We start from the raw sequence: 70570 nt of genomic DNA on the forward strand, positions 1-70570 counted from the left end.
TAAATTTTTTAGAGTTTTCTTTTGGAATGCAATTGAATGCCAAGGTAAATCCCTTAATTTCTCCTCTCAATCCTAATCAGGGCTTGTACATGCCGCTCAAGCCAAGCGATTTAGAAGTTCAGATCAGAATAGAGATGAAGAAACAAACAACTTAACCTAATTCATTCAAAATGCATAAAAGTTCAAATACAATCAAGGAAAAAAAGTACCAGATAACTTGATCCAAGCTAGAGCTCCTCCCTGTCTTGCAGCTGTGATAGAGCACCATCCAGAATGAGCTCCCTCTCTCGAAATTCAGCTTTTATACTTAGGTTATAGGGTAAAAATCACCATTTTACCCCCGTTTAGTACTTAATATTTATCTATCAATGTAGGCTAGATCTGAATGATCTAACCGTACAGATAGAAAGAGGGGATCAAGACGAACAAATCCATAAAAAAATCATCTCAATCGGACTTCAGGATCAAAAGTTATTAATAAATCAATTTTAAACCAATTTAATCCATTGGATTTAAAATTGATTTATTTATTAGTTTCGTTTTTAAACACGCAATGACGTGTCGCTCTCTCATTGGCTGGCGCATTTTGAATCCTCCTTTGTGCAGAAAAGTCCTTAAAAATCCTGGAATTGCTTTTGGACGCCGCCCGAAAGTAATTGCGTATATGCCCCTAGCGCACTCTCTCTCCTCCGATTTCTCCTAAAACATTAAAAATATATATTAAAAATTGCAATAAAACCCTGAATGATTTTAAATAGGATCTTTACGCCTGCCGTGGCGACCGAGAGCTGTTTTCAGGGTCTTTTGCAACAACGTGCAAAAGGCCCGAAAAGTCTAGAAATTGCATAAATACATTTTTTTCTCTTATAAATATGCCCTTTTTTCATAGAATAAATGCATTTCTTCTTGAAATAAATCCCAGAAAATTCCTAAAAATTCGTAAAAAATTCTAGAAAATTCTAGAAAATTCCCTGATTAATTCCCATGTTGATAAATGTCAAAATAAACTTTTTAATGTGCCATTTTCATCCAAAAATAATTATTTCGAGCTTCAATAAATCCTTAAAAATTCATATAATTAACAGAAAATTAGGGAAAAATCAGAAATTACTTGGAAGCATTATTTTTGTGTAAATTTATGATAACAACCCAAATTTAAGCCTTTTAAATGCATAAATCATGCTAATAACATGAAATAAAGATCAAAATTAGGGTGTTATCAATGATCGTTAACAAAAGTGAGGCGATTGTTATCGTTCGTCGGACGACAATCCTAGACAGTATGATGATTGCTTACGCCATCAGGATGACCACTACCTTGACGATCACTGCATGAACGATCCCTACCGCTTGCATGATGATTACTATTGATATCTAGAAGATAATCCCCGGCCACAAGATGACTACTGCCAATAGCAGGACATACATCAAACAGAAGGACCACCCTACAACCACCATGGCCTACATCGTAAGTCGAATCCTGTCTAGTACCCAGCTTCGGGTGGACCATACCAACCACCGGTATCTTATGTTGCCCAGACTCACATCGGCAAGGATACCCCCATGTGCCGCCAATGTCTTACACTCCGCAGGCACCTCCTGCAGTGCACACCTATTGGCCCCCACTCGCTCCCTCAGCCCAACATACGTCTTTCGTGCCTATCATGCCCTATGTGCAGCTCACACCTTATGTTACGTCTGACATGCCGCCACTGCATGTCTACCCACCGGCCGCGCCTACAACATATGCCTCACATGCGCGGCCGGTTCTTTATGGGCAGAATGATACACCAGCGTTGCCCGCACCTTATGCGCTTACTCCACACTCTACGCCACCGACGGGGTATTATCAGACCTCGATGCCCTTACCACCACATGTTGCGGCCATGCCATATGCCTCCTTCACACCGCGTGCACCCTTCGAACAGTATGCTCCATTGGCACCGCATGTGCCTCAAGCGACTTATACGCCTCTTGCCACATACCAGCCTTCTCACATTTCTTCAGGGTATGACACTCAGTATGATGAGCCCCCATGGAACAATGACTACTATGGTCCATAGTATGATGATTCCTATCTGTGATTGTCTGACGATGATTATTACGATAATGCTATAGAGCCTCCTCGTAGACCGCGTCGTGCTAGGACCCCTAGGAGAAGTGCTCATAACGCACCAGATGCACGTACGTTCATGACTTCTATTGAGTCCTCACCAGTTACTCGTGTCCATGTCGTGCATGAGCTAGATGAGCTCAAGACTGCTCATAGTGTTACTTTCCTGGTAGACCCGCTGGAAGGGCCTCTACCATTGTCGAGGCTACATTTTACTTTTGTTACTGAGCCAAACATAGATGTGCTCGATGCCGCGCCTAGTGATGACCTCCTGATTGAGACTCTGACAGAGACTCCGCCACAGTAGACCATTCGGGGTAGTATACCCACTTATTTGGAGCTAGTAGAGCTCAATGATACAAGATGTTACGATTTCCCAGAAGATCATCTGGAAGAGTTTCTTCTACTTGGGAAACTTCAGTTTACCTCTCCCGATATGCCCAAGCTAGCTGAAATCATGGCTAAGTCTAGTGATGGATTCCCAGACGACTAGCCAGAAGAGCCTCTACCACAGCAGCTGTTTATATCCTGAGAGAGTTTATGGACAATTCAAGATCACTAGAGAAGTTTCTGCGTGTTATTGACCCCACGGCTGAAATGGTGATAGCCGTGCTTTTCGCGCTAAGACCTATACACCCTGTCCCCACAGACGTGAATCCCATTCACGAGAGGAGTTCTGATGCACCTCTGTATTTCCTTTCCGATTGCGATGTTTTATTCGTGAGGTGCTTCTAGAAGCCAATGTGGCTTCTCCGAGATACATGAGTTGGTCTTATTATGACTTACCCATCTGTTATGGATATATGGATTGCGGCAGACTTCTCTCATGTATATTACTCGGTATGTGCTTGTGATATGAGAGATTTTGTGATGTGGGAATGGGTTATTTCTTGTGCAGAGTTTGCTACCTTATCACTAGCTATTTACGTCATCGAGATGATTATTTTCGATACCATATACGGTGAGATACCACCTAAGCCTTTTGACTTCACCCTCTTAGTCATGCATTTTAGGCTCTCAAATTATGGAGTTGCATTTGCACATCATGTGAGAGAGTCACGTCATAACATCCATGCATGCATTGCACTCCAACATGAGAAGTATGAACTCGTTGTCGATTCATATTGAAGCCCAATTAGTTATTGTGAGGGCAACTTGGTTATGGATAGTTTGAGGCCTAGGGGATACTCTCCAAGGGTCGCTATGATGCTTCACGCTCATAGTGTTGGGCCTTTCTCGATAGTCCAGATGGTTGGGAAGATGGCATGCATTGCAATCTTCCCCTAATTGGGGAATATGCCCCATCATCAATATGTCCAACCTTGAGTCCTACCAACCCATGCCACCTTTTTTCTCCACCAAAAATCCCTCCCCTTTTGGCCCTAGTAGTCCACATTCATTTGTGACTGAGTTTGCCAATTCACCTTCCCCAGATTGTGCCCCACTTAAGCATTAGAGCGTAGAGGAGGTAGTGTGGGAGATAATTAACGTTGCAGAAAAGGTGGCACGTGACGAAGGATGCCTGGATATAGAAGATGAGCTCCAGCCATTCAGTGTGGTCTACTGCCCCAAGACGATGCAGTTGGTCTCAAGCTCAACAGTATCGAGCTTTCCCTATGCTAGGAGGATGATGGGGGACCATCCTACTTTGAGACCCCAACAAACCACTTTGTCGAGCGAGGGCTCACGCATGAGATCCAGCCTTCACAATACCCAGCCTAGTCAACATGCCACAAAGGTTTGAAGTTATCTTTCCTTATTTTCCTTATTTAGTCGGCCTTATATGTCAGCCACGCATGTGTCTGTTTTCTATTTCTCCGCATGTGTTTGGACCGCTGTATGGACCTACACGTTTGCGCTTGTGGGAGCCCATGTGTGGATGTGCTAGTGGGTTTCTGTCTCCTATTAGGGGGCCTAATTCCTCTTAATTGGGCCTTCACCTCTTTATTTCTAAGGGGGAGTCCCACATTTGCCCCTATAAAAGGTGGGCCTGCCATAGGAAGGGAGAGAAGAAAAGATAGAACAAAATGTAATTTTTAAGGATTTTTCCTGATTTTTTAGTGTTTTTTAGTTTTTGACATATTTATGAAAATGCCACTACAAAGTTAGGAGAGAGAAAAAGCCCTAGAGTTCGCCAAAAATAGCCGCCATCTTCGCCTAAAACCGCTGCCCCCGCCGCCTTCGCCGGAGCTACGGCCGTCACCTTTTGAGACTCATCAGCACCGTCCGCGGCCATAACAGCACCACCCTCGGCTGCAACAACACTGCCCTCGGCCACAACGGCCGCCTATGGCCACCCAACGTCGCCTATAGCGCCGCCCGTGGCCGTAGTAGCACCACCCGTGGCCATAATAGCGCCGCCTGTGGCCGCCCAGCCGTAGCAACACCCATCAGATCCCGCAGCCGCCATAGCAGCCCACGGACGTCGTAGCCGTTGCAGTGGCCCATGGACACCACAATCTCCCGCAGCTATCGCAACGGCCCGCGGACACCGCAATTGCCTGCAGCTATCGTAGCCGCCGCAACAACCCACAACCGCCACAACAGTCACCCGCGGCTGGTGCAACATCTCGCAACCCGCCGCTACCATAGCAACCACTATAGCCCACTACCGCCACCACCGGAGTTTCGTCGCCGCTGCTATAAGGCCTTTTGTCCCCGACCGCCGCTTCCTTGTGCTGCTAGTGACGCCGCCGCGGTCAAATTTACATCTACGTCCGTCAGCCGCCACCACGTCTGCTAGCCACCATCGCGTTCGCTAGCCTCCATCACTTCCGCTAGCCGCCATTGCAGCCGCACCCGAGGTTGCAACTCTATTGTCAACCGCGGCTACATGCCTCGTCGCCTTATTGCTGTCGTGTCTTGTCGTTGCTGCACCATCATGACTTACTGCAACCGCGCCCGTAGCCGCACTTTCGCTATCGTGCCCATCGTTACACCCACCACCGCGCCTCATTGTTGCGCCCATCACCACGGTACCTTGCCATTGCGCCCGCCTGTCACCCGGCCAAGCCGCTTACTTGTGCCGTCACGCCTACTTGTGCGGCCACACCTACTTGCGCTACTGCGCTTTCTGGCGTCGTCATTATGCCTACGTGTTGCTCGCCTTCCACTACTACCAAATCAGACACCGCACAGGCGTACCGCTCATGGTACGCTCATCCATTCCCTCTCGGCGTTATATTATTTATTTTAGTGCCTTCGAACATTTTCTCCACCTCCAGGGTTAGATTAGTGATAGATTGGATTCACTTTCCGAGGATTAGGATTTCTATTGGTATTTCCTTGGTTGAAATCGTCGAGGGCGTGGGCAAAAGTGGCAGTGACCAAGCTCACACCATCGGCCTTCAAATTGACGTCTCGATCATCAGAAGCCTAGTGTCATTTCTGGGTCACGTTTACCGTAGCTGAGTGGTCGTTGGTGTATGTTGACGCCGGACTATTCTTCTCACTGATGTCATCGTTGCATCATCACTTGCATGATGTCCACATTAGTCAGCCTACCTACATGACATGACTAACCTTGACCTCCCTGTGGTGTAACAAGAGCCATTTGATCCTGGCGCCCATCATGTTACATCAAGCCCACTCTAGAAGTCCATTCAAACCTCCTTAAGAACTAAGTCAACCAAAATGCAAGAATTGTTGAACTAACACATAAATTGAATTTGAAATGCTTGTTTTAAAATATGGGAAGGAGGGAACGTGGGTAAAGGCTGGAAATAAAGTAATACTAGCCCAACAAACCCTTATAATTAAATCCAATGGCTGAAAGAGTTAGGACATTTTGATGTAATCTCTTATTCCCTCTCTTTGTATCTCATCTAGATTTATGCTCCCAACTTGTTGTTGAAGGCCTAGTGCATCAAATTTCTTTGGTCCATTATTATTGATGTCAGACGTCGTCGATGACGTCATCCAATGGGTAATTTCTCTAATGGGATGTAACTACATGATGCGATGAAACCCTAGATGGGAGTACGTGCATGTTTGACTTGTGGGAATTTGCTGAGTTTTGAGCTTTGGGGCAGGCAACTGATGACGGTGACCTTCTGACCCTCGTCTGACTGACGATGACTACGGCCTCAAATGGAATAGTTTTGTTGGCGCTTGCACGTGACGAACGGGCTCGACATGTACCTAGGAAATCACTTGTGGTGTAGTTTTCTCAATAACTTCTCTCACCTAAACTAACCCGAGCACGGTGGAGTGCAGCTGAAAGTATACTGAAAGAGATAATATAACGCGTGAGTGAGGGGATGACGTACCTCGTTAGTGGAGTGCTCATCGTCAATATCTTTGTCAGTGCGTGGACTAGTTGGACGGTGCAGCAAAATTATGTCAGCAACAAGCATGGCTTTGCTCGGCTGGCGGTAGTGATGCAGTGCTGAAGCGAGAGGCAAAAGATGGTCGAAGATGAATATGAGACCAGGAAATGTCAGATCGAAGAGTAGGGGTGGACCGGCTCTAGCGCACAGATGGGCTTAGTGGGCACGGTCGTGTTGGATGGGCGTGGGCGAAGTCAGACAATCGTCGCGAGTGGCGCCAAGCAGCACGACATCTAGGTGAAAATAGATGTTCTATTGGCGGCTAAGAGGTGGTGTACTGACCAGTAGTGATGGCGCAACACTAGTGAATGCAGTTGTTGCGGAGATGGCAAGATCGGCTAGCAAGGAGGTAGTGCGACATGTGACTGCAGTAGTGCAGGCAATCAACTAGGCGAGGACGTGGCTGATGTGGCGGCTATGTAAAGCTGGAGTGTGAACGGGGGCGCACCGTAGGCTTCACCACAAGGTGCGGCCAATGCGTGGGTCTACCACACTCGTTAGGCGTTATGACTGGGAAGAAATGCACGCAGTGTGCTGTTGGATCCGCAAGGCGGTCTTCTCAGTTCTGGTACTGGCTGGTCAAGGCAGGCAAACACAACGGCGTACGATGGCTGGTCGAGACAGGTGCCGTACACACCCAACGACATCAGCTAAAACAACAGTCGATAAAGGGTGGATCTCAAAAATGTGGAAGGTTGCACTTCCGCGACACCCGGAGTACTCGGACACCCGACGTGATCCAACAAGCAACGGCTTCAACTGTAGATGATGGAGTGTCTCTCGGCAATGTGGTAGAACACGTCTACATCACATGAAATTTCTCGAGCACCGCCGCAGTCCAACGGACAACGACTGCCTCCAGCCCTTGATGGGTGAATTTGGCTTCCAAGGAGTGCTCACGATCTGAAGAATCCATTCCCTGCTACTAATCTGGTGGTGAAATTTCATTGGCGATGGTGTAATTGCAACTACGAAGGCCGGTGGTAGGTTCTCAAAGAGTTGTCCACTAGTGTGGATAGCAACAGTGCGACACCCTCCTTTCCCCTTTCCCTTTTCTCTTCTCTTCTCCTTCTTCCTCTCCGTCTTCTCCTTCTTCTTGATGATACCTGGACAAAAATAACTATAAAAACACAACTTCCAGTTCTGAGGTCTGGACGTGCCCATCATGGCCTTATTTAGGGCCATGATGGGCCCTTTACAATCAGTTCAACAAGGGGCCCAACAAGGGACCCCTTTTATAACAATTAAATTAAAACAAAGGGAAAACTTTAAACAACTTGAAGATAAAAATGGCGTGTAAAATACGACAATAAGGATGCGTCATGGCGAGTACAATGAACTTGTTGTGACAAATACGCAACATAAAATGGACATAGGAAAATGAAAAAATAAAACAACGAACACTAGTGGGGACCTGCTTTACCTGGGGTATTTAAACTCGGGCAACTTCACAAATGCTTTGGCATGTTGGTCGAGCTGGACACGGAACGGCGGTGATACTGATGACGGCAACGATAGCTCTGAAGACGCCTCCTGAAGGTCGTTTTGGCACGCTCCATCAATTATTATGCTAGAGTGTGGGAGATAGAGTTCAAGTGTGATCAAGATCCTTGGAGAAATATCACCACTAGGCCCTTGAGGGAAGTGACAACAAGGTTTGTGTGATTTCAAGAATTTTTTATTTGAAATTTCTCACCATTTTCTCTAAGTAAATTTTCTAGAGGATAGCATAGGCTTCAAATCTTTCCAATGCATCAAATGACACAAAATAAGTTTGTATGTAGTAAAAGTCATATAGGTTTTCGTCCACTACTCCTTTATGCCCCAATTTCACAGTAGGGAGTTCAGCCTAAGGTTCTATTTGTCCTTAAATTTTATTTCTTGCTCTATAAAAATACCAAAAATTCATTAAATTTTTAATAAATTATTAGATCTTATTCCAAAAAAAAATATTTATTTCATTTATTTAAAGAAATTTTTACTACTTTTCCTTCGTATTGTTGGTTTTCCCTTTAGAAAATAATTAAAAATCTAGAAAATATAAGACCACCAAAAAGACTATTTTAAAATATATTTTAATTAAAAATTACTCTCTCATTACATGCTCCTTCTGGATTCAACCCTTGCTTACCCTATTCTAGGTAAGAAAATTTTTATAAATATTGTTTAATAAATTGGAGCCTTAAAATGACTTATTTAACCCAAATGCTGGTTTATCAAGGAGGTTGGGACACATGGAGAAAGGCTGCCAAAGGCTGAAAAATCCCATTTTATGCATGCAGTCATATGAATTTTAGGCTTATTTTTAGTCATTATATTCGTATTATTCCCATTTTAATATAAAGTTACATTTCATGCATTAATTTTTCCAATCTATTAATTTTACATGATGTACATGCCGAATATTTGATAGACATGATATCATTAAATCATGTTTATTTTGACACAGTGATTTGAAAAGGTGGAGTAGACTTTTTAATTGTACCTGATTTAAATATCTAACATTATTTTGCTTTTAGTTCTTTCATTGGGAAATCCTTACAATCAAATTAGAAGGTGTTGTAGTATCTTGAATGGATGATGATTGGGCATGGGGAACACTGTTAAAAATAGGTTCCATTGCTGAAATTTAATCACATCCCTTTGCCCCCGTCATTTAAGAGATCTGACAGCAAGGAGCAGAGCCATCATTTTCTATCCCTAGCCATCACCTTACTCTAGTTGTACAACATATTTTGGTATAGGTGACCACCGATCTTCTATCCAACATCCCTAGATGATTTTTTTGAGACAACTCTTGCCATAAATGCTAGAGGGAGGCCCCTCCTTAACCTTTAAGAGGGTTTTTCTCACATTGTTGTATCCATCTTCCGATCAAGAACAATGACGACAGAAGACACATCTTGAGGTTTGTCCAGCCAATCAAGAGTTTTGACATCTCCAAGATGTCTTAGTCAACTCAAAGAGGTGTTGAGGAAGCTCTAAGAATGCCAAAGTCTATGCTAGCATAGAGGAAGATGAGTTCTCGGTGGATTTCAGACCGACTTAGCTCGCATGTAGCAGCAAGTCTACATAGGACATTGCATGGTCAAAGAGGGATAATCCGCCCTTACTATTTGTGGAGGTTGACTCAACAGGGCTGTTGGAGTTAAACCCTAACCAGGGTAGTGGAAATATCAAAGAAGGATTTAAAGATTAACCATACATAGATTCATTAGGGAGTCTCATACGGATGAAGGATTATACAAACATGGAAATAAATGATGATACAACTTTCATGAAAGAGACTAAATAGTCCTTTCTATATTCCAAGGTACGAGCTTGGTGCCCCACAAGCTGAAAAATTAAACATTCTATTTAGTTTAAATCAATCCTTCATTAAGTAATACTGTGAGACAAGAAGACCCAGTATAAGGCCTTATGGGTGGGCATCAGTTACCTCCTCTCTTTCTCTCTCGTACTATATATACTCATGTAGTCTCCTATTGTCAATTTTATGCAAACTTTTAACCCTGTTATTCAACATGGTATCAAAGTCCTAGGGTTCTAACGATCCCCCATTGCCACTCCTCTTCCATGGCGATCTTCATGACCGGGCATTCTTCTCTTCCCCGACGATCTTCACATCCAGGCGTCCTTCTCTTCCACGATAATCTTCATGTTCGGGCATCCTCCTTGCCTCGGTTATCCCCACACCCAGATGCCATGTATCTTCTACCGTAGCAATCTTCACGTCCAAGCGTCCTCCTTGCCCCAGGTGATTTCCACATCCTGGCGCCACATTCTTCTGCATGGCGATCTCTACATCCAGGCCTATCTCCTCTACCTCTGCAACCTTCACGTCTAAAAGAAATTGCTGCCTAGTGATCTCCACATCGGGCATTATATCTGTTCGTGATGGTCAATTCTTCGGATTCTCTACATCTCTCCGACATGTCTGGTCACATGTTTGCACCATTTGGTAGCGGACCAGTTAATCTGTTTATCTGTCAGTTGTAGGCTCCGTGCTTTGTCTTCTCTAGACGAGGCTCAAATTACATCACATGGTCTACAAGCTTGCGCAGATTTTTTCAGATCCATCAGCATGAATCTCTTTTGACGAAAGAACTGCCTCCTCCAGATGATCCTCAATATGCTTACTAGATTACCCGGGACCAGAGGGGCACCGCCTGGCTTCTTAATATGATATCCCCAGATCTCTCCGACTCACTGCAACTCATATCTTCCACAAGGAAAATATGAGATGAGCTGACAGATATTATGTGGTCGTCAAGCCAATCACACCACCATATTTATTTAAGTTCATTGAATAAAATATTTATGTTCATTATTATTCTAATGTGATGTTTATAATGAAGTCCATGAATACATGCAATGACATAATGAATTATGATGAGATCATAATACAGTTATCATTAGTCTTTAAACATGTGTTCAAAATATTTCTATTAGATGGATAGTCAAGACGGACATCGAATTATCCATATAGAATAGCACTATTTAATCTTATTTATACAATAAGTATAGCTGATCTTGTGGCTATTAGTGTTGTGACACTAAGCACAAGTAGTGGGTGCTCTTTGGAGAAAGAGTTCACTGAATTGATCCGTACGAATCCCTGAATGATATTATACCTAAATGTCAATCAAGTTGAATCATGTCGCGGTTGTATGATCCATTGACCTGCGACACCAAGGACATCTCGTGAATGGACGACTACAATTTGACTATGAATTACGAGCCTCTAATCATGAAATTCAAACAAGTCATAGCTCGGATGTAGTAAGAAGCTCATGGAGATGATTGAGCAGTCAAGATGGGATCATCCACCCTGTATAAGAGGAGATCGACTCAAGGAAGATGATGCAGAAAAATCCTTGTCCAAGGTAGTGAGTATATTGGAGAAGGTGTTCTCCAATGATCCCCGTTACACATTAGTACTAATCGAATGACGGATTAGGGTTTGGCGATAGACCACACCGTAAGTCGTTCAAGAGTCTCGTGTAGATGATGGATTATGCATATACGATAACTGATGATGGTAAAGGTTTCGTGAGATGATGGATTATTGCCAACCTTATTAATTAACTATATCAGCATATAGATTAATTAAGATCAATTGTACCCAATCAATAGGTTAGGTTTTCAGCCGGTGGGGTGCCATGCTACACCTCGTGCTCTAGAAGATACCTAGTGTTGAACTCTCTTATGGAACCTTTACCGTCATCGATTATTGTATATGTATAATATCATCTATGCGAGACTCTCGAACGACTTAGGGTATGGTTTATCATCAAATCCTAATCCGTCATTCGATTAGTACTAATGCGTAATGGGAATAATTGGAGAATGCCGTCTCCAATATCCTCACTACCCTAGACAGGGATTTTTCTACATCGTCTTCCTTGAGTCGATTTCCTCTTATGCCGAGGGTGGATGATCCCATCTTGACCACTCAATCATCTCCGCGAGCGTCTTACTACATCTGATTTATGACTTGTTTGAATCCCATGATTAGAGGCTCGTAAGTCATAGTCAAAATGTAGTCATCCATTCACAAGATGTCCTTGGTGTCTCTAGTTGATGGATCACTTATACAACTGCGACATGAATCAACTTGATTGACATTTAGGTATAATACCATTCAGGGATTCATACTTATCAATTCAGTGAACTCTTTCTCCAAAGCGTACCCTCTATCTATGCTTAGTATCGCAACACTAATAGCCATAGGATCAGCTATACTTATCATATAAGTAGGATCAACTAGTGCTATTCTATCTGGATATTTTGATGTTCGTCTCGACTATCCATCGAATAGAAATATTTAGAACACATGTTTAAAGACTAATGATCATTGTATTATGATCTCATCATAATTCATTATGTCATTGCATGCATTCATGGACTTCATTATAAACATCACATCAGAATAATAATGAACATAAATATTTTATTCAATGAACTTAAATAAACATCGTGGTGTGATTGGCTTGACGGCCAAATAATATCCATCAAAGGGTAAGACACAAATGGTATTTTGAACTTCAAAAGTTATACCAAAACTTTCAGAGTTTTATGAAAAACACCCGGTTAGTATAAATAGGGGAAGTCACTAAACTAAATTCACCCATGCATAATTGTGCTGGTATCTTCCTCTTCTTCTTTCTTCTCCCATAGCTCCTATCCATTCCTAATCTAACTAGGACAATGTAACAAAAACATCATAGCATGAACGTAGCTTGTCAAGGTGATGGAGGAGATTCAATTTGCCTGAAATTGCACACATAAGTAGCTCAACATGGTTCACTTGATGACCGAATAAATCACTAGTACAATATGTGCATAGGTGATCATTTCATGTTTTTGTTAATGTTGTTATGATTCTGTTTATGTCTTCTGCTGTGAATCAATATAAGCTTTTATCAAGATCAAAGCCCCTAGAACCCAACACCAAGAAGGTCACACACAAATGACATTTTGGATGTTAGATGATATGCTTAAATTTTGGGGCTTTGATGAAAAATACCCACTTAATATAAATTAGGGAAGGCCCTGAATAAAATTCACATAGGCCACAATTTTTTAGGGACCTTTCCCTTGTTCTTTATTTTCCTCATAGCTCTTTTCCATTCCCGATGCGACCGAGGTGACATAATGACGACACCAAAGGGTGAATGGAACTCATAAACCGAAGGATGGTATTTGAGGTGCCACAAACCTCATGGGTGCATCTAGAGGCTACACACATGAGTAGCTCAACATGACTCACTCGAGGATCGAATGAATCATGAATAGGATCCATCCCCAAGTGATTTGATTCATTGTTTTAATGATGATGTTACAATTTCATTCAAAGTCTTTCCCTGGACCTCGTTATTAGTTTTCTTCCACATCAAAGTCTTATAAACCAACATCCCTTTATCCATTTCTCATAAAATCTAATTATTATAAATACTTCTTTACTTTACTAAGCTATATAGAATTAGATAACCCCTTTCTTATTATCAATATACTTATTATCCTCATATCTCTTAGATATCCTTCTTGTCATTCCTTACTAAAATAAATACTCCTGGTAACTAACTCCCTAATAATCATCCTTCTTCACTATTATGTATCTCTACATTTCTTACATATACCTACTACTAATCAAAATAAATTAATCATACTATGAATCTCACCTACTAATCATAGTATCCTTATTACTCCCTTTTCACCTTTCAGACATCATAATTAAAATCCAAAAATATATCCTCCATGACCTAACTTACTGTCTTGCTTAACTATAATAATATAGACAAATTTCCTTCTCCACCTACTCACTATCTCTAATATCCGTACAAATATTAGTTGTAAAAAATAATATACTTAATATCTTATCTTTTAAATACCCTTACATCTACCTTCTTTATTTCTCACTAGCTCTTACAACTTATTCAAACTTACTAATTACTTATCTTCCCCCTTCCAGTATATCATTATTATTATCACTTCTCTTACTCAACTTATTACTAATTTATTTTATTATTCCTATTACCATCTTATTTTTGGTAACCCTCGCTCAAGTATTAGATTTACCTATAAAGGCCAGTCCCTCTGCAGACAATCTCGCTCCCATTATACATGTCTGCGTGAGTTTTCTATGATTACAAATTTATTTGATCTCGGCAGATTGCAGTTACAGAGCAATGCATATCAAAACATCTTGGTAAAACTAATTAGATATTGAAGGTATATTCCTCTGAAATATATTCAGCGATTATTTCTTCTAAAATATCCATTTAGGCTTTCAGGGTCAACCAGTTGAAGGTTTTTTTCCACAAAAAAGCTTCACCAACCTCATTATTTTTTGGTATCCGATAAACTCAAAAATAAGTGTGTTGATCATGTCATTCTTATGTTTTGAGTTTAATCAATAATTACTAATTTTTTCCTCATAGAAAATATTGCTAATTACTGCTGAGCAATGATAGGTAGGAAGGTGCTAGATACACTTGCAAGACATTATGACACTTAATAAGGGAGATAGTGATGTGGAAAGAGAAATATGAGAAAGAATGACAGCCTACAATGACCATGAGGAGGGAAGAAACTAGCAAGATAGTGACAGAACCACATACAAAATCTAGAATTAGAGAGTTCATTTTTTTTAACCATAAAATCAAATATGTGAATGGGTCTCGGAGAACGGGACGGGACGGAACGAGACGTCTGATCTCCGCATGTCGACCCGTCCCCGGGACGAAACGAGCCTGGACAATCAAAGGCCCCCTCAAAAAGCGTCTTCCGATCTCTCCAGTCGCTCGGAGGGGATTCGGTGTTCGTTCTCTTCTCCAGTCGTCTGCTCGTCTCTCGTCTTGAAGACAACTCATTCGATAATCACAAGTTGATCGGGTTGATCCAGTTCTTGCAATTGATGATTGATCTTGGGGTCTGAGTGTCAGACGTGGAGAAGGTTTTGCCGGGCTTCTGGTGTTGCTGCCTGAAGTATATTGCATCTACTCCGGCTATTCTTTCATCGTGCGGCTAGAATCGTCGGTTAATTCTCTTTTTCAGGTTAGAGGGGTGATTTAGGATGAACTTCTCTCCCTCGTGGTTCGTACTGTTACCAGTTTGGTCATTTCTCTCTCATCCCTGCCTGGAAGATTCGAGATTGTGTTGTCTGTGGTTCGAATTGGTGACTAATGGTAGTTCTTCTTTTATGGGTTTTGCTTTCCGAATCCCTGTGGCACGTCTGACGTTGTTTTCGTTGCTCTTCTATTTCGAGCTTCGTGTTTGTTTTCTGGCATCCATTTTTGGTCATAATTCTTGATCAACGCCAGACTTTTATTTTTCAAAAAAAAATGCCAGTCTTTATTTGCATCGCGACAGTCTTTTTCGTCTTATTAATGCATTTTCTACCACATTTTCTTATTGAAGGATCTCCAAATTGGACTCTTTGAAACGTCTAGATGCTCGGTTTTCTTCTTAATTTTATTTCAGTTCATTACTATCGCCCTTGCAGATTTTCCGGGGGTAATTTGCAGATCATCAAGTAAATAGTTAATGAATCATTGCACGGGTGTTTATCAAAATTAGTTTGGAAAGTGCCTCACCTGCCTTTTTTTCATAAATCTTCGTATTTACTTGTGCTCTCCTGTGCTCATGCCCTTTTAATAGAATTAAGAATAATACTGAGCGTGGCGGGTCTTCTACGCTCTTTGGTATCTGGTCCTGCGCTGTTTGTTTTTCTTCGTTTCATTTTCATACGAATTAATGGTACCACGATTATCATTTCTAAATCTCTCTCCATTATTCGTACTTACTGAGACGCTCGAACATTCATTTTATTTAATTAAACATTCCCCTTCTTTGCTTATTGGTATATGGTCCAATGCCATTTGGTTTCTTCGTCTCATTGGGAAATAAACTAATCACGCCATAATTTGATGATTTTGACATGTGTTTGTGACTGGTAGTTGTTTAATGACTGCAGAAATCTGGCTGTTTCGTTATTTGAGATTTAAGTGGGGTTTTTAATGCAGATATGTGCCTTCACATTTGCCTACTTAAGGCAGGCAACATGAAATGTATTGCGTTTTGTCGTGAAATGCGATCTAAGGCTGATGGTTTTTCGCTGCTGCCCTCAGTGGATCCTGCTTTCTTGCTTATCTGTTCTCATTTGTCGAATCAATGTCATCCATCTCATTCGTCAAAAATGTCCTTTGCCTAGTTATGTACGCCTGTTTTGTCTTTTATAAGGATGTTCTCTAGGGGGAAGAACTTTAGCCGAGGGGGAAGAAATTTACGTTTACTTAATCTAGGGTACCTTACGTTGATGCTGGTGATTATCTGTATTCAATTCACCTAACTTAGCTTACTGAGCGTCAAAAACCTGCGAATTAATTGGTTACTAAATTCTTATATAATCCTGGAACTCTCTCAGGGTGTCGAATACTTCAAAATTTGAATGTTTCCTATAGTTATTATCCGCACTGAATGAGCAACAAATGTCCTCACAATACTTTTAATTGATAATTGAGTTCTCATCATCGGTTTTGGAAATGTTTCTAGCGCGGCATAAGCAGCTCGAGAAAAATTTTGTTCATTTTATGGATCTCTTAAAAAAGTTGAGTTCATGATCTCCTAAAAAAACGTTTCTTTGTTCTTATTCTGATGCCCATTTTCCTTAGATATCCATCTGGGGTGATGGATGGTACTAGCGGTGATGTATTCAGTGTCCGTAGACCAGCAGAAGACCAGCCTGAGACAACAGTTCAGATAAATGTAAAAACTCTGGATGCACAGACGTACACTCTACGGGTTAATAAATGTGTAAGTTTTCAGATACTTTAAAGTACTGTCCAGTTTCTTTTTGTTTTGCCTTACTGGAGTTCTTATGACTTTTTTCGGACCCATCAACCTCTCTTCTTCATTGCTGTTGGTTTGGAGTTTTTACTGACTTTATGCAATTTACGTCACATTATAACATCATATGATATATGATTCATAAATTGGAATAATATGCTTCACCTATTCTGTCGTCATTGTTCTATATGTTTTGCTTCTAGTCGACCATATCCTTAGGAGAATCACATTTAGCATGAACACATTGGATAACACCCATATAAGAAATTTTTTCGAAGTCTTGTCAATGCTTGTCACTCTGAGGGGATTTCTTAATTTCTTGTAGATAGTCTTAAAATCTTCTGTGTATTTTGAACTAGTTGGTTCGATTTTTTGATCACCAATGGAACAGCTATCCCCAGGTCACTCTTGCTAGAAACCTTAGGGGTAGCAGGAATGAACAACCACAAAATTACATTTACATTCCTGGTTTAAATACCAGGTCATGGATACACGAATTTGGGCCAATAGCAAGCCCATTAGTCTGGAAATAGGAAATGGTAAAAAGAGGAAATAACAAGAAATAGAAAGAGGTAGAATAAAGATAGACTATCTCGGCTGACACCCACCCTCAAGCTGGTAGGTAGATATTTTGCATCCCCAGCTTGGAATACAGCCGATGAAATACTCCTCCTGGAACTCCTTTGGTAAGTAGATCAGCCACCTGATGAGCTGACTGAATATATTTCATTTGGATCACTTTGGCATCAATCTTCTCACGGATACAGTGTCTGTCTATCTCAACATTCTTAGTTCTGTCATGCTGAATTGGATTGTGAGCAATATCAATAGACGATTTACTGTCACAATATAATACTGTGGGACTATCTTGGGATATTTTGGGATCCTGTAGAATGCTTCTTATCCACAGAATTTCACAAATTCCCTTCGCAACTGCTCTAAATTCCGCTTCAGCACTGGACCGTGATACCACCTTTTGCTTCTCGCCTCGCCAAGTGATTAGGCTTCCTCCCAAAAAAGTACAATATCTGGTCGTTGACCGTCGATCCAGGACAGATTCACCATAGTCTGCATCAGTGTATGCCTCCAGTACCAGTGGTGCTCCTCTTCGAAACACTAGACCATGGCCAGCTGTACCCTTCAAATATGCAAGTACCTTAACTGCAGCCTGCATATGAGGTTCTCTGGGATGATGCATAAACTGGCTTTGCAGTCCCACTGTAAATGCAATATCTGGTCTAGAATGTTGAAGGCATATAAGTTTCCCAATCAACCTCTGATACTGACTTCGATCAACTAATGGCGTTTCTTCACAGAGCCCAAGTTTCAAATTTGCATCAATGGGTACTGGTGATGGTTTACAGTTACTCAGGCCCATTTCCTTTAAAATATCAAGTATGTATTTTCTCTGAGAAATGAAAATGCCACTTGGGGAATAGGCAATTTCAATTCCCAGAAAGTAACGTAGCAAGCCCAGGGATTTTATGTCAAAGATTTGAGAAAGTCTCTGACCTAGAATAAAATTTTCTTCTTCATCGTTGCCAGAAACAACAATGTCGTCCACATATACAAGCAAGACAGCTACCTTATCACATTTGTTTTTACGAACAAAGTATGATCTCCATTACTGGGTTGATATCCCATACCTTTTATAGCTTGGGAGAACTTTCCAAACCATGCTCTCGGCAACTGTTTCAAGCCATACAATGCCCTTTTTAGTTTGCATACTTGTCCCTTGCAGTCAGACTAATAATATCCAGGCAGTAGATCCATATAGATCTCCTCATCTAAATCTTCGTGAAGAAATGCATTCTTAACATCATACTGATACAGTTTCCAATTCAAGTTAGTTGCCGCTGCAATCAGAATACGTATCTTGTTCAGCTTTGCGACAGGAGCAAATGTTTCAGTATAGTCAATCCCATATGACTGAGTATATCCCTTTGCAACTAATCGTGCTTTGTATCTTTCCAATGTACCATCAGCTCTGTGTTTAATGGTATATACCCTTCTGCATCCTACTGCCTTTTTTCCAGGTGGTAAGATAGCAATTTCCCATGCGTTATTCTTGATCATTGCATTCATCTCCATATCCATAGCTTCTTTCCACTGTGGACTCCTCATGGCTTCATTCACTTTCTTAGGTGTAGGGACTTCATCAATTCCAGCAAGAAATGCTTGGTATCCGGGAGAGAGATGTGAATATTGAACAAACTGTGACATCGGGTATAGAGGAAACTGAGTACACTGTCTCTTCCCCTTTCTTAAAGCAATCGGCCAACCTTGGTCAATTTCTGGCAGTACTCCATCTGTCAGAATATTTTGTGTTTCTTCAGTCTCAATTTGTATTCTCGGAATGCCCCCCATTTCAGTGTTATCCTCTGCTCTCTCAGCAGATTTATCACTCGTATTTGGCTGCACAGACACCGGGTCTCCAGCTTCACCAGCTTCTGTCGTCTGCACTTGGCTATCAGATTGTTCTATATTGACTTCCCCTGTAATTGGTGGTAACTTCATAACTGGAGATTCAATTCTCCCATCGTCTTGAACGCTGGGTTCAGGATAGTTTTTACCAGATGTGTTCCCAGATGCCCGTAATATTTTTCATATTCATTGAACGTAACAACTAGGGAAATAAATATTTTCTTGGATGGCGGATGGTAGCACTTATAACCTTTTTGAGTTGGTGTATACCCAACGAACACACATTTGAGAGCCTTTGGGCTGAGTTTGTCAGTAGGATTATGGATGTGAACAAAGACTGTGCATCCAAAAATGCGTGGCTTCAAGCCTGTTCTCAGTTTTATATGAGGGAAGAAATGATTCATAAGGTCTAATGGACTCTCATAACCCAATATTTTAGATGGCAGTCGATTAATTAAATGTGTGGCAGTCAACAAGGCTTCTCCCCAGAGAAAATTGGGTACTCCCTGATGAAGGGGCTAAGCTCTAGTTGTTTCTACAGTATGTCCAATCTTTCTTTCTGCAACACAGTTCTGCTGTGGTGTATTAACACATGACGACTCGTGGATAATACCATTATTCTGAAAATATTCACATGGTGTTGCATTGAAGTAATCCTTGGCATTATCTGACCTGAATTTCTTGACTAGTACACCATACTGTGTCTTCACCAGAGCAACAAAACATTTAACTATATCAGCAACCTCAGACTTGTATTTTAGAAGATAAACCCATGTCAGATGAGTACAGTCATCCACAAATATTAGGAACCATCGAGCTCCATTTAATGATGGTATGATACGCTGTCCCCATACATCGCTATGCACACGATTAAAAGGATTAGTACTTCTCTCACTCCTTCCCTTAAAGGATGTTCTTCTATGTTTAGCATACTGACAGGAATCACATATAAGACTGGATAGATCCACATTACGAGCAAACACAGGAAACATTCTTCCCAATATTTCAAATGACGGATGTCCCAAACGAGAATAAAAGAGTTTGATTTTCTCTACTATTGGAAGACTATCTTCTTCAGTGGTACTTCCTCCCTCCACCATCAGCACCACAGCAGCACCATCATTCACGTTCAGCGAGCCATTCTTTTCTTCAATTGGTCCAGTCCTTCGGTTCAACTTAATGTCATATACAAAACAGCCAGAGGAGTCAAGTGTTAGACTGAGTGAAGAATCTTTAACTAACTTTTGAGGAGAAATTAATTGGGCTTCAAGCATAGGAACACGCAAGACATTCTTTAGGAGTCCTAGACCCTTGATCTTAACCGTTCCAACGCGGGTAACTGGGAGTGTCTCTCCTCCTGCTGTCAATACACGACGACATCCAGAACATGCAGAATACTCCACAAATTTTGAGAGGAAAGGTGTCATATGGTCAGTCGCTCCAAAATCAATTATCCACTCTGTAGATTGATGCGAATTATGGGCAACAAGAAAAGAATGCTCACCAGTGCATGTCATTGAAGTACTTTTCGGACAAACCATATTCTTCAACCTTTCCAGCTCCTGGAGTGTGTAAAAGTTGTCGAAGACAGGCTGAAGACATGGGCTGCTTGGGAAGCCCAGGATAAAGGGACATTGTATCGGGCCAATACAGGCCCAATATCGGGTTCTCTATCCAACCCATTCGATCAATAACGGCTAGTAAAACTAGCCGTTATATGACCGTTGGAACTAGCCGTTATCGGCTCGTATAAAAAGCGATATACATCGCATGTATTTGTGTTATGGTTTTTAATTGAAAAACTCTTTTTCTTTTCTTCTCCCCCTTCTCAATTCTATACTTCACAAAAGTCATTAAGAGTAATATGAAAGCCATCATCTCCACTCGCATGGATGTGCTCTCCTGTAGCTGTCTCCTTGGGTGCAAGAGAACTCTCCTGTGTTTTTGCAACATGAGCTTGGGTTTGTTTGGGTGGTTGACCATGTAGATCCCAACAGTTTTCTTTCTTGTGACCCTTCCTTTTACAGTACAAACATACCCACGGTTCACGGGCTTGCCAAGTAGGCTTTCCTGAATAAGACTTGGAAGTCTGGTCATTTGCTTCACGCGAATAAGACTTGGAAGACTGTTTTTTTGGTATTGGCCATAAAGCCAGTGCCCCAACTTCACCAGTTGAGACATAAGATGGCTTGATAGGACATTCTTCTTCAAGAGCAAGTTGTATAGCTTGCTCCAACGTTGGAACTTTCTCTCTGTTGAGAATTTGACGCCACCATGATTCATAATCTGCATTCAACCCCATAAGAAACTTATACAGATGGTCTTTCATAGTATAATGCCGGCAAGGACAATCAGTCTCCGTGGTAGGCCTGTAAAGATCCATCTCATCCCATAGTGCTTGAAGCTCACATACATACTCCTGGACAGTTTTATCTCCATGTCGAAGAAACACCGCCTTGGTTACTAGTTCATAAGTGCGCCAATCATTGTTGGTTTGTAGACAGCTTCTGTGGATTTTATCCCAAATTTGCTTTGCAGTGGAAAGTAGAAGATACTTAGGAATGAGATTTCCTTGCATGCTGTTAAGAAGCCATGTTTTGACGATGACATCTTCTGCTTTCCATACAGCATAGCGGGGACTGGTTGGCGGTACATCCTCAATCAAATGATGATTCAGTCTTCTTCCTTCAAGCACCATTTCAACGAACTCACTCCAGTGTAGAATATTGAACCCAGTATACTTCATGGATTCCGGTATCCCATGATTAATTAGAGCAGATGGGTATACACCAGCAGATATCTCATGTCCCTGCTGAGCAGATTGCATATCATAAAACTCAGACTTCTCCTTTGCCATTCCCTTCAAATTCTTGACTCAATCACTAGTCAGCTCCTGGCGAGGCAATGACAACAAGACTAGCGTAGAATAAGTTCAGCAACTGAGCTGACGAACACCACAGACAAGAACAAACACCACGATTCCCGCAGTGTGACGCAGCTCCTGAGGAACAAACACCAACACGAGCACAGCCATTGCAATATCTCGTCGTGGAAGAATGAGTACGAAAAGCCTGGAACAGCCTCTGGATGTCGACCTAGATCGCAGACAAAGAATGTGGATGCTCTGAACGTTCTTCACTGGAAGATGTAACCTCCACGAATGATCTTCGTCGGAAAACGCTTCTGAGATCAGGAATACCAGCAAGGCCAAGGACGATCAGAACAACCAAGGTCAAGACAGACCGAGGTGAACCACCAGAACGACCAAGATCTTCACTGGAAAACTCTTCTGAGATCAGGAATACCAGCAGGCCACAGACGATCAGAACGACCAAGGTCAAGACAGACCGAGGTCAACTACAAACTGCTGCTTCTCTTCAAGCTTCCCGCTCAAACAACCAGACCGCAGCCTCCTTGACCTCACAACAAACGCTCTGAAACCATGTTGATCACCAATGGAACAGCTATCCCCAGGCCACTCTTGCTAGAAACCCTAGGGGTAGCGGGATTGAACAACCACACAATTACATTTACATTCCTGGTTTAAATACCAGGTCATGGATACACGAATTTGGGCTAACAGCAATGCCCATTAGTCTGGAAATGGGGAATAGTAAAAAGAGGAAATAACAAGAAATAGAAAGAGGTAGAATAAAGATAGACTATCTCGGCTGACACGATTCAACTTTTCTCAATTGTTTGAAGAAGTGGAGTGAGAGAATGGAACCCAATCAGGCATGAGCATCTTATAATTTTTTGTTTTTTAGAAGGGAAGTTTGTGTGCCTACTATTTTTCTTTGTTATGTGTCTTGTTAGTTTAACCTTTTGAGCTTTTCCAACTGCTTTGACGATTTTTTGTCAGGAAGAAGTGCTCTTGACTTATGGTAGTTTACCCTTGCATTCTGGCTGTTTATTTCTGCACCCACTTGTGGATTGTGTTCTCATATTCGTTTGAAATCATATTAGCATGAGTGGAGAAATTAAGAGGCAAAAAATGTTTCTTGAAAGCTACTTGAGATTCTTCTTAATCTGGTTTTCAAGTTTCTCCTGGCTCCTTGTGGCAAGTTTGTGTCCAATGAGAAAACGGAGGGGAGATTGAATTTATGTACTTGTTCTTACTCCCTTCTTTGAGAGCTAGCTGGCCCCTGCTCTTCTATATGTCAATGTCATCGAAGATGGAGCTGGATGTGACCTGGAATTCAATATTTTTATAATATCACTGGCTCTATCCGAGTTTGAATAATGAAATTCCCATTAATTCTTACATATTTACGCTTAATGGAATTAATTATTGAAATGAACAGAATATATTAGAATGGTTCTGAATAAGCTGACAGAAGGCAAAAGATCTCTCGACGGTTATCTTCTAAGAAAACTTTTAGCGGTCATCATGTTCTCTGAAGTCTAGAAGGAAAAGATCTCAGTAGAAGGCTCAGGAACTTCTAAACATCTAGATGAAGGAAAATTTGTAGCCATGTAAGGTCATATTTGAACCTGCTCCAATGGATGTTAATTCATTGTAATCTATTCTTTTGTGCTGGGGTCAATTTTGTAAGAAATGGATTAATTTTTCGTTTGTAATGAGCTCAGATTTAGATACGAAATTATATATCCTTTTTGTTTTATGAAAAAGAGGGAAGATCACCCAAAAACAGTGATCAACCCGGAAATTATACAGCCGTAACGACTGATTTCATCAGTAGGGAGCTTGTACTGGATTTTGAGGAAGCTGTGGCCGTTGTGAGAAGAGAGTATATTTGGAGAAACATCTTGGCAGAAGAGGAAGTCATGAGGAGAGAATGGAAGCGCGACTAGCTCATTACATCCAGAACAAAATCTTTTCAAAAAAAACATACATCTAGAACAAATTGAGATACATTGTATACCCATCTCTTCTGCGGCACATAAGCAAATGACCCATTACATGAATGCCCAATGTTTTCCCAGACATAACAGAATATACCAGACTTCCCTGACTTCTATCACATCTGTCAAAATTGATAGAGAAGAAAAAAGCGTTCTACTTCATGGAAAATTTTTTCCTCACAATAGATCATTGTGATGCATCGGAACCTTGGCAATTAGGATCTGAAGTCGCAGCAACACCAACAGTCAAAGAATAACTGCATATTTTCAGTATTTTTCTCCCATTATTATTTCGGTTTTTGTGTGGTCTTGTACATCCCCATTATTTTTTTCTCCATTACATAGCTATGACATAGTGGGTCTTATCATAATAAGACACTAAGGGACTTGACGGGAAACTTTTATAAATTTGGGGGGTCTTGAATTATTTCAAATAAGACGCTGGAATGCAGTAGATCCTCCCAACCTGGTGGACCTGGGCAGATGCCGTATAGACGTTGGGCTAAATGTAATGCCTGAGTATGATGGTTTGGATAAGTTAAAGCAGATATGATAAGAGCCGAAGGTCTATGTTCGGCAGACATCTATGTTCATTTGTTTTTTGCAATATTTCCTTTTACAATCTTGGTCCATTATATTTCAAAAAAAATTCCTTTTACAATCTTGGTCTATTATGTCGTTTAGTCGAATGGGCATATTATTCGTTGGTTGGCTAGTTTGAGTACCATCCAAGTAGATACATGGTCGGGCACACTTCAATGATATTCCCTCGTTGGAATTTTCATTTGACAGAAATATCACACAGGCCGCCTATTACAATGTGGATCACTCATAGCAGCTGAGAGAAGAAACAAATAAACACGGGCCATTAAAACTCGTGGTGCATTTACAAAACTTGGACAACAGACAAGCTTCTCCTGATCGACACTGAATATGAAAATTATTTTTTGCTCTGAGTTTCCTCGCTGGAAAGATTCAATTGTCCCCATTTAAGAGCTTAGTTATCGTGATCAGAATAGCCAGTATAAGATTCTGGACCTTTTATTGGGCTGAAGCAATTTATCAGGTCCACTCTATTGATGAACTGTGGCAGTAATTGCGTTGAATATTTTTGAGGTTGAAGGAGGTGGCCTGCAATAGTTTTTACTGATGGTTAAATGACATAGCTATTCAACTGTTTTCATATGAGAACTCTAAAATGACTGATTTAAAGGGATATCTTTAAAGAATATTGATCGTATAACACAGTCTATGTGCGGATGCAAGGAATGTGAATCATGGAATATCAAAAGTACTGTTCACGGTGTTAAGTTGGTAGGAAGCAGTTTTAATAAAATTTCTTGTTTTAAATTTTTTGTCGTGATAGCAAGCACATTACCTAATTTTGAATGTCTAGGTGTTCTACTTTTTGTCAGAACTCTCCATGTCTAGTAAGAAATGAAGGTAGGTGCTCTATTAGGGAAATCCAGATGTGATTATTTCGTTCTGGTGCCAATTGAAGCATTGATCACAAAGAAAAAAAATATTTAACTAGTAAAAAAAATACTACCGTGTCGGCCCCAGTCCTTGACTGGGAGTGGTGTATGGTGTTTTCCCCCAGTTGTAATCTTAATGTTTAAAGAATCATTCTCCCTTAAATTTTGAGGCTCTTGACCCCGAAATTGGCCTCCTGTCCATCATTTTTCGTCTTTGGGTCTGAATAATTATTAGAGTTAGCGTCTCATTAGTTGTGATTTCTTTTTTTTTTAACTTCTGATTTTCATTGTTTATGAAGGTCGTCACAGATTTTTTTATTCTTGAATTTATTATTTTTCAGAATGAAAAACGTTAGTCTCCTCGTACAGGTGCCTGTCCCTGATTTGAAGGAGCAGATAGCAAATCTAACTGGGATATTATCGGGGCAACAACGTCTCATTTGTCAGGGGAAGGTTTTAAATGATGACCAGCTCCTTTCAGCTTACCGTATCCTTCCATTTTTTCCCATATATATTCTTTGTTCACAAAAATGTATCGCTGTATCAAAAATTTATGATTTATTTTAAGCATCTTCTGAGGATGATGGTTAAGTGACACCCTGCATTGAAGTTCTCACCGTACAAGGTCAACGATATCACACTTAACAGCGAGAGAAACGTTTCTGTTAGGTGTTGTGAAAAGCATGAACTTCTGTTGCTTGGTTTCTGTAAAATTTTTAACTACGATGATAACCAGAACATTGATATCTTAAATTACATCCTATGTATTAGTTACATTTGAAGTTACCTCTGTGAATAGGGATTTCACTACCATTTATCTTATTATATTTCCTTATGAACCATTAATCTAAATACCACTTATTAATTCAAAAGAAAAAATCTTAATATCACTTAAATTTATAATTAGTTTTGTTATTTATTCTCGTTCAGGACTGATTTTGAAACTGGTTTGGGCATTTCAATCCTTTTAGTCTACAATGCACTTTGTCTTTTTCCTTTTAAATAAACGTTTCTTTTAATGAAATCTGATTGGATGAGTCACGATGAAGGTTACTTTGAGGGACTGGAACTTTAATTAAAAGACATTTACGGATGCAGTTGCTGCCAAACTCACATCTGTTTGACCTAATCATATGTTTTTTCTTTATTTTTCTTTAGTTCTTGGTGCCCTTATGCTGTTCGTGATTTATTAAACATACTTATAGTTTGATCCCTTTTTGTAATTTCAATTTAATTTTCATTCCAATCATATTCTTAATGGAAAATATCTAGACGTTGAAGATGGCCACACATTGCACCTTGTCGTTAGACATCCTCCATCAAGTTTGTCTACTAGCTCTGCTCGGCTTGATGATGCACCTGGTCTTTCAGGTTCCACCTTTCCTGAGATATTCTTACATGTGCATAAGCTTCTATATCTATAAGCATTTGTGGCTATCCTCTCTACTTTTGAATGATTTTGTCAGAGATTCATGTTTCTGGACAGTATCAGAAGGCAGTGAATCACACTTATGAGAAAATATTGGGATCTGGACGAGTATTAAGTCAGTACAGTACCAGTTTTTGACATACGGTGCTTTTGCGATTATTGGTTCCTTAAGATTATGGTGAAATCATTTCAAATTGCCGAAATCGACAAAAAGATGCATCCAGTTTCTTCTAAGATGTGCTACAGAATGCAAAGTAGAAATTGAACTGATTCTATTAGAATTTTATCTGCTCAAATAACTTTGCCAAATAAAAATAGATTCTCAAGTCAGCCTTCTAGAGCAGCCCGCCAATAACTTGAACTGATTCTATCAAATAGTTTAGCTTTTGCAGTAACAACTTTCAATGAATTGAGAAACAGGTAAAGAACCTGTATGTAATGAGAAGTGACCGGTTGAAAAAGAATGCAAATCGCGTTAAATTCACATTACTTTCTATCCATGTTAAATCAAGAAGCGGACGACTAGAAAAGTGTGAAAGAGCTATTATTCAACTTCTTGCTTTCATCTTGATTGCGTTGGCAGTTGAAAAATATTCATAACATCTCTTTGATGTGTCTTGTCAAACATCAGGATACACGTATATAAAATAATGGAAGTAGGTAGAACCTCTGCTGCATGGGGTAGAATTATAGTGCCGAGTCTCTTTCACATCATCTTTGAATCATAATTTGAAGTAGAACAGTGATCCTTATATCATTCATCTAGAAACTGATACAATTCCTTGGTATTGCTGAGCCTAGAATATCCAGACTCCATGTCTGATTTTTCCCAATAGAGATTACCTGGTCCCGCAGACAAGCAACCTCCGCCAATGGTCTACGACCATCAACCTCCATTAACCAAGATGGCTTTACGATGCTCCAGGTTACTCCATTGTGGCGATCAAAAATCTTCTCCACTTTCGTGGCCCAATTCTTCTTTCCCCTTGACTCTTAACTTTTGGGATGCTTGGAAGGAGACAGGGGAAGCAGGGTCGAAAGAGGGAAGGGGAGCCCGTCACCCTGATGAAGATGGTAGAAACCCGATAAAAATCAGTTGAAAAGCTTAGCCTGCAGTTCATTACATTTTACATAAAACTCTGTGATAAATTAGGGAGTGACATTTTTAACCCTGCAATTTAACATTGACCATCTGGTTTAGTCTTTACTTATTGGCACTGCATCCTACGATTACTCAAGCACATACATTGCCCTACCTTTCTTCTCTCACTTGTACATAGTCCAGGCAAAACTTTGCGCACTGATGCTTCAGATCCTCAACCAATGCCTATAAATTGTCCACATGACCTACACTTCCCAGTCTGTGCTTGATGGCCTGACCAAAATGACATCCTCTGACATCAATATCCATTCTTGTTCGTCGGACAAATTTTGGGGAATAGTTGATACATGTGTCCGGGGTCCCATTGCACTGCGTATGTGATTACATGGAAAACCAGATGAATGAGAAAATGTCATGGGAACTCAAATTTACTCTATGTATAATAGTTAATTTCCCACGATACTTAGGAGAAAGTTTGGCAGAGTTCATTCAGTCAATTAAGTTCTTCGTATGAGGCCTAAGCTTGATGAAGACTGTATCCCCACCAGGGAAGTTGACATCTGTTTTCTTATCCTTTGAAATTCATCAACGATTTGGACCTGTTCAAATAAGACGGGCATGTCCAATATCCTATCTCGATTCGACTGAATATGATCAACTGCCTCAAAGGTTGTAGCCGGAATATCTGTGCCATTAAATAGTTGGTAGTTCACTCTTATAGACAGTCTTTATAGGTGTCATGTGAATTGACATATGCTAAGATGTAGTAAAAATAAGATGCTCATCAGATCCCAGGGCTGGAGGCCTCTTCTGACAAGACCTTCTGGGCTCTTGTCAGGAAAGGCAGATCAAGGAGAAAGATAGAATGGGAATGGTTTCTGGCAGTGCTACAGGCAATCTGATTGCACCACAATGAGGTGGTGTTTGAGGGGAAGACGGCCTGAACAGGTAACATTCTTCATGACATGGAGTTTCTTGTGCATACTAGTTTAGAAGGCGGGGAAGGGGGGACCAATATGTCATTGATACTTCTCTGTCCTCAGGAGTATCCTCCTAACATTGTTCCACCTTCAGATTAGGCTCATATGTTACTGCATTCAGTCATCTGTCTCCTGAAGCAGATCATGGATGCACTTATGTTGGGATATAAACATGCCTTGGGATGGATATGCCACTTCGATACTGAGGAAGTTTAGGAATTTCATTGAGAGTACCTGCCATGCAGCCAAAAGCTATGCGTGGATTTCACATCATCATTCTTCCAGACAGCTTAATTAGGATTTGTCGGTTTTTCTCTCTTTGGTCACATGACTCTTCAGCCTTCATCCAGCAATATGAGCTCAACATAGTGACTCCAATCGAGTATGTTGAAGACTCTAAACTTCAGCACATTGGCTACCCCAACGTTATAATGTTCTGACTTGCCAGCTCTTAGACGTGTGTAATTACTGTTTTCCCTGAAGGTAGAGCCATCTTGTCGCTGTGCAAGTCGCTGAGAGGAAGACAGGGACCTAGTCACTCAGAGGAAGATTGGGACCAAGTCGTTCAGAGGAAGACTAGCACCAAGTTGCTGACCAGGGAAGTCACCAGCAAGGCCAACAAGACCAAAGACACCATCAGCAAGATGGTCACCCCAGGTGGAGAAATAACTGGCCAGCAAGCGCGGGAGATGAAGGATACTGCTAGCAAGAAATTGATGGCGGCCAGGGTATCACAGAGAAAGACAACAACCAACAATCTCTGATACTATGTTGGCCTTGAGATGTGCCAGTTGTCGAGTCCCTCCACTCTCTTACAGTTGGTGGTGCGGCAATTAGTGCAACCAATAACGCTTCATTCATTAAAAGAGAGAGGGAGAACCCTACTTATACAAAGTGATGACAGACCAAAAGATATGGGCCCCATTTAGGCCTTATATATGCCTTATGGGTTGCAGGCAAGAAACATGAAGATGTGGGCAGACAAACATAAAAGTGGAACCCTGAGAATTTGGCTACTCATTAATGGAACAGTCAATTATGGTGTGACATTTCAAAATTGCCTGATTCTAGCTACTATCGACAGTAACCCTTCTCAAAAAAGTGCAAGATATTTATGCTTGGATTGTCCAAAGTGGCACTTGGCATTAACTCTCAATTCATGCTATACAAATATAGATAATACTTGCCACTGGATCCCCGCTTACCCATGCGAATTCTTTGATAAAACTCCACAATAGCATTTTTCTTTTGACCTGATCAAAATGTCCCATGTGCACCATTTGTTCGCTCCTGTAAACTAATATATCACCTTAAACCCACAGTGCAGAATGGGTCTGAAAATTTGGTTCAAAAGAGACTGAAACGTGGCTACTGCATTTGAAGTCCAAATGTCATGACCCTTAATTCATAATGCCTTGGTGTGTTTAAAAGTGTCTTGTGAATATCATGATCCTTTGTTCTGATTTGGTAATATCTAGAGGCCTTAATGTTCAATATATACATATATACATACAGATGCCTTGTCCAGGTTTGAGAAAGTTGACGTCCCATCTTATTTTTCAAACAATTCGGCCACTACAGTTTTGCGGTACATGTTGGGTTACAGTTGGTGGAAGGCCCTGTAATCAACACAAAAACGCCAATCTATATTTTTCTTCTTGACCAGGACTGGACTGACATAGGAGGGACATATGAGTCATGAATCCCTGCACCAGTCGTCCAATCTCATTTCTCTGAAATATGAGAATCGTTAGGGTCGCATGAGTCCCAGCACGTAGGAGTAACATAAGTTCAATAATTTTTAAGGATGGTAAAAATTGGTAATTTACTGAATAAATTACCACATTTTTTATGCGTCACCAACAAATTATGAGGAAAAGAGTTCAATATTCCTCTTCAATCTAAGGTGATTTGATACAGCTCCAGAAGAAAGGTTTGATTCATTCGCAATACTTTATCGACTCTCTGCAGTGACAAGTCCAATCTGTCTTGTTGGGGTCTTTCTCTCTCCACTTATGCCTGAATCTCAGTCCTCTTCTTTCTTCGTAACCAGACAAGAATAATGACTTTCTGAATGTTTAAAGATATGGATGTTTTAAGCTCTTACGCTTACCATTCAATTTCAATCTTCTGATTATAAGACTATCTGGAGAGCCTGAGGTTAATGATCAGACGGCCCAGATCCCAAGAGACGAAAGAGTTGAAAAGTGTTTAAAAATGAGCAAGTCTTCCAATCCCGTATTTCTAGGGTTATTTTTACTTATTACCCCAAGAAACGGTTTAAGAACATTTCCCGCCAAAATGGGGTTGGATCAGTTTACTGCATGTGCATCCTCCTCCAAGTCAATTGCCTAGAGAAGTCCTCAGAATTTGATGGCTTCACTTCATTCAGAATCATGAATGGACAGAGTTAGGGCATAAAATGTATGGTAAGGATGTCAATGTAACTTGATGCTATCCTTTTTCTCTCATTTCATGCTAAAATTTGTATTTACTTTAATCTTCACTACACATCCGAGTAAATTTTATATCAAGCTTGCTGGCCCCAACGTTCAGTGGGTTTAATATTTCAGGTTCCTCTGCCAGTTTAGACCGCATTCAGGGTTCTCTTGGACCAAATTTGCTCTTTGGAGCTGTCAATTTAGGCGATCCTGGGATATCCGGGACTTCTGACTTGAATCAGGTGAGGTCATCTTTAAACCATGTCGAATGTTATTGTTTATCAAAAATCAATATTATTTTCCTTCAACTGGAGTATCTTCAGTTCAATACAAGTGAAAAACCGAATTTGCTTATATATACCAAAATGTGTTTCTTACAAATGATACGATCTGTTGAACAATGTACCTTGAATTCCCTCTTCTCTCTTCTCCACAATTTCTCTATGACACTGTAGGGAAGGGAAGAGAGGAGAGGAGAAACGAGATCCAAGAAAATGAACAATTAACTTGATTGTTTATTCTCTATGGGGTTCCTTGGCTTATATAGGTGCCAAGTTGTACATCCACATGGGCTAATAGTAGAAGGCCCAGTACAAGAAAGTACCAGAAATAGAAATGAATAAAAGAAAGAAATGAATAAAGGAAGGAATGTTCCAGCTGACACAATCCTATACCCCCAAGGGTATCTTCCGCATTTTAGCCCATTAGGGAGCATTTTTAGTCATTTGATGTCCTAGGTTAAGTTGCATCCTTTCTATAAGTAATCATAGTCCTCCCTATAGAACAGTCAAGAATCAAGTTTAGATCAGCTGCTTGGCCCACTGTCTCTATCCTCTCAGTCTCAATCCTGTCCCCTTGACTGTCAAGCAATCCCCTGCAATGGCCTCACCAAATCTTCAGCTGGCGCCTCTCCTATTCGATCCCTACACCCCCCCGCCTGTCGGTTCACTTGTAGTCTTTGACGATCACCTTCCCGTGCTAGTCAACCCTTAATCACGTTTTCTGGAGGCTCGTCTCCAGGCAATCCCTGCCTCCTCGGTTCAACCTCTCTTCTAATCATTCCTGTTCTACTCTCCAACCACGAGAACATATACCCTTCCTCTCAATTCCCTTTCCCGATATGAGCCTACATCAAGGTTTGTATCAGCTAGATATAAGAATTTTGTTATTAAGATTGTTTCACCTTAATGTCTCATTCTCCGACTTACCAGCTTTATCGAATTTTGAGGTGGAATATTGAAAAGATCCTGTTCAGATCTAACAAGGATATCATAGAAAGCAATTTAAATAAACAATTCCACTTATTCGGACAGTAAATCAAGAGGAGTAAATCACGGCCAATTCAGGAAGGAGTTTCTAAGTAACAGTTTGAGGATGCCATAGAGTAAAGAAGAAGGAAACACGAACAGATAGATTCAGAAAAGAGGACCGACAGCTCTTCCTTTTCCTTTGGGCTGGGAGGATCTCCCAAGTTCCAGCCTCCACCTCAGCAACTAGTCAGACCAGGATCTCCCTCCTTTATATAGAATTGAATTCCGGCCATTTAAAGTCAATTGGCCCAGCATGTCCCCAGCGGAGTCACATATCCTGCCTTGTATCTTCTTGGCTCACTTGTTCTGGAAGGGCTCGGGGACGTTCGTGTCAAATATATAGGTTTGGTATTATTATATGAGTATTGAACGTGATTTTTTATGATCACTTCGTCATTTCCTAATTACTTTATTGCTCTCACTCATCACCTTTTGACTGTTTTATGTTCTGATTCCTTCTGTGTTTGTTTCTGTTTTCCTCTCATCTGTATATTGGCGCTACGGGATCAAGGTTCTTTCAGCTTTGCTCAGTTCTTTGGGGACAAATAATATCAGGCCGATTAACGAAAGGCCAGATTCCAGTGTACATTTCAAATGCTGACTCTAGTTTATTTTACTACACATTTTTACTTTACCCCTTCTGTTTAAACTAAACTATATTATTTCCGACAGGTAGAGAACAACAGCAGATCTGAAAGAACTCCTGGATCTACACAACCCGAAACCCAACAGAATACTTTTGTACCCCAGAATGTCCATTACTTGGCGCAGCACCAACATCCAATGGTATTCTTCTCTGCGTTTCTTATTTATAACCTTGGTGGGCTACTCTCTACTGCTAGCCCCAATTTATGATTGCAAACCCAAATGAGCATTTTCTCCTTTTGTCGCAGGTCATTCCTGATTCATTGACTACTTTATCTCAGTTTCTAAGTCATTTGAGATCACAGTTTGGCGTCAGAGGTCAGTTAACATGCCTGATAGAATAACATTCGGAAACATTATACGACTTTTTGCTTCTTCTTTTTCAGACAACGAACTAGGTGATGGACAAAATATTACTGCGGCATTAAATTCACCACTGGAGCAAAGGGGTCTGCCCACGCCGGCACGTCTCCGAGAAATTCTTCTCTCTTCGAGACAACTTTTGATGGATCTAGTGGGACAGTCCCTATACGTACGTGTAACCATATTTGGAGTCTTTTTTGCCCTCTGATTTTTTATTTTCTGATTTGAAACCTCGTCTGTTAAAACTGCATGAAAATTCTGCTATCTGAGCAACATTCTCAATGTAATTTCATTTCCTCCGTCTTGTGCAGGATCTTGCTAAACGTTTGGAGGAACAGGCTGTCATCACTGACCCATTAGTACGGGCAAGAATCCAGTTCGAAGCTGGAAGATTTGGCAGCTTATTTCAAAACGTAGGCTCTCTGTTGCTTGAGCTCGGTCGGACTGTCATGACATTGGACATGGGTCAAACACCAGTAAGTTCCATTGCCAGCAATTAAGGAAGATTTTAGGGAAATTACAACATATCTGTCTCCAATATCTTTAGTCGGAAGCCGTGGTGAATGCTGGGCCGGCCATCTTTGTGACGTCATCGGCAGCTGCTCCTTTGATGGTTCAGGTGAGATCAGACCGTTGGAATCCTAAATCAGTCATTTCTTTCAATCTTCCTTGTTTCTTTAATGCAAGGCTGGAATAAGCGTTGGAAGAGCCCCAACGGGAGCCCAGAATCTTACTCATGCCCCTGATAACTTGACGGGGAACATCAATATAAGGATACACAGAGGTGCGTTAACTCCATCCTTGCTACTTAATCCAACGGATCAAGTGTCATCGTCTTTCGTCGACAATTTGATGATGGATGACGTTGTTGACCGGTCATTGCTCTCTCGCTTTCTCCATCTTTTACATTTGGATGACAAGGGACAATGACAAGTCGTCATCCAAGTCAATTGCTGACGTAGACTTAGCACAAGAACAGTGTAGGAACACGACTTGAGTCCACAAGCCTTACTCTACTTGAAGTAGCTAAGTCTTGAGTCCACAGAACTAGCTTCTCCAACCCTTGAGTCCACAAGGGGTTGTACTTGAATCCACAAGCACACAAGCACTCTCTAACAAAGAGAACACTCAGAGGGAAGAAACAACAGTTTCAACAAGAAAATAGATTTCAATAATCCTCGGTTAGGGGTACATGGGGGCCTTATGTAGGCCACAAGAAGTGTAGGGTCGTCCATAATGACTGTACCTATGACAAGACAAGTCAAAACATTGAGAAAAACAAATCCGACAAGATAAAACAGAGGATAAGCAGCCTGTCCGGCCTGAGCAGAGATATCCTGCAGATTCTGGGGCCTGTAGAAGCTGTCAGGAGATATTTATGTGGCTCAAGAAGATACTGATTTGATAAAACAGAAGATCTGCAGATCTGACAAGTTAGATCAGAGATCCTGGCAGAAGAAGAATCTGGCAGAGTATTCTGTTAGAAGATCTTGTCAGAGAAAATCCTGTGAGAGATGATACTGTCAGAAGATCTTATCAGAGAAAAGCCTGTCAGAGGATTTTGAGGGGCTCTAGGTATCTTTCTGCACATCCTGTCAGTTCTAGAAGAATCTCCTTCTTGGGCCCCAGCTTGCTAATGGGCTTCAGAAGATGGGCTTTTGGGCTATACATCAATTGCCTCTGGACAGGATGACGATGACGCCTCATCCTCATCGTTCATGTGTGGCATATATAACGGTGACAACCTTCGGCCACGCAATTCTAGTCGCAGACGATGTCGATTCGTCATCGTCGTTCTCAAGTCAATTTCTCTGCTTTTACACTTTCAGATGATGAGGGGGAATGAGTCGTTTTTGTCCTCTTCATTGGTCTGTGGAGGGGATGACGATGGTAATTTGGCATTGTCCTCGTCACTTGTCTTTGGCTGGGACGATGACGGGTGATGCTGACTCATAATCATCGTCAAATGTCTGTGGTCAGGAAGACGATGATAATGCATCATTGTGTTCACCATTCATCTGGGTCATTGCCCTCATTTGTCTGTGGCTAGTGGTGTTCACCATCACAATTCTTGTAATCCTTGCCCGGATGACGTTGACGAAATCATCATCACCTGGATGACAATGACTAGACGGCCCCTTGCTAAGATGACAAGGATGTCAAAATCTTCATCTACCCTTTAGATGATGTTGATGACGAGTTTTGAATGAAGATGACAAAAATTGGCAATTGTTGCCCTCGCCATTCTGGCCAACATGTGTGGCCATTGCTCATGAACTTGGTATTTTGGGTAGCTGCAGCCACGCCGAGCTCCCGTGAGCTGCCGCCATCGGGCGCCTCCAATGCCGCTGGAAGGGCTTCTTCTGCAGGGCAATTGGCCCAGAGGCTGATGGGAGGGCGGTTTGCGGAGGCACGGGGGCCGCATGGCCTGCCGTTGAGAACAGTCGTCGCCATGTCCGCAGGGATTGCCCGCCCTCCGCCGTTGGATTCGTCTTCTTCAGGGTCGGCACAGCTGCTTTATCCTCTCTTCGCAAGGGTCAGTCAAAGACCCCCCGGATCCTTGAACGGTGCAAGGATTCCTCAGGCTCCTGGCTTAAGAACTCCGGAGCCTTCTGCTGCCAGAGGTACATAATAATCAAGCAACAACTGCATTTTCTTGGCCAAATCTTCTTCTTAATCTTCTGTATGTTCTACAGGGCCCCCCGGAGACTCCGCTGGTGGGGAGACCGCAGGCAGCGTCTCCGGTGGGGAAGAACCGCCGCCACGAGACGGCGGTGATGGGCAGTTCTTCGCCAGTTTGGTTCGCCAACTGATGCCGTTCATCTCCCAGAACGAGTCTGAAGCCGGCAGCTCGTCTTCAAGCCGAGTAAGCTTCAAACAAACCTCTCTTTTCTGACCGGCCAAAGGCGTTGACTTGGCCAAATTTTCCACAGCATCCACCTCCTCATGGCCCCGAGGACAGAGAGTCCAAGCGCTTCAAGGTACCTAACCTAAACATAAACCTAAACCTTCTCTTTCTTTCTCCGTCTAGTCGACTTAATCATGATGTCTGGGTTTTGGGCCATTGTTGCAGAGCGAGTGAGAAGAACTGGAGAGCGTCGACAAGAGCAGCAGACAAGTAAGAGCTTGTAAAAACTGTTTATTTCTTTTTACCCACCAAGTAATGCGAGCAGGCATCGTCTTCCACGGGGGGGCTTCCGAATCTGGGGCCGAACTCCTTCCTGGGCTTGGCAGAGAGGCCCTTGTCCAGCATCTCCCCGTCGTAATGCCGGGCGAGCTCCACCATCCCCTTGAGCAGAAGGGCGTCGATCAAGGCGTTGTAGGCGAACCCGTCGGGCGACATCCCGGTGTCCGCCATGGCCCGCCAGAAGAAGAACACGGGCCGGAGAAATCCCCACCGTCCAAACTTCCTCATCAGCAGCACGAACGTCTCCATGGTGGGCCGACAGCCGCCGGCCACCATCCGATCGAAGAGGCGGAGGATCTCCCGGGGGCGGCTAAGGCACCGGAACAGGCTATGGTAGGAGAGGGCGGTGGGGGGGCAGCCGAGCCGGTTCATCCGGTCGAGGAAGGCGAGGGCTTCGGCGAGCCGGCCCTCGGCGCAGAGCAGCTTGATCATGGCGTTGTGGGTGGCGGCGTTGGGGCGGCACCCGCGGTCCTGCATCTCTCTGTAGACCCGCGCGGCCTGGTCCGCGCCGCCGGACCGGCCGGCGGCGAGCAGCGCGGTGTTGTAGGCGACGGCGTCCAAGGGCATCCCCTTGGACTTCATCTCCCGGTAGAGCTTGACGGCCAGCCAGGGCTTGCCGGCCTTGGACAGCGCGGCCATGAAGATGGAGTAGGAGTGGAGGTCCTTGGCCACCCCTCTCTCGTCCATCTCGCGCCAGAAGAGCCGGCACCTGCTCCACCACCCCAGCCTGCTCCACCCTTGCAGCACCATGTTGTGCACCTTGGTGTCCGCCGGGAACGGCGGCTTCTTGTTATCCTTTAGGAAGAGCTCCTCCGCGTCGAGCACGTGGCGGTGGTCGCAGAGCGCGTCGACCAGGTGGTGGAAGGTGGCGCGGTCGCGCAGGCCGAAGTCGGCCGCGCGGTCGAAGGCGGCGAGCGCGTCGCCGACGAGGTGCGCGGCGGCGTAGCGGTTGAAGAGGACGCGGAAGGTGGCGTGGTCGGGGGTGCGCATCTCGGCGACCAGGCGCCAGGCCTCGTCGAACTCGAAGAACTTGCCCAGCACGTCGATCAGCCCGTTGTACGTCTCCCGGCTGTGCTTGAACCCCTGCGCCTCCGCCCACCGGAAGAACTCCACCGCCCGCGCCCAGTCGTTGCCGTAGCTCGAGATGGTCGCCAGCACCGCCCCGTGCTCCAGCGCCGGCCCTCCGCCGCCGCCCACGCCGCGCGAGAGAGGACACCGCCGGCGGACCCGCCCGGCGAGCGCCCAACGCATCTGCGCATTCTAGGGTTTGGTTTTCTCTCATCACCCTCTGCTTATAATGTTAAGTTTTTACCGTTTTGCAGAAAATATCTGGTCTTCGTCCCCCCTCTGATGGCGCTGGCCGCGGCACTGGCGGCGCCGCCGCTTCAGGGCAGACGGATTGCCTTCACTTCCCCGCCGGTTTACGGAGCGAGACTGGCGGCCCTCGTAGAGCTTCGCGGCGGCGAGGCCCTCCCCGTGCCCAGCATCGTCGTCGAGCCCACGCCGGCCACGATCGCCGCCCTCCGCGGCCATCTCGGCGGCGGCGCCGCCTCGTTCTCCGTCGTGGCCTTCACCTCCCGCGTGGGGATTTCCGCCTTCTCCGCCGCTCTCGCCGGCGACCCGCCGCCGGGGAACTCAGCCGGGGGCCCCCTCACTGTCTGCGCCCTCGGCAAGGACGCGGAGCTTCTCTACGAGGGCGAGCTCCTCTCCCTTCTCCGCCGCGGCGGCCGCCGCGTCGACGTTCTCGTGCCGGAGACGGCGTCTCCGGATGGGCTGGTGGCGGCGCTCAGGCCGGGCCGGGGGAGGAGGGTTCTCTGCCCGGTGCCCGCCGTGATCGGCCTCGCCGAGCCGGCGGTGGTGCCGGAGTTCCTCCGCGGGCTGGCGGCGCGCGGCTGGGCGCCGGAGAGGGTGGGCGCGTACGAGACGCGGTGGGCGGGGGAGGGGTGCGCGGCGGCGCTGATGGCGGCGGCGTGGCCGCCGGACGCGCTGGTGTTCACGAGCACGGCGGAGGTGGAGGGGCTGGTGAAGGCGCTGGCGGCGGCGGGGCGGCGGTGGCGGGCGGTGAGGGAACGGTGGCCGGGGATGGTGGTGGCGGCGCACGGGCCGGTCACGGCCGGCGGCGCGGCGGCGCTGGGCGTGGAGGTGGACGTGGTCAGCTCCAGCTTCGGCTGTTTCGACGGCGTCCTCGACGCCATAGCCCACGCTCTGTAAAACAAAATAATAATAATAATAATAATGGTACTTTTAATCGATCAAACGAACAAGCCTGAAATTCCCTAGGAGTGGTAGGTTGAGCATGAAGAAGGTGCGGGGCTAGTCCACGGGAAGGATATGGCTCACCTGAAAGAGGTAGAGAGTAGTGCAGTGTGTATAAGAGAGAGAGAGAGAGAGAGAGATGGGCATGCAAGAGAAGACGGAAGAAGGACATGGGAGAGAAGGGGTTGGTCTGCGTTACCGGGGCCGCCGGGTTCCTCGCCTCTTGGCTGGTTAAGAGGCTTCTCCTCGCCGGATATCGTGTGAGGGGCACCGTCAGGGACCCAGGTCTGCTATCTCTCTCTCTCTAAATGTACGTTTACGTCTTGGGGGGGTAAGAGATGGAGATGGAGAGATTAAGAGAGAGAGATGAATGGTGGCAGAGGACAGAGAAAAGGTGGGGCATCTGTGGGAGCTGGAAGGGGCGGCGGAGAGGCTGGAGCTGGTGAAGGCGGATCTGATGGTGGAGGGCAGCTTCGACGAGGCAGTGAGGGGATGCGAGGGCGTCTTCCACACCGCTTCCCCCGTCGTCCTCGTCAAGTCTGATCCCAAGGTTGAGCCTCCCTACAAGTCCATCCAGACGCCCCTCCCTCTCTCCTCTTTCGCTCTCTCTCATTCTCTCTTCACTCTCACTCTCTCTCTCTCTCTCCTCTTTCACTCTTTTCTCTCACCCTCTTTTCTCTCACCCTCTTCTCTCTCACCCTCTCCCTCCTCTTTCACCCTCTCTCTCCTCTTTCACTCTCTCTCATTCTCTCTTCTCTCTCACCCTCTTTTCTCTATCACCCTCTCTCTCATTCTCTCTTCTCTTCTCTCTCACCCTCTTTTCTCTATCACCCTCTCTCTCCTCTTTCACCCTCTCTCTCATTCTCTCTTCTCTCTCACCCTCTTTTCTCTATCACCCTCTCTCTCCTCTTTCACCCTCTCTCTCCCCTTTCACTCTCTCTCATTCTCTCTTCTCTCTCACCCTCTTTTCTCTATCACCCTCTCTCTCCTCTTTTACTCTGTCTGATTCTCTCTTCTCGTTCTCTCTCTCTCTCCCCTTTCTCTCTCTCTCCTTTTCTCTTCTCTCTCACCCTCTTTTCTCTATCACCCTCTCTCTCCTCTTTCACCCTCTCTCTCCCCTTTCACTCTCTCTCATTCTCTCTTCTCTCTCACCCTCTTTTCTCTATCACCCTCTCTCTCCTCTTTCACTCTCTCTCATTCCCTCCTCTCTCTCACCCTCTCTCTCCTCTTTCACCCTCTCTCTCATTCTCTCTTCTCTCTCCGTCTCTCTTCTCCATCGCCCGCTCTCTCCTCTTTCACTCTCTCTTCTCTCTCACCCTCTCTTACTCTCTCTCCTCATTCACTCTCTCTCATTCTCTCTTCACTCTCACTCTCTCTTCTCTCTCATCCTCTCTTACTCTCTCTCTCTCTCTCTCCTCATTCACTCTCTCTCATTCTCTCTTCACTCTCACTCTCTCTTCTCTCTCATCCTCTCTTACTCTCTCTCTCTCTCCTCTTTCTCTCTCTCTCTTTCTCTCTTCTCTCTCTCTCTCTCTTCTCTCTCATCCTCTCTCTCTCTCTCTCTCTCTCTCTTCTTTCACTCTCTCTCATTCTCTCTTCACTCTCACTCTCTCTTCTCTCTCATCCTCTCTTACTCACTCTCTCTCTCTCCTCATTCACTCTCTCTCATTCTCTCTTCACTTTCCCTCTCTCTGTCTTCTTTTTTTTCTCATTCTTCTCTGTCACTCTTTTTCTCATTCTTCTCTCTTCTGTCTGTCTTCTCTTGTTCCTCACTCTTCGCTCTCACTCGCTTTTTCTCATTCTTCTCTCTTCTCTCTATCTTCTTTTTTTTCCTGTTCTTCTCTGTCACTCTCTTTTTCTCATTCTTCTCTCTTCTTTCTGTCTTCTCTTTTTCCTCATTCTTCTCTCACTCGCTTATTCTCATTCTTCTCTCTTCTCTGTCTTCTCTTTTTCCTTACTCTTCTCTCTCACTCGCTTTTTCTCATTCTTCTCTCTTCTCTCTGTCTCCTCTTTTTCCTCACTCTTCTCCCTCACTCGCTTTTTCTCATTCTTCTCTCATCTCTCTGTCTTCTCTTTTTTCCTTACTCTTCTCTCTCACTCGCTTTTTCTCATTCTTCTCTCTTCTCTTCTTTCTCTCTCTCTCTCTCTCATTCTTTTCTCTTCTCTCTCTTCTCTTTTTCTCACTCTCTTTTTCTCATTCTTCTCTATTTCTCATTTTTTCTCTTATCTTTCACCGTCTCTGTTCTCTATCCATCTATCTCTCTCTACCTTTCAATCTCCGCTCTCTCCTCTCTCTTCTCTATCCATCTATCTCTCTCCTCCCTCCTCTTTACCCATCTCTCCCTCCATATACCTTTCACTCTTATCTATCCACGTTTCACTCTTCTATTTTCTCCATCCATCTATCGACAAATCCATCTTTGTCTCTATCCCTATCTATCTATATATCCATATCTCTCTCTGTATCTATTACCAATCCATCTCTATCTTTATTACTTTGGAGTTGACTCAGGCGGAGATTCTGGATCCGGCGATCAGCGGAACCCTGAACGTGCTAAAGTCCTGCAAGAAGAACCCCACCACGAGACGCGTCGTTCTCACGTCGTCGACCTCTGCCGTCAGAGTCCGCCCGCAGACCGAGCTGGACCCGGCCGAGCCCCTCGACGAGACCTCCTGGTCTTCCGTTGACCTCTGCGAGCGCCTCCAGGTCACTCTATCTATCTCTCTATCTATCTATCTATCTATCTATCTATCTCTCTAGAATGTACCATGCTCAGATATGGTACCCGCTGGCCAAGCTGCTATCCGAGAAGGCGGCGTGGAAGTTCGCGGAAGAGAACGAGCTAGATCTGGTCACCGTCCTCCCCTCCTTCATCGTGGGCCCCAGCCTGCCACGTCGGCCATGCAAGACGGTCTCCGACGTCGTCGGCCTCTTGAAAGGTGGTCACCCGATCACTCTCAAACTTGCGTCGTTCTGTCCATCTTCAGCCGCTGGCCGTTGATTCAGGGGAGGCGGACGCGTTCGCCTGGTACGGACGGATGGGATACGTCCACATCGACGATGTCGTCAGCTGCCACGTCCTCGTCTACGAAGCTGACGCGGCGGCCGGCCGGTACATCTGTAATGCCGCCGTCTTGACCAACTGCCAGCTGGCCGCCAGGCTGGCCCAGCGCTATCCTTGGCTTCCCACTCCAACCAGGTAGACTAGCTAGTTCATAACTAAATGTCACTGGACGACGTGGGACGATTGGCAGTCATCGTCCCACGTCGTCCAGCAGCTTACGACGATGACGCCGATGAATAATAAGTTCGTGAAATCAAATGAACTTAGGTCTCAGAAGTCATAAATTTAATATTAAAACAGGAGGTTTTTTACTCCATCACTAGCTTGTGACAGAATGGGACGGAACAGCCTGTCTCAACCTGTCTCAACTCGCAACTCCATCACTAATCGTCATCCATCATATCACGTCACGTCCATCCCATCCAAGAACTCGTCTCACTATCCTTTAGAATAACTAATGACGATGACGTATTCAGGAGGGATGACCAATGACGGAATTGATTTCTTTCCGTTAAGTTCGTTATCTACAATCCATCAACAGACCTTTGTAAAATAAAAACCTTAGTATTTCAAGGTAAGAAACATATCTGATAATCTATTGATGATGTTTTTTTGGGCGAAAGGTTCGAGAACCCACTCGGCGTGGAGAGCCCTTCTTACGAGCTCGACACTTCCAAGCTGACGAGCATGGGATTCAAGTTCAGAGGCATCGAAGAAATGTTCGACGACGTCATCGGATCCGTCGAAGAACTCTCACAGAGAAAGAACACGAGTTCTTGACCCGTTGCACTCCACTCTCATCTAAAGAAGATAGAACACAGCAACTTTTTTTTGAAAGAAGATAGAACACAGCAATACCTGTACACGGATCGATCAGAGTGGCTGGTGAGGCATCTTTTTACCGAAGATGGCTTCCCAAGTTTGCGAATTTGAAGGACCCTTCTTGTCCAAATGCTCCCTAATAACTCTGTCTTCAATCGCCAGCCCCTTCTCTCTCAATCTCCTCACAACTCCAGCCGCTTTCTCCACTCCATTGATCTTGCACAGCTGATCGATTAACTCCGTGAAGGTACCCACAGTGAGAGAATGTCCAACATCAAGCATCTCCAGAGAGACTTCTACCGAATCTTCCATGCGTCTTCCTCTGAGGAGCCCCTCGATCAGAATCTTGTAGCTGAACGCGTTGGGGGAAATTCCGTTGTTCTGCATCTTCCTGAAGATTCTCTTGGCGTCGTCGAACTTGGCGGCTTTGCAGAAGCCCTCCACCACGGCGGTGTAGATCACCACTTCTGGAATCGCGCCCTTCTCGCGCATTACCCCGAACAGCTTCATGGCTTCTTGGATCAGCCCGTCCTTGCAGAGCCCGTCCAGCATGGCGACGGCGTTGGGGATGAGCCCCGTTTCCTTCATCTTCCTGAAGATGCCGTCGGCGTCCTGCGCCGAAGAGTCCGAAAGCGGAGGATCATCCTCGATTTTCTTGATCGGAGGAGTTTGCTCATCCGTCTTCAACCCTAGCTTGAGCTTCTGCAAGAGGAAGCTCTCCGGCCGATCGTCGTCGCCCCCATTCCCGGCGAGCTTACCATCCTCGCCTGCATTTCGATCTCCGAATTTGAGGTTCCGGAGGAACAGATCTTCGGAGCTCTGATCTTTCGCCTCCTGTTCTTTCGCCGGCCTCCTCGGAGGAATCCCGTAGAATCTGCCCTGCGACAAAGAGGATTTGCAGTAGAGATCAGCGCCAAAGCGAATCCGAGTCTTCCGCCCGGAGGCAAGGAGAAGCTTGGCGAGCTCCGTCTTCATGGCGATTCCTCTGCGATTATCTTAGGGCGGGGATTTAGGGTTTTAAGGAAGAAGACGAGGGTATTTTGGTCATTATGAGAATAGGACGACGGATGACGGACTGGGTTCCGTTCACGAGGATAAGAGAGGGGATGAGGGGGGGGAGAGGAAGCCGAGGAAGAAGCCTGCCGCCATGGGAGGAGGAAGGAGCTCGGCCGCCATAGCCGGGTTCTTGAGAGAGAAGGGATTCGACAAGGAGAGCATCGAGAAGCTACTGAGCAAATGCAAGCGCCTGGAAGAAGTTCAAATCGAGGACGCGTCGAAGAATTGGGAGTTCCTGAAGAGCATCGGAATCGAAGAGAGGAAGCTCCGCGGCGTGGTCGCCAAGTGCCCCAAGCTCCTCGCCATTGACGCCTCCGCCAAGCTCCTCCCGGCCGTCCACTGCCTCTCCACCCTCGCGAGCAGGCCAGAAGAAGTCGCGGCCGCCGTCGTCAGATTCCCCCCCGTCCTCTCCCACAGCGTAGAGGAGAAGCTCTGCCCTCTTCTCGCGTTCCTGCAAACCCTAGGCGTCCCGGAAGACAAGGCGGGGAAGCTCGTCCTCCTCAACCCGCGCCTGGTCAGCTACAGCATCCAGGACAAGCTCTCGGAGATGGTCGCCTTCTTCTCCGGATTAGGGTTCGAATTGGGGGCGCTGGGCAAGATCCTGCTGAAGAACCCCTTCATCATGGGGTACAGCGTGGAGAAGCGGCTGCATCCGACGGCGGAGTTTCTCCGATCGATCGGATTGAAGGGGCAGGATCTGAGGAGAGCGGTGGCGAGGTTTCCGCAGGTGCTGTGCAGAGACGCGGAGAAGACGCTGAGGCCGAACGCGGAGTTTCTGAGGGGGAGCGGGTTGAGCGAGAGGGAGGTGGCCATGGTTGTGGGGGGTTATCCTCCTGTGCTGATCAAGAGCATTGAGAATTCGCTCAAGCCGAGGATTGGGTATTTGGTGGAGGCGATGGGGAGGGAGCTGAGGGAGGTGGCCGAGTATCCCGAGTTCTTCCGCCATGGATTGAAGAAGAGCTTGGAGAACCGCCATCGCCGATTGGAGCAGATGGGTGTTGCTTGCAGCCTGAGCGAAATGCTTGAATGCAACCACACCAAGTTCGCCGCCAAGTTCTGCGCTGGTTAGTAAGATTTTCTTGCCATTTTTTTTTCTTCTCTTGCTGCTCTTCGTCTTCTTCCTCCGACGATGAACAGTACTCGCGATGAACATCGTCGTTTGATTTCTCTCACGTCAAATCTTGTATGGATTTGATGTTGTAATTAGGCTGGCTGAAGAAACACTCTAGTTAATCCGTGATTCAGACTTGAAAATCAGTAAGAACGGAGTAGGGGATTAATGTAACTGCTTTGAGTGACCAGTAAAGTATGAATAATACGAGTCAGAGAAGTTGATTCTTGATACATCAATGTTATCTTGAATGACTGATTGAGATTTGGCAGTTAATCATACCATAAGTCATGCAGGGTTCTCTTGCTGACGAAGAAGTGTACAAATACGATAACTAATGACAATTAAGATTCCAGTATAGGAAATTTCTTTGGCAATTGAATCCTAAGGTACACCTTTAGAATAAGGGTCAAATCCATGGGAACAAATATTGAAATCATACCTGTCATCAGTTGAGAGTCATGTGTGGATAATGGATCATATGTACGCTGATAATAGTAAAGGTTAAATGAGAGAGTTGCCATATAGATTAACTAGTGACAGGTCGATCTAACTCAATTGATAGCTATTGTTATAATCCATTAATAGATAAATTCTAAATAATGGATCATATGTACGTAACAATTGTCGATGGTAAAGGTTAAATGAGAGAGTTGCCATATAGATTAGCTAGTGACAGATCGATTTAACTCAATGGATAGCCATTGTTATAATTCATTAATAGATAAATTCTAATGAAAGAGTAAATTACCCTCCGCAATTTATGTCCAAGATGTAGTATTCGCCTTGATCATCCCAATTTATTATTACTATTAGCCAATTTTATCAATCGATGTCAGGCAACAACGTTTATGTTTCCCTCTCTTAGTACAGATGTAGGGTAGGAGCCGAATCCTCAAGGAGCCTAGGTCTTGAGATTACTATTTTCTGGGAAAAAGCTATAAGGACATTTCGGAGAAGTATGGAAAAGAAGAAGAGACAGTGGAATAAACGAGGTCTTATGTGATAATTATGCAGTTACACATTTTTTAGAGAATGAGTGGAATCATGTTGAGGTTAAATGGATAGAATGAAAGATTACAGTGTAAGATAAGAAATGGGGAATAAAAAATCATGGAGGATAACAGGGGAGAAATAAGTATTGTTGCTTACAATTCTAGAAGTGAACATAATTAACTTTAAAAATATAAAAGAGGAAAATGTACGACCCTAATTATTTATGGAGAGATAACGAGAAAAAAAAACAATAATTCAAGCACACACACAATCCCATTTTTCATGTCAGTCCTAGGTCGGTTGAGGCTGTACCTGCTACAACCATGATCTTCTGCTTGATCTCATTTCCACAATGAACTTCAACACCACACAATGCTGCATTCAGGCCTTGACCTTTCCATTTCGTTCTTGAAGCTTGATCATAAGAGAGGCAAAAAATGTGAGGAGAGAAAAAAAACGAAGCTTTGTAGGAGCTTCTTTGGGTTAGAGAGACCGCATTGAAGGAATATTTCGATTAAATTGAGCCCTATTCAAGGATGATAATTGGCCTCCAATCTGTATTCCTTAGAAATTGAGAATTTGACTGAATTTAACTTTTTGAAAAATGGGTCATCCGAACAGAGAGGGATGACCTGTTAAATGATTACAAGCCTACTTTGGCTCTATGTTGGAGTCACTTACATGTTTGTTCTTCTTCATCATCCTCACCGCATCCATCTTGAGAGTGCTTCTATTATTTTACATGTGCATGCTCGTCAAATAAAGGAGAACAATTTGACTTCAGAGGAGTCAAATGTGCTAGTTCATATTTAAAGCACAAATGAGTATAAATGGTGCATGATAGGTCCCAGATGCTAAATTCATATTTAATTTCATATGTTATCATGAAATAAGCATATATTCTTGATTTATTTAGGAATATATACTTAAATACACTTTGATGCATTAATCCAATAAAAATGCATGTATATCAATCCTCACAATTCTTCTACGTATTATAACATTATCACCTCTGTCATCCAATCTTTTTAAGAGATGGATCAACTGCTACGAATAAATCGCAATAATGGTCCTCTCTCAAGTGGTGCATGATGGAGATGTGAGGCCAGAAAGCTAATCTCACATTTGATATATTATTAAATGTTAATCACTACAATGTATTCATTATTTTGGATGTGTGATGCTTATAGTAAAGTCCATGAATACATGATCTAACTCAATGAATTATAATGATTTTGTAAATCCAAGATCACTAGTCTTTAAGCATCTGTTTGAAATACTCCTATTCAAAGCATACTTGAGATGGAAATCAAAGTGTCCAAATAGAATAACATTATCTAGCATCACTCGTATGATGAGTATGGTCAATCCCATAAGCAACAGTGTGGAGAAACTAAGGATAGATTGTGGATGCTCTTTTGAGAAAAGAGTTCACTAAATGAATTTTCAAATGGTATTATACCAAACTATCCACCGGGTTTATTCTCATCATGGTTATGTATGTGGTCCTTAGACATGAGACAACTAAGACGTCTCATGGATGGATCATAATATTTTGACAATGGCCTATAAGTTCCAAATCATGGAATTCTAATGAGTCGTAATTCATGCACAAAAAGAAATTCACGAAGACGATTGAGTGGTTAAGATGGGATCATAAGAGGAGACAACTCAAGGAAGATGATGCGATGAAGTCCTTGGCCAAGGTAGAGGAATATCAGAGTTGAGTACTCTGATGATTTCCAAACACATTATTACTAACTTAAATGACTAGTTAGGGTTTGACAGTTGACCATAACCTAGGTCATTATAGGAGCATCAATTGGATGAGGGACTAAACGTACATTGTAATGAATGATAGACAAGCTCCATGAGTGAGTTGATACACACTCCTTTGTATCTTCTGGAGCACAAGGTGTAACTGGTGTAACTTGCCACCCCACAGGCCAGAGACTCAATATTTTGATTAGGTTAAATTAATATATCATTAATTAATATATATGACGATGAAGTTAATTAATTTGGAATACCAATGAAGCATATTGGAAACTAGAATGATTAACTAGACTGATATATGGGCCTAGGAGGTTGCATGTAAATTTCCTTTTGTATGTCAAAAGACATAAGTTTGGTGATTTTTATGAAAAAAATCCACTTATTATAAATAAGGGAACACCTTAAATGAAACTTACCCATACTAAGATTTTTCAGGGCCACTCCCTTTCTTCTCCCTTCTCCCCTTAGGTCCTCTCCATTCCCGATCTGATAGAGACAAGGTAACAACAACGGTGGAGTATGAAATAGGATTTTCAAGGTGAAGGAGAATATTCAAGTATCTCTTGGATTGCTTGGATACATCTAAAAACTGTGCACTGTGAGTAGCTCAACCAATCTTACTTGAGGATCCAAGAAACCACAAATGTCATATATGCCTAGGTGATTTGCTCAATTGATTTGGAAATGTCGTTTCAGTTTTGTTATCAGTCTTTAGCTGCAGGAATCCACTTTATTTTGTCCAGATCAAGGTCACAGAACCCAACAATATGGAATGTGTTCAATGAAACATGGGTGATGAGGCTTGATAACTTACAAAATTATAATATGAAATTGATGAATATTACATTCCATATATGTGTTTTACTAGCCATATTTTCATGTGATCATAAGTGAATGGACATAAATGATTTGCATTATGATTTATGATTGTTTTTGATTTTTTAGTATTTTTTACATGGTATTTAACCTCAATGCATTAAGGAAATATTTTTTGTAGGGCATTAAATACTTGGCTAGAGGTCACTAATGCTTTTACTAATTTTTCTAGAATTTCTCTTATTTTTTTATATTTTTCGCATAAAAAAAATCATTTTATTAAATTAGGTGGCTTCCATGTCATTTGCCCAAAATTTCGGGCAAATGATTGGCCGCACCAACCATGTGCTGTAGGAAATCATGGCATCGCAATTCACGATGCCATGATTATCCGATCAAAGCATTCCTTGTCAGCTAATTATGACATCGCGATGTGCGATGCCATAATCAACCAATCATTGTCGCTGTTATTACATGGCGCGGATGGCTTGAGAAGAAAAGGTAAGTCTTGTTCTTTTGCGCATTTGGAAATTTGTGTAATTAATACACACAGAGAATCGATAACCACGTACATTAAATGCATGCATCAAGTTGATATTCTGTGTGTATTTATTAAAAGCGGTAAGCTCGCCTTTATTTGCTTTTTTTTCAAAATGAAGGTCACGCGGTGACGTGGTGCTTTCCCAGCCATTTAAAAGGTATAATCTCTCTCTCTCTCTCTATAACGCCAATGATTTCATTATTTTCAGCGCACGAAGACGTGGCAGTGTGTGATCCGAGGGTGGAGAAAGCAAGGAAAGAGCCTCGATTAATCAGGAAATGCCATTTTCCATCGTGTGGAGGAGAGATAAAAAATCCAATGGACATGATTAATCGCCAGTAAAATGGCCATATCTTGAGATCTAATCGTCCGATTGCGCACAAAATTTGAGGGTAGGTTTGTCTTTTCACCCTCTACGATCCATATGTTTGGATCTTGAAATACAAGTTGGGAAGTAGGGGAAATTCACCGAGGAAACTCTCCCCCGAGAAATTGGTCAGACAGAAAGAAAAAGATTGCAGTTAGTTTGATAATAATCGAGTGACATTGCTTCTTTGGTCCGAACCAAGGAATCCATTAGATATGATGCAAAATGGAAGGACACAGGTGTTGCTTTTGAAGTCGACATATCGTGGTTCAATCTTTAAAGTTCTTAGTTTCTTCTTCATTGTTCAAACTTCTTCTTGAATGATTTTAAAATGCCAAGGCATGGGCGAAATGTACATGCCCTTGAAGTTGATTTGAATGATGATTAGCATTACAATTTGATTCTAATTTAAGATTTGACTCATAAATCTTAGTTCTACATTTATTTTCATCCTATATGGCATCTTAGATCTCTAGATTAGGGTTGAGTTTTATCTTTAATTCATTTTCCCACAAATTCTTCTACTTTCTCTCTTTAGACTAATTCGTCCATCTTATCTCTCTAGATATATAAATTGATTATTTGAAAATTCAATTAAATATATAAGAGACCTAAATACAAAATTTCATCCAAAAATTTGTCCATCTTCAAGCCAATTTTATAAATCCCTTTCTTGATTATTAATTACCAATATTAACACAAAAATAGACTTCATAAATCATCTTGATTGGAATATTGGTCATGTGAATTAATCTGATATAAGAATCAAAATTATCCTATCTAGAGTGTCTTGACCGAAAATATTGAGATAAAAAATTAAGCTTTTGCTTACTTTTGATTAATTACAAACAAAATTAAACACAATTAAGGCCCATTAAATGCAAACCAAATTCATTCTTGAATTAATTCAGTTGAAATAAGATAAAAATTCTTACAGAGTGCCTCCCTGTGGTTCAACCCCTTGCTTTCTCTATACATAGTTGTCACACGGTAAAATTTCAAGCTAGGTTTCTTGCTCGGAATTGGCGTGTGCCGGCCTGAGTGCTTGGAGCAGAACACTGAGCAGCCTTGATCTCTTGCAGCGGAAGCTTTTTCAATTGCTTAAGATTGCATAGAAGGGGTTAGAGGAGATGGTGGTGCTAGGCACTGTCAGTGAATAGGGTCATCGCATTTATATCATAGAGAGTACATCATCATTGGGGATAATTACATGGGGGAAGACGAGGGGTGATACAACGAACGAGATGAGGCACCTTGCGCCGAGGTAATGTCGCCACACCGCCTCAGGGCCGCCGCTCTGCGCGCGCGCCCGCTCTGTCGGTACACAAATGCGCCGCATTGCGCGCCGCGCGCCCGCGGGCCTGGCGATCACACACACCACCCATGCCTTGACGGTCACACATGCCACCGGCACCCGTGTCGAGACTCTAGCACGCAGTCTGCGCGACGCCACCGCATTCGATGCCCCCGAGCTGGGCGCTGCATGCCCAACACTACCCGTAGGAGCGCTACGCGCCCGCTGTGCTGTCTCGGCGCTCTCAGTGCGACATATGCCTTAGTCTCCTGGTGGGATGTCTCCCGGCCCCACGCCGCACACACGCAATGTGCGCGCTGCCCGCGCGTCTGCTGCGCGGCACCCCGCACAACTCCGCGCGCTGCAATTGTGGCACGCCACCCGGCCTGCGCGTCCCGCACTCGTGCGCAGCGCTTCCCGCTCCCGCATGGAGCGCTCGGCGGTCGCGGGTAGCGTTGGTGCCGCGCGTGGTGCTTGGCGTTGGCGCGCGGCGCTTGGCGCGCGCGCGCACACACCGTTCAGCCCGTGCGCCCAGCACGCACGGACCGTATCTGATCCATCCCACCTTGGACGTGGACGAGCACGTGCACAGTCTGCCGTGAATCACCACCGACAGTGGCAATGGCCTGAAAATCAGGTATTGGGCATTGCTACCCATTATGACTCAGTCCTTAAAAATGTCGTGAGCCGAAATACAATGGACACGCCCTCCCAATAAGCACGCAGGCCTCTGGGCAGGGAATGCTGCCTAGTTAGGGGCCTAACAATCGTATTTAGTGATTAAGGGCTATTATAAATTTTATTGCATAAGTCTAAAAGCGAAAATAACAACATATTTTACATACCAATTTTAGGCTTATCAAGGCTCATAGATAACTATATGTGCAAATAAAAGGAAAAAAAAAACTCATCACTTAAAATAAAGTGTGAGGATATGTAAAGGTTAATGCAGAGATAACTATTACTTAGATATCTTGCTCGGAAGAATATACGAATGAGTATAATACACTAGAATGGTGAGGTGGAGGTAGAATACATCATAAAAAATACTTTACTATTAAGAAAATAGGACCTAAATTTCTTTGAAGATAAATAGTAACTAGTAGTTCATTCTTTTCAGTAGAAAAGTTCAATTGAACATCATGTAAGGTCTTACTAGCATAATATATTTCCACAGGTTTCTTGTCCTTCCTCTGCCCAAGGCAGCTCCCACAACAAAATCAAATCCATGTAACATTTCTTCAGAAGGTCGACTCAAACCAGGGGTTCAATAAAATGGGTGTATGAATTAAAAGATCTTTGGTTTCTTGAAAAGAAACCTTAGTTAGAGGATTTGAAAATTTGGCAAAATCTTTAATGAACCTCATGTAGAAGCCAATGTGGACGAAGGACCCTCTACATTATTTTAAATCAGTGGGAAAAGGTAGGTTCTAGATTACTTTGATCTTTGACTGCAGCCCAACCCTACTTACTTGATTCCCTAATACTATTCCTTCATCTACCACATAATGAGAGTTTCACGACCTATTACCAAGTTGTTGTTAATACAAATATGGACTACTCTAGATTGGTATCTAGGAATGTCTCTAAAGAGGCCCAAAAATGTAGGAATCATCCAAATAATCGCAAGACAATTACCTATTACATCATAGGCCTTTTGAAATTTATCAAGAGTGTTACATAGTCCAAAATGCATTCTACTCAAAGTGTTAGTTCCTACTGGACATTTAAAAATAATTTCAACTAGATCATTAGGATGAATACTGATCTCATTATACATGAATGATCATCAATAAAAAATTATTCATATTCTCATATTTTTTTCTAAATTTGTGTCAATAAAAGGTAAGGTTTCATTTTTCTCTATTACTAAGTTGAGGCTTTTATAGTCTATATATACTCTACAACTTGTGATCAAACTAGTTTCAAGGTCTTCCCCATTATCATTTTTCTCTAAGCTTATCCCATATTTCTTTGGTACCATAAGCACTAGAGTGATGCAGGAGCTATCTGAAATGACATATGAGTAATTAACCTCCTTTGGCTCTCTCTTGATAGTATAGTTCCGTCTTCAACAAAAAATATATGTTCGCATATGTTAGGAGGATTTTGTTGATAACATCAAAAGCCTACCTTATAGCTTATTTAGGCATTTTCAAAACTTTGATTGCATCATGTTTTTGTTAGGAGTTAAATCAATAGAAATAATAAAATGTGAAGTTTATTTTGGACATATGAAAGAATATTTCAAAGAAGAAAGTAAAATTTTAAACAGGAAAGCAAATCTACTATTTGAAAGTAAAATTTCACTATTCCTTTATCCCAATATGTAATGTCTTTATATGTGGTAAGGAAAGGTTGAACCAAAATCATAAAAGAGTGGTTCTCATTTGTATCTACCAAAATAAAGTTGATTGGAAATCAACTATTTCCTTGTTAAAATTATATTTTTATAATTAACATAAACATGGCTAATAGATGAATTAGATAATTGTAATTTTATACATATACATTCTAAATATCTAAATCTAAATTAAATGAAATATATAAAACAAAAGACATTTGGTCATGGCACTTACAAAAGCCTCCTATTTCAGGTAAAGATCTGGAAAATATTATGCCTCCTATTTCACATTTAATAAAAGGATCTCCTGGATCTTTTCTCTTTTCAGGGAGCTGATCCATGAGAATGTAGTTAATATTTTCAGATAATTTAACCATTTTTTCCTACTAGGTACACGTAGTTCTTGTAGGTATTTAGAGAATTTAGGAATAAATTTAACAACACCGTCTATCGGTATTGAGATTGTAAATTCTTTAAAAGTTTCCATCATTTAAGTGGTCTGGAAGTGAAGTTTTGAAATGTTTAAATCATCAAGAAAAGGAACAGATGGTTGAAAATATATAGGTTGTGTTTCCTTTGGTTATTTAACATTTCTTTTTCCTCAATTATCTCATTTTGTTCTCCAACTTATTTTCAAATGGACGACAGTGTTATTTTATATTTTTTAAATTTTCTTCAGCAAGGATATCTTCACATTTTTCTGTCGCTTCTGCTCGGCTCGTCTTCATCATAATCTGAACGCTCCTCGCACCTCATATATTCACCGCTTCCGCGCCTTCTTCATTTTCATCTTCATGTTACGAAGTCAGATTCAGATTCAGAAGAAACGCGAAGTGTTAGAAACGTTCTTCAAGAAATGATGCTGTTACGAAGCGAAGTAAACAGAACAGAAAAAATGAAGAAGGCGCGAGGGAGCAGAAGCTACGGAGCATAAGGCGCGGAAGCGGTGAAGATGAAGATTCAGGCAGAGCGCGCGACGGAGCGGGCGAACGGTCAAAGAACGTTACGAAGTCAAAGGCGCTCAAGAGCGATGAAACGTTATCCAGCGGATAAACGAAGTCAAAGAAACGATGAATGTGTAGAGCCAAGTGGTGTAGTAGTAGGCACTTTCACTAGTACATGGTGATGAAATGAAATACATTTCTAGGATTGATTAGCGGTTGACTTGAAAATTTAAATTTTTGGGTGTCTATCTCAGCTTCCTTACCTCTTTCCAAATCATACTGGGGATGGTTTTCATTCCCTCATGCCTTATCATGGTGTTTCACCCTCTTTGATATTTTTCTTGTTATTCTCCGTTATCATCCTTGATTTATGCTCCATCATTTTGTGCATCATCTTCATAATAGATTCTTTAGATCCTTCTTTACTCACATGTGTATGTTGAAATTGAGGTTGAGAGTTTGAGAGATTATATGTTTGAGAATTGTGAAGCTGCTGAAAGGGAGGTTGGGGCCTGCAAGTAAAGTTGAAGTTCCCTTGATTCCCTGTTGCATTCCATTGGTATTGGCCTTGGTCAAAATTCGTAGCATTTAATTTAATCACTCACAATTCCCCATCTTCATGAACATCATTAAAACACAGAACTTTGAGAACTACTTGCATTATAAATATAGGATGTAGTTAGATATTAATACATGAACTCAATGAGTTTACCTATGTTTTTCTCCATTTTTCTTATTCTTCTCTTCATCCCTTCATTCTCAATATCTGTCTCCATTTCTTTCAAATTTATAATACCTCCTACGTTTTGTCTTGAATACATTTCACTTTGATTCAATCTCATGTGAAAGATGTCATTTTCAGCCAACTTCTCTCTTATATCAACCAGTTCATCATTGTGCCAATATGGAAATATGCCTCCACAAGCAAGGTCAAGATTTTTTCTGGAAATTTCATTCAAACATTCATAACGATTGCATTATTTGAGCATTAGAAGGCCCATCCTGGGCCGTTTAAGGTCCATAAATCTTTCCCATGCTTCACTAAATGAATTATTCCCTCATGTGAATACTCTTTCAGACTTCCTGTCAGCATTAGTCTTAGATAGGTATTAAATTCCTTTATATAACACTTCTCTAAATTTCATCCCATGGTTCAAATTTCACATCTAAATTCATAAACTATTGTTTAGCTCTATCATTTAGCATGATGTCTTTGGACAGACCTGTTATCTGATTTAAGGAACATGCATCTGATTTAAGGAGAGGGATCTTCGGGTGATACCATTAAAAGTTGAGGAAATTATTTATCTATCTTAAATTGTGTCCCTTCTCTTATTGGAGCATAAATACAGGTACTAGCTTTACTACCTATGGGATCATAATCTCTCTATTCTCCATCATTCTATTTATGATGAAGAGGTAGTGCTCTGTCATCATAATTATCCATTTCATATTATCTTCAAAAGTAATGAGAAATTATTATATGGGAAAGATTTCTTTTGATGAATAAAAATAAGGTATATTCGATCTTTTATTTACCATAAAAATGAGAAATTATAATAAATGAATTAAGGCATACATGTGAAGTCATCCTTTGAAGAGTTTATGTGTTTTATTTTGATGAATGAAAATAAGGTATCTTAATTCTTTTATTTACCATAAAAATGATAAATCATAAAAAATGAATTAAGGCATTCTGGGGAAGTCATCAATTGAAAAGTTTATGTGATTTCTTTTGATGAATAAAATTAAAGTATGTTTGATCTTGTACTGACCATAAAATGGGAATTAACAATCAATGGATTAAGGCATGCAGCTGAATTAGTCATTTGAAGTGTTTCTGTACTCAAACATATGTGAGACTGAATAATAATAATAATACAATTCACTAACTAAGTGACACCTACTCCTAGGCAATGGAGCTAGTTGATAAAGAATAATTTGGAGTTAATTTCATCATTTAAGGCCTCTGGTTTATTCGAGCACATTTATATTTTCCTTACAATCACAAACAACTAAGGGTCAAATCTACTTTCTCGTTTAATTTCTAATTTCTTGGATTTCTATACATTTTTATAGGAATTAAATCTAAATTAATAAAATCTAAATTGTGAAAATTAATTTAAAATATTGTAGGAAGGTGAGAAAATATTAATCCTTTTTAACATAATTTATCTTAATTTTATAAAATAATTTAAGGAATTTTAATTAATTTTCTAGTTATAAATAATAAATTATTTTAATTAAGTTACCTTAATTGGCGTTTGGGAGCCCTAGGTGACTACAAAGTTTGCATCGGGTATGTGCTATGTTGGTGGTCAGAGAGAAGTGATTATACCTTTGTAAATCATTTCAGAGATGGTGTCCTATGCATGCTTAAACGTGGAGGAGTTTGGAGAATAATAAAATTTTACTATTGCCGGTGGTGATGGAGATGGGGACGGAGACATGCCAACAAGTCGCAGAGTTTGTGCTGGTGTGTGTGATGGAATAAATCTAGGCTATCTTAATGAGGATAACCTAGGAAAAAGGAAAAAAAGATCTGAATCTTAAAAAGAGGAAGATTACACACATCTAATCAAGCCCAAATGGCCGAGTACTTCTTTCTCATCATGATTCTTGATCAGAACATCACTCCAATCCTTCACTCACGAGACTCAAGAAATGCTGAAACTAGGTTTTGAATCAGAAAATATCTTTGATAATCATAATTAGGAATAAAACATAAGGGTGAACTTTTTACAAGAATGGGGGGTTTACTTATAGATCAAAGATTTTGGTAGGGTAGTGGAGGAGAAGACAAAACTACCCTCCAAAATTCAGCCCAAAAATCTTTATGGATTAATTGATATTGTGATTTGAAGTTGGAGCAATCTAAGTTGTTTAATATTCTCTGTCCACATCAAGAGTGCCAGCATTGGCACGGAATCATCATGACTTTTTGGAAGAATTTGTGTAGTAATCAGTATTTGAAAGTATTCTTGAAAAATGAGCTGACATGTGCCCTATTTTGTCCGAAATTGCCAATCCTACTCATGATTTTCCATGCTGCGAAATGTCGCTCCCACTAAGGTTTTGTCACGTGTAATAAAAAGATTAAAAAATGGATGAGTTTATGCACATTGAACGCCACTTTCTATTGTTGAACCATGTTATGCCACGTCTTCATGGCTTGAAAATGGGCTAGTGCATTTATTACAAGAATTGTCTTCTTTTTTAGTTGCTGCACTCTTTCCAAGGTAAAAAGCAATGTACAAGGTTTGGAAAGTACATGGTAATAATTGGCAGATGACAATCATTAGCAGCAGCCGATGGACGGTTGACACCAATCATTGTCCACAACTGATGAAGTCACAACATGTTCTTGAGAATATTAAATCGAATAGTATTAATAAAGACCCTTAAAATAATTAAATAAATCCATAAATACATTCAAACTTACAAATTCATTTGCCATTTGTATGTTACATTAAACTCCTTAGGTATACCAAAAAGGGGAAAATTATAATACGATTCTAAAAATATTATAAGCCCTATACATATTAAAATAAATCCAAAAATAATTATCTAAGAATTAAAAATCAATTTATCTAAGAATTAATGTCACAAAATTGTATTTGAATAAAAAATGGAGAAAATCATAATAGTATTTTTAAACTGTAATAAAGCCTTATAAATATTTACATAAATTAAAAATAAATATTTTGACTTGAAAATTATTTTCTTTAAGAGTTTAACTTCAGGAAATAGTATTCGAGTTCCAAAATGGAGAAGAATTATAATACTATTTTAAAATGGAATAAATCTCTAAAAATATTTAAAGAAATCCAATTATGGATATACTGACTTAGAAAATTATTTTCTTTATAAATTTAATGTTAGAGAGTTTAGTAAAAATACTAGAAAATTAGGAAATTAGAAATTCATTCTAAAAGAAGAATAAATTATTCTATGCTTCAATAACGTGCATTTAGGATCATTGTAATGAAAAAAAACATATAAATATATAACATTACAATTAAGAATAACATGTTATTTGTGATTATCACGTCATCCATAATTGATTTTCTTGGTTTATAATGATGGATCTATACACTTTTAATCATGATGCGTTGGGATTAGTTCATAACAATGCATCTATACACTTTTAATGTTGATGTGTTGGGATTAGGTCAGAATGATGAGTCAATACACTTTTATCATGATATGTTCGTATTAGTTCATAATGATGAGTTTATACACTCTTGTACAATATCCAATATATTTGCTGCGATCCAGTATGAAGTATCTGATATCTAGTATCGCATCCGGCAGAGACCACATGGCATAAATATTTGGTCAGTATCCAACATCCTCTAAGGTATCCAGACTGAATTCTGTATCGGCTCCCAGATCCATTGCATGGATATTAGTCTGGATATCAAGAGGCAAACATGATAGAGGGAGTGTACTGAAGCGTCTATGTTATCCATTGCATTCAACCATTTTAGTTTATGATTCTAAGTATTATCATTGTGATTTATTTGTCTATGTTTGGTAATATTCTTAAGTGATATGACTGCTGAGGTGGCGGGGTGGGATTCCTACCATTTGAGAGGAATTTGCACACTAAAATGTAAGGGAATAACCCGACGATTATTAGAAGTAGATGACATTTCCTTCTCACTCTCTCATGTGTGGAGGAACATCTCTGGATGTTCTGGTTTCAACTTCCAAGCCAGTAGAAATTAGAAGAGGATGTTTCAACCTGGGCACTCCAACATCGTATTGACATCTGCGTGGCATAGCAAAGGACAAGTATTTATACGCAAAGAGAAGATGAACAAGGAACACATTATTGTCATTTGATTTTTCAATTACATACTCCTTGGCCTATTCTGCCTATCCATCTAAAAGAAACTGTAAAATAAAGTTGGACAAGATAATCTTTAAAAATTGGAGCTACTACCGATGATTTCCAAAATAAACGTTAGACATGGTTGATGATAGAGAAGATATTGTTATGAAGAGGGTCTGCAAGATGGTCAAGAAGGTTCTGGATAGGTCCCTTCCCGGTAAACGCGGCCTGGAGAGCAAAGCCAACCCAAGAGACCATGGCCAGGCGTCCATTCTTGATCTCCTTTACCTTGAGCTCCTCGAAGGCTGCAGGATCCTTGGATAAACCAAGTGGATCAAAAAGGAGGCCACCAGGATAGTTTATGTCCCCAGGCAGGTAAATGCCAAGGGGCTCCAGCGCCTCTATTCCACAATATCTGGCATACTCTGGTCCCAACTGTGAGACCCACAACCCCAAAAGTGAAAATTTGTTTCCTGGGTCCCTCTATCGCAGATAAAGGTTATAGGCAAAAATGTATTCCACAAAAATAAAAGGGAAAAAAAAATGCGGCTCCTGGTCCAAAAAAGAAGGGAGAAAGCAGAATTCTGGAAGTTGAAAACATATTTGAGGTCACGCCGGGCGCTGAGGACAATTGGCGTGTGGGAGTTAGAAAACGCACTCTAAAACTGTACCACTCTAAAACACAGATACCATCGGCCAGCGGTGTGGCCTAGAGTAAAGTTTCAAAGTCAAGAACACCAGGTTCCCTCGGCCTGTCGGCCTCGAGTATGTTTTCAAACTCCAGAGTTCTTGATCCCCTCAGACAGGGATTTCAAAGGGGAACAAACATGCATGTCTGTTGGTTTCTGATACACCCTTCTGAGGTGTATTTCTTTCATGTCATCCTACAGGGGGTGTTTTGGTACTCTCCCTCCAAGATTGCCTCATTGAATCCTCTACAGGCTCCCTCTAGGTCGATCATTTTCCCTCATCTAGATTAATCATCTCCCTTTACTCTTACATTACCACCCCTCTTTTCACGATAAGAACACCTTGGTTCTTATCTGTTTTACTCTCCAAGCCGTGCACTCTGGGGACATTGAATTTCATTGTAAAAAAACAGTTATGAAAGGAATCAGCGCCAACAAAATCGAAGGTAATTGATACCGACGAAGGATTTTGATTTAGGGGAAGAAAAGCTGGGAACGAAACAGATTCCAGAAGTGATGTCATGTACTGAATAGGATATAAGTGGACTGAAGGGAAAATGAAATCTGACGGCATAAATGGAAAGCCAAGGTAATACTGATAACAACTCATGAAATGTTGGAAATGCATATAAATCGTGCATATTAATTACCATTAGGAGGGCTTGGCAGATGGCTATGACAATAACTCCCTGACTTCCAGCAATGTGCAACCCAGGAATGCCAAGGTAGTCGAGAGTGTCGCCCTAAACAACACAAATGAATTTCAGGCATGAATAAACTTTACAAATATTGAATTTAAACTTCCGATGGATTAGGCAAGCATTCTAATCAAATCAGAGGGCCTTCGTTAATATATTCAATTTCAATTTCTTCATCTTTTCGATGTCATCAGGTTGTCTGAATCAGCTCAGAACATCATTTTATTGCAATCAACGGATATAATGCCAGTGGAAGTAGAAATAAGTTTATACTTCATGTCTAATGTCCCCATATAACCCCCATCACGCAGGCCAAATCAGAAAATATTTGACACCAATATATTATTGTTTATACAACGTCAAGAGCATTGTTAACTCCTGTGCATGATGAGGAGTGATTCTGATGCGATTCAAATCCTTCAAAGAATAACCTTGTTCTATTGTTTCATAACTCATACCTGTAACTTTGCGTATCCAACCTTCCACCACACGGGCTCTACAAAATGCACAATATCCAACTGGTCCAGCACCTCTGGAACAAGAACACCAAGAGCGGATAGCATTGCCCAACGAGCATGAAGAATTTCAAAGCTGTCATCAGGAGAAAATCTCTTATACCGTCAAATTAAAAATCTATAATAAGTTCGATAATCAATAATCAATAGGGGTCGAAGTCGACTAGGATGATGATGAGTGGACAATGATGAATCATCGAAGAATTGGACATTGTCATCCATCAGTTGATGACGAATTATTCATTGTCATGACCATTGATTCAAGCTAAGCATGGGTGCCGATGACAAAATTTGTGGATGATGATGACGAAGTCAAGCTCTTGATTCATCTTCAGCGTGTTTCAGAACAGAGATCGCTTGTCAATGAAGATAATGATGATGACGAAACATGGGAATGAAGATGACAAATTCTTCATTGACCGCCAACCCTAGTTCCCACAGAGTTGTCAGAACATAAGGATCCAAAGCCTCACCAATATAAGCAGTTCACATATGACTCATTTATCTCAGACGAAAAATGACAACATAAGTTCTGAAGAATTAAGTTGCATAATAGCAGGGCCATTGTATGGGAGTTATCAACAAGAATTCGGCATAACATATTAGGGTTCATCATATGACTTGGAATGGTGCTTGGGGATTAAATTGATTCATAACGATAAATCATGGCTTAGACAAGTCACATACTTGAAGAATTTCTCGAAAGCTCCCCGGTCCTCGCTTAAATTCGCCACATCAAAACCATAGTCGCCTGGAAAATCTCCGTCGAGGTATGCCGGATACTTGTACGGCAAAGGACCAAGCCAGCGAGGCCTGTTCTTACCGTACCAAACGCTTCAGAAAGAAAATATGAAATATCCATTAGTAGGACAATTCCTCTCCGCAGATGTAATGCAACGAACATGAGATATTAATCAAGAACTTTAATCGGAAGAAGGTTTTGTGGACAAGTTCGAAGGACTATCTGATAATAACGTTGAAAGTCGAATTCCCCGGTTACCTTTCCTGTCTTGCCCTCTCTGCGAGAGCCTTAAATTTCGAAGATTTAGCGACGTCGGCCTTTTTCGTTTCCTCCATTCTCCTCCTCAAAGACTCGCCGACCGAGCTGTTGGCCAAGGCCTTCACAGCCGTGAAGGGGACAGCCGAGAAGATCAGCACGCCCACGAGCTGTAAGAGATGCAAAACAAAGCTTCAAACACGAAGATCGAGAAAGAACTCGGGAAATTCTAAGGAAACGATCACCTCTTCCCATGATGCCTTGCAGATCGAAGGAATTCGACCCGCAGAGAGTCGCCGGACGAATCTCAGCTTGGGGCGACAATCTACCAGGCTTCGGCCATCGCCGAGAAGGGAAGAATGCCCGAAGCGGAGACAGGAAGACCGTGGCAGAACCAGCGCCATGGGAGCAAGTCACCATGGCCACTCAGCTCGCTCCACCATAAAAGCATCACACCGGAGAACGACAAATTTTCACACAATTATAAATTTATAGAACCCTTTGACCGGCGCGGTGTTAGCCGTCACCGATGACGATAAGACGATGCTGACACGTCATTCATCTCCTTAAGATGACGATGACGGAAGCCGTTCTCTCCGTTAGCATTGCGCTTCTGTCTGGTGGGAGAAAGAACTGGGATGAATTGTGGGATAGTGGCATTTAGGTCAGTCCTCTCTGAGACTAGGAATTGTCATGGTCCTGCCTTGGTGCAGTTTTAGCAAAAAACGTAAACCAAGACCTTATGTTTCACTAGTCATGGCCTCGGTCAGATCAGGTTGACTAGTCAATGTTGTAAGGGAGAGGGGGAGGATTTGCCGTCCGAGCGGCAGTAACGCGGTGGCGGCAAAGACAACAAGGGTGAAAACGAAAACTGTTTTTCTATTTCAAAATTCTCCAACCGTTCACGTCAAGGGAGGGGGCTATTATAACCTTCTCCCTTGAGACATTTGGGATTACAATAAAAAAAACTAAAACACTGAAAACTATTAAAAGAAAGAAAAGAAAAATAAAAAGGGATAAACAGAAGTTTATCTAGTAAGGGGGGGGGGTCCCCTGTCGTTCCTGGTGGCGACGACGTCAACGCATCGACACCGGACGCGTCACCACCATCATCTGAAGTCAACACAACCGCTGAAGACATGCCGCCATCGTCACCGGATCAAGTCAACACGCCAGCATCAGGCACGTCTCCACCCACGCACGCCCCTTCACGCGTCCTGACACGTCGCCAAAGGCAGATCCAGAACTGCCCCCTGACGTGACACAAAACCACGTTGCTCGTCGCCTCGCTCGTCTTTATTTTTATTTCTTTTAACTGTATTGTCTCTTTCCTCCAAGGCCTACATGTACAGGCCAATGTTTCAAGAAACAGTTAGGCAAGTTATAATTCAAGAATTGAGTTTTCTTTTAACTCTTCTTGGAGGACTTGCCCTAGCCTCCCTATCCCTCCCTATTCTAGTTCGCCACCGCCGCCACCGTCATCACCGCCACGTCTCCCCGGTTGCCGCCGCCTCCATTCCTCCTTCTCCCTCCCTTTCTTCTTCTTTCCTTCGCTCCCTTTCTCGTTCATCTTCTTGATCTGCCCGCCTGAGCCCTTCAGCGCCGCCCGCGCTAGGGTTGGCGTCGCAAGCGCACGCCACCGCCCACCGGCGCCTGCGCGCACCAACACCCGCCGGCGCCAGCGCGCACCAGCATGCACCAGTGCGCACCAGCGCCCGCCAGCACCAACGGCCTGCTGGCGCTAGTGCGCACCAGCGCGTGCCAGCGCCAGCGCATTCCCTGCATTTGTCGGCGTCTGCGCGCATCACGCCGTCAGCGCCAGTACGCGCTTGCGCTTGCAACGCCTGAGTTCGCCCGCACAACTCAGCAGTCACTACCCCCTTCCGTCTGTGTTCCTCGTTCCTCTGTCACGCTCCTTGCCAAGGTCGCTCAATGCCGGGAACGCCCAGATATTTCGTCCAGAGGGCCATACAATGCCCGGATCGCCCAGTCACGACTCGACCTGAATTTCCCGCAACCTCTTCACGCACTCCGGTGCCGAGAACTCTTTGGTGTCAAAGAGTTCTTTGTCCAGTGTTCCGCGAGAGTTCTTCTACCGCCGACAGATTTGATTTGATTTTGGAACTTCCCAAAATTCTTGCTTTCGTGAGATTTCCCCGCGAACGTGTATTCGAGTATTGGATTTGGTTCTTCGGCATCATCGCAGTGGTTGAAGACAATACTCCCGCCCTCGACGAGGAACGAGGCAACACCACCATTATTTCATCGGCTTTGAGTTTTCGAATTTGATCGTGTGGATTTGTGGTTCATTTTATCTTTCTACCCTAAACCCATCCTGCATTCCACCTGATGAAGGCAAAAATGGGGTGTAAATATTGTCATTGTTATTTTCGCTTAAATCAAATAAAAATTTGTAATAGTAAACTTACTCAGATATGCATAGAGGTGAGTAAGATCGTCTCCACAGGGATTGGCTCTTAGAGTTAGACTTAACTAATGAGTAGGATGGCTAACAAACACAACTAGGTGTCTGTTTTAATCTCTAAATCAAAGTAAGGAAGGATTTAATGGTAATTTATAAAGGACAATACCTCTATCGATTTTATCTAGACCTAAGATCTTATAAATGGGTATAGGAAAAAGATTAATCATTTTAGGAAAATTTTCTAGAATTTTTAGAGGTCAATTTATAGGAGAAACACAAAGGACAATATTGAATTTTAAGTGTTTGTAGAAATGCCTAAAAGAAAATATCCCTTTTTATGGATTTTTATAAGGAACGAGATAGAATTTTCAAGATTACTCTATTAGCATATATATATATATAGATTAGGAAGTATATCTTCCTAGAATTTATTTTATTTTTTTAGATATTTTTAATCGTGATAGAAGAATTTAAATTGGTTTTAAAAAGATAGATTTAAAAACGGCACACAAAGTGTTCAAAGAATTGCCTTACATGCGATTTGGGATAGTTTGGGTCTTTGCTCAAAATTGATTCACTTCGATTTCGAGAAAAATGGATAAAGGAGATGTTTTCTTGATTATACTTAAATATAAATCGATTAAACTCCTATGCGTAGAACAATCGAAATACTTACCGGAGTTTTGCGCCAACTCGGAGTCGCCAACGGCTCCAGACTCCGCCCCGGTCGCGTCGTCCTTCAGGTAAGGATTTCTTCTCCGTCTTCTTCCTTTCTCTCTTCTAATCTCCCTTCAGGTCACGGCTCTGTCACTGCTGTTGACCGAGAAATCGAGGAGAACAAGAAGAAGGTGGAGGATCTTCTCCTCCGTAATTTTACTTCAAACGTTCAATTCAGTTCGGCGGCGAAAGATGAGTTATTTTACATTTCGTTGCTGTTTTATAGGTCAGGAGTGGTCCTCAGACCATCCTGACCGATATGGGACATCTCCGACGAAGTCTCCGGCAGCAATTCGGCGGAAATCTGCCTTCCCGTTGCCGGATTGACTTCGGCGGCGATGGAAAGGGTGGTCGGACGAAGAGGATGATCGGCGGTCATTCTGACCGTCTGATCTCCCATTAGAAGGTCCAACGGCTCCGATTAAATCATCGCCGTGGACCCAGTAAGTTCGGTGGACCCTTGCTGTGTCAGCGGCGCCTCATCAGCATTAGCTGTCTACGTGGCTCTTTTCGATTCATCCACATCGGCTTCCGTGCGGAGCTGTCCGCCTGAAATCAACAGAAAGAGAGTTAACAGACAATCTGACCATTCGATCTTCCGAAGGAAGATCGACGGTCAAGATTATAACCTAGTTTTTAATAAAAGCCCGAATTGACGCGGGCTTTGAGCCAGGATAGCAAGAAGCCCGGTCGGGTTTTCGTCTTCAAATTTATCAAAAATCACGGCCCGATGGGCCGCGATCATTCTCATCCCATATTGGCCCGACCCGATTGCATGTGAGATATGGGATTTCGCAATCCCATATTGACAGTTTTAAAAATACCGATTGGTATATTAACTTTGCACTTCCTTTTAAACCAAATTGAAACTCCCACTTACCTCTGCGCTGATGTATCCATTCTGGTTTTGATACGCGACCATTGGCTGGGCCTGCGCTGCGCGCGCTGTGCTGCCTGCGGCTGAGGCCTTTGCGGCGGTTGAGGGTAGTGTGTGCAATGCTCATGGCCGTGGCTGCACCCTGACTTAGCTGTGGTCGTTGGCCCCCTTTTTTATGTTGTTAACATTTTTTCTTCTATAATTTTTATTCTTGTACTTAAAAATCACATGTCTTAATATGTTTATAAATGCAAAAAGCATAAAATGTGAATTTTTACATAATGAGTGGCTCTTTGCATAAAAGTGGGATTTTAACCTAAAAATGCATGTTCATTTCATTTAAAATGACTTTATAACCGCTTATTACACGTAGTTTTGCACACATGAATAGTGACTCGTCACCACCCATCGTTGTCATACCCATATCCCAGTCGTCCATTCCCTTAGTCGTCCTACATCAGTTCCCCACCAATTCTCCCCCTCTTCGAGAACTCGCCTCCGGCGAGTTACCTGGATGTGTGTTGCAATTGGTCTTGACTCTTGAGCACGTACACCCTGCGTGCTTGGCATAGTGATGGCAGTCATTGTCACAAATAGCTGGGGGGGCAAGGTGCATGGCAGACAGACACGTCCTTGGCAGGATGTTTGGTTGAGTGTGTGTCCGGGATCTCTAAGACATAATCACAAATGGTTGGGGCATGGTCGACCAGGATGCAGGCTGGGGGGTGTTTCCCTTTGAGTCATTGTCACAAACAGTTGGCGGATGCTTGACCCGCAGCATGAGGCACCGGCGCAGGATGCGCCGGTGATGGCTCAAGATGTGCAGCCAGCGGTTCAGGCGGCTCGAGCAGCAGTTCAGGTGGCAGCTCTTGCGACAGTTCTGGCGACGCGGGCACTGGCGTAGGTGGTGTGGGTGGTAGCTCGGGTGAAGGCTAGGGATGTGCGGCCGGCGGTGCATGCGGCTCGAGCAGTGGCTCGGGATGTGCGGCCAATGGCTCCAGCGGCTCAGGCGAGAGCTTTTATAATTGATGCAGGATGACGACGGACAGCGGAGATGGGCGGAAGACGTGAGAATGATGACAACGGGTCGTCGCAAGGGAGAGGAGGAGGATTTGTCGTCCGAGCAGCGGTGCGGCGATAACGTGGCGGCGCCAAAGATAGCAGGGGTGAAAATGAAACTCTTTTCCTATTCCAAAATTCACCAATCGTTCATGTCAAGGGAGGGGGCGTTTATAACCTTCTCCCTTGAGACGTTTGGAATTACAATAAAAACACTGAAAACTATTAAAAGAAAGAAAAGAAAATAAAAAGGGATAAACGGAAGCTTATCTAGTTGGGGGGGGGGGGTCCCTGTCGTTCCCCACCACTCTCCTTCTATCCAACTCTCTTTTTCACACTCTCTCTCTCTCCTCCTCTAAATTGCCTTCTCTCTTTTCCTTTCACCCCCTTCTCTAACTCTATTTCTTTTCCTCTTTCTCTTTCCCCTCTCTGAATCTTTCTCATTCCCTTTCCCTCTTGATCCTTCTCCATCTCTAATTTTATATATTTCCCTCTCACTCTTTCTCCCTCTCTAACTCTCTCCTCCCTCTCTCTCCTCGCTAACTATTTCTCTCTCCTCTTGATCCTTCACCACAAAGTTTTTCATAATTCATTGTGGTGGGGAATGACAGGGGACCCCCCCCCTAACTAGATAAACTTCTGTTTATCCCTTTTTATTTTCTTTTCTTTCTTTTAATAGTTTTCAGTTTTCTTTTATTGTAATTCCAAACGTCTCAAGGGAGAAGGTTATAAAAGCCCCCTCCCTTGACATGAACAATTGGTGAATTTTGGAATAGGAAAAGAGTTTTATTTTCACCCCTGCTGTCTTCTGCGCCGCGCGTTATCGCTGCACCGCTGCTCGGACGGAAAATCCTCCTCCTCTCCCTTGCGACGACCCGTTGTCATCATTCTCACATCCTCCGCCCACCTCCGCTGTCCGCCGCTGTCCTGCATCAGAGAGAGAGAGATAAATATATAGAAGTGGAGAGGAAGAGAGATATTGAGAGAGAGAGAGAGAATGAAAGAGAGTTAGGTGGGTATAGGGAGAGCCCGATAGAATGAGAGGAAGAGGGGGAGAGAGATATAAAGAGAGGGAGAGTGAAAGAGAGATAAGGAGGGAAGAGGGAGAAACCGAGATCATGAAAGACAGAGAGATTGAGATAGGGAGATTAAAAATGATAAGTGGGTAATGAAGGCAAATTACAAACGTTAATTGAATTGCCATTGGAATTTTAATTATCCTAAATCAAATAAATTTGATAAAAATAAAAAACCCACTCAGATGCATGGTAGGAGCGAGGTCTTCTCCTTAAGGACTGACCTTTAAAAGTGAATTGAATAATTGAGTTACCGTGATATAGGATTTAGTATGATAATATTGGTAGTTGAAGAAATTAGTCATAGTTGAGTAATAGAAAGAATAATAGTAGGGAAGATAGTGACATAGTAGGAGATAAGTAATTAGTAGTCGGAAGGTAATATCTAATGGATGAAGGAATTAAGATAGTAATTAACAGTAACGAATAAAAAATGGTGTGAGAGAGAACTAAAGGAATAGATAAATAATAAAATATATATTTACATCTTTTTATAGATATTAGAGATACCAAAGAAGTAGGACGTTTGAAATGAGTTAATGATACTATAACTAAGTGCAATGTTAATGTAGATAGTAGAAGAAGAATAGAAGATTAATGAGATAGATAGAATAATAAAATAGTATTAATCTGAGATAGGAGGTAATTTATTTAATTAATAGTAAGTTATATGTAAACTAGAAGATAGAGATAATGATAATGGATATTAAGATTTATCTAATAGAGAGTGATATTTTATGATAATAATGTGTAAGAAGTTAAGTTAATAGAAGTATTTCGTTTAGTAAAAGGTAAGAAGAAGAAGGAAGAAGAGAGGGATTATTATTAATGGATTGGATGAGAGGATAAAATATGTAAATAGATATATATGTGCTTTGATTTGAAGAATCATAATGATAGGTAGAGGTATAGGGATTATGTAATTTATAAGAGAATTAAGTAGATAGGAAGAATATTTAATATAGTTGAGTTAACTAGATAAATAGACAGAATAAAATTTTGATTTATTTTAGAAGAACTTCATAAGACGAGAGAGAAATGGATGTATACATAGATATGGATGTTCAGAATTTATTAATAATAGGGATTATGTAATTCAGAAGAGAACTTAGGCGTAAATTAGATCGTTAGAGAGAAAGGGAGACAGGTAGAAAGATTGATAATATTAAGAAGAAGATATTAGTGTGTATCTATGCTTTTTATATTTATGATTATCCTCGATAAATAGTAATATGGTTTATGTAGGAAATTTATTTAATAAGTACTTTTTAAATATTTTTTAGAAGAGGAAATCGACTAAAAAATGGTTTAATTTGTTGAGAAATTTCAAGTGCACACCACGTATTTGATAGAATGCCCATATGAAAATGATGTATGAAATATTTGCAAACCCTAATAAGTTCTTGTTTCAAGCTCATGTGTTCTAGCCAAAATTTATCATCCAGACTGAGTGAAGAAAGATACAAGATATGCTCTCATTCCCGAGAGCAGGAGTAGGGGTGCTGATCACCACCCCCTAGCCTCACTATGTATTCCTGTTCGTCTTCCTCCATGCTGGTGCAAATCTGAGTCTCCTTCAGCTCTCCCTGGAGCCATTGAGACTTTTGCAGAAGTGTCACACTTCTCTTCTAGCTTGTCCCACCATTCTCCTTCTCGTGCGGTAAGATACATGAATTAGGTCTTTTGAGATGCTGAAAAGATGGGGGGAACCTCCCCTGGCCATCGATCACATCAAAATGGCCATTGGAGGTTCCTTAAAAACCATCCAATTGCCACGATGGCCCCCTCGGCCAGCAACCGAGGTCCAGTTGAGGAGGACGACACCCACAAGCGTAATTTACATATATGCCCCTTTGAATCTTGTATAGGAGAGGTTAACAGTTGTGATTAAATCACAGCTGTAGACCCCTCTTAATTCGGTGCACTCCATCTCCACGTCTGCTATCACGTTATCAACATCAGCCAATCAGAAGGCTGAAAAGGAAAAAAGAGAATTAGAAATACAAAGCGAATCTCACCGTCTGATCTTCCTTTGGAAGACAGGTGGAAGATCGGACGACTGAGATTTTATTAGCTTACTTAAAACCGCTCGATATGACAGGCTTCAAGTCGGGTTGGCTCAAAGTCGGTGTGTGCTGGCCTCTGTGTTGACCTTATGTGGGCCTAATTGCTCCAGCCATCGGAGGCTCCATGTGCAGCAATGATCGTCGACTGCTGACCAGCTTGAGTGTTGTGCACTTGCTAGCTGGCGGCACGCTTGAGCACTGTTGGCTTCCTCC

At 42.3% G+C, this 70570-nt stretch overlaps 7 protein-coding genes across 10 annotated transcripts; 4 read left to right on the forward strand and 3 right to left on the reverse strand.

Annotated features, from left to right (window-relative positions):
* Positions 1–14724: 14724 nt before the first annotated feature.
* LOC144704061 (Ubiquitin-like superfamily protein) lies at positions 14725–38383 on the forward strand. 3 transcript variants are annotated; one of them, XM_078576296.1, is made up of 17 exons: positions 14725–15000; positions 16617–16758; positions 25926–26043; positions 26829–26927; positions 31641–31750; positions 33330–33401; positions 33491–33604; positions 33712–33781; positions 33850–33995; positions 34138–34302; positions 34374–34445; positions 34514–34610; positions 36121–36450; positions 36523–36692; positions 36760–36807; positions 36900–36944; positions 38336–38383. In XM_078576296.1, the coding sequence occupies exons 2-16, from the start codon at positions 16633–16635 to the stop codon at positions 36906–36908; spliced, it is 1746 nt and encodes a 581-aa protein (XP_078432422.1). In that variant the 5' UTR covers positions 14725–15000; positions 16617–16632; the 3' UTR covers positions 36909–36944; positions 38336–38383. The 3 variants fall into 3 exon arrangements, with proteins under 3 accessions (XP_078432422.1, XP_078432414.1, XP_078432430.1); XM_078576288.1 differs by lacking the exon at positions 38336–38383 and having other exon boundaries at positions 36900–37012; XM_078576304.1 differs by lacking the exon at positions 38336–38383 and having other exon boundaries at positions 14726–15000; positions 36127–36450; positions 36900–37012.
* On the reverse strand, positions 36946–38264 carry LOC144704078 (Pentatricopeptide repeat (PPR) superfamily protein). Its single transcript, XM_078576316.1, has one exon. It carries the CDS (start codon positions 38262–38264, stop codon positions 36966–36968), a length of 1299 nt encoding a protein of 432 aa, XP_078432442.1. The 3' UTR covers positions 36946–36965.
* LOC144704110 (uncharacterized) lies at positions 38364–39277 on the forward strand. The gene has a single exon (XM_078576356.1). It carries the CDS (start codon positions 38364–38366, stop codon positions 39222–39224), a length of 861 nt encoding a protein of 286 aa, XP_078432482.1. The 3' UTR covers positions 39225–39277.
* Positions 39278–39397: 120 nt separating this feature from the next.
* Positions 39398–43114, forward strand: LOC144704086 (dihydroflavonol 4-reductase-like1). The gene is made up of 6 exons (XM_078576327.1): positions 39398–39554; positions 39650–39819; positions 41782–41976; positions 42047–42209; positions 42277–42469; positions 42958–43114. Exons 1-6 carry the CDS (start codon positions 39440–39442, stop codon positions 43112–43114), a joined length of 993 nt encoding a protein of 330 aa, XP_078432453.1. The 5' UTR covers positions 39398–39439.
* Positions 43115–43147: 33 nt separating this feature from the next.
* On the reverse strand, positions 43148–44297 carry LOC144704102 (Pentatricopeptide repeat (PPR) superfamily protein). Its single transcript, XM_078576344.1, has one exon. It carries the CDS (start codon positions 44129–44131, stop codon positions 43208–43210), a length of 924 nt encoding a protein of 307 aa, XP_078432470.1. The 5' UTR covers positions 44132–44297; the 3' UTR covers positions 43148–43207.
* Positions 44298–44303: 6 nt separating this feature from the next.
* On the forward strand, positions 44304–45449 carry PDE191 (Mitochondrial transcription termination factor family protein). The gene has a single exon (XM_078576332.1). It carries the CDS (start codon positions 44304–44306, stop codon positions 45279–45281), a length of 978 nt encoding a protein of 325 aa, XP_078432458.1. The 3' UTR covers positions 45282–45449.
* A 13596-nt stretch (positions 45450–59045) lies between these two features.
* LOC144704116 (Chlorophyll A-B binding family protein) lies at positions 59046–62590 on the reverse strand. Of its 2 annotated transcripts, none has more exons than XM_078576375.1 (6): positions 62383–62590; positions 62141–62307; positions 61828–61974; positions 61084–61216; positions 60578–60670; positions 59046–59175 (listed from the first exon to the last, which is right to left on the reverse strand). In XM_078576375.1, exons 1-6 carry the CDS (start codon positions 62539–62541, stop codon positions 59107–59109), a joined length of 768 nt encoding a protein of 255 aa, XP_078432501.1. In that variant the 5' UTR covers positions 62542–62590; the 3' UTR covers positions 59046–59106. The 2 variants fall into 2 exon arrangements, with proteins under 2 accessions (XP_078432501.1, XP_078432493.1); XM_078576367.1 differs by lacking the exon at positions 59046–59175 and adding an exon at positions 59329–59673.
* Between the last annotated feature and the right edge of the window lie 7980 nt (positions 62591–70570).

This window comes from Wolffia australiana, chromosome 1 (genome assembly GCF_029677425.1).
Source record: "Wolffia australiana isolate 7733 chromosome 1, ASM2967742v1".
Lineage (NCBI taxonomy): Eukaryota > Viridiplantae > Streptophyta > Magnoliopsida > Alismatales > Araceae > Wolffia > Wolffia australiana.

Bases quoted from the DNA above. Each gene is read 5' to 3' on its own strand.
- PDE191 (XM_078576332.1), top strand. From the start codon at position 44,304: ATGGGAGGAGGAAGGAGCTCGGCCGCCATAGCCGGGTTCTTGAGAGAG.
- LOC144704061 (XM_078576296.1), top strand. From the start codon at position 16,633: ATGGATGGTACTAGCGGTGATGTATTCAGTGTCCGTAGACCAGCAGAA. The intron at 34,303-34,373 runs GTAAGTTCCATT...CAATATCTTTAG, and splicing joins TGGACATGGGTCAAACACCA to TCGGAAGCCGTGGTGAATGC. The intron at 36,693-36,759 runs GTAAGCTTCAAA...AATTTTCCACAG, and splicing joins GCAGCTCGTCTTCAAGCCGA to CATCCACCTCCTCATGGCCC.
- LOC144704086 (XM_078576327.1), top strand. From the start codon at position 39,440: ATGGGAGAGAAGGGGTTGGTCTGCGTTACCGGGGCCGCCGGGTTCCTC. The intron at 42,210-42,276 runs GTGGTCACCCGA...CCGTTGATTCAG, and splicing joins CGTCGTCGGCCTCTTGAAAG to GGGAGGCGGACGCGTTCGCC. The intron at 42,470-42,957 runs GTAGACTAGCTA...TTTGGGCGAAAG, and splicing joins TGGCTTCCCACTCCAACCAG to GTTCGAGAACCCACTCGGCG.
- LOC144704116 (XM_078576367.1), bottom strand. From the start codon at position 62,541: ATGGCGCTGGTTCTGCCACGGTCTTCCTGTCTCCGCTTCGGGCATTCT. The intron at 62,308-62,382 runs GTGATCGTTTCC...CATCTCTTACAG, and splicing joins GCAAGGCATCATGGGAAGAG to CTCGTGGGCGTGCTGATCTT. The intron at 59,674-60,577 runs GTAATTAATATG...TGGGTCTCACAG, and splicing joins TCTGCCAAGCCCTCCTAATG to TTGGGACCAGAGTATGCCAG.
- LOC144704078 (XM_078576316.1), bottom strand. From the start codon at position 38,264: ATGCGTTGGGCGCTCGCCGGGCGGGTCCGCCGGCGGTGTCCTCTCTCG.
- LOC144704110 (XM_078576356.1), top strand. From the start codon at position 38,364: ATGGCGCTGGCCGCGGCACTGGCGGCGCCGCCGCTTCAGGGCAGACGG.
- LOC144704102 (XM_078576344.1), bottom strand. From the start codon at position 44,131: ATGAAGACGGAGCTCGCCAAGCTTCTCCTTGCCTCCGGGCGGAAGACT.